This window comes from Maylandia zebra, linkage group LG12, assembly GCF_041146795.1.
Source record: "Maylandia zebra isolate NMK-2024a linkage group LG12, Mzebra_GT3a, whole genome shotgun sequence".
Lineage (NCBI taxonomy): Eukaryota > Metazoa > Chordata > Actinopteri > Cichliformes > Cichlidae > Maylandia > Maylandia zebra.
Genome location: NC_135178.1, coordinates 37060565 through 37121512, shown reverse-complemented (window position 1 = coordinate 37121512; position 60948 = coordinate 37060565). Strand labels below are relative to the sequence as shown.

Sequence of the window (60948 nt, the reverse complement as noted above, 5' to 3'; positions counted from 1 at the left end):
AGCTAAGAAAATAATAATAATTAAAACACCAGAAAACGAATAACGTGAAATAAATGGAAGACAGAAAACTGTTTAAGCTCCTGTTTGTTTCTTGGATAGTTCTAGAAGTTTGCATTTGTGTGTGTGTGTGTGTGGGGGGGGGGGGGGGGGGGTTCTTTCATTTCTCATTCTTGTGCTGAAGTTGGATTCCGCGTGGTTTTCTCACGGGCTGTGTCTGACACCCGCCATTTCCTGCGACACTTAAACGCATCACCGATAGATGGAGATAAAACTGCGCCTTTTCTGCACTTTTTTTGCTGAAGTTTTCCTTCTAAGCGTGCGGCGCTGACGCTAAAGAGAAGCTGCAGACACCGAGGCGACGCTTATAATTGACAGATCCGCGGCCGTGAACGCGGCTGTGCGCGCATCAGAGAGCTAATTAGGATTTCAGTATAAAAAAGGCCGCAGTCGGGACAGCTCGGCCTGTCCTGCCGCTGATGTCGGAGAGCTGAAGGTACAGAGGTGCACCCCAGCATGCACTCGCTCTGATCCCAAACAAGCGGATGGGATTTGGGGATTTCGCCCACGCTGCACTCTTCACGCTTTTGCTTTGTGAACGCATTGAAACTCCAACGAGGACACTGATGTTTCTGGAGACTTTAATGGCTCTGGGCTCGACCTAAAGAGGCTGCTGCTGCCTTTATGGGACGGTGAAGCTATCCTCATTTATTTTATTTTATTTTAATGTATTTCTTTTGTTTGTTTTCTAAACTGGTATCCACACTGCTGGTTCAGAGGGAAAAGCTTCGATTTCTTGGCCGGGTTGTTTTGGTTCTCTGACGGGGAGGAAGGTGAAGAGTTTTTGGGGTAAGTGCAGAAGCAGTGACCTGCTGGAGGACACGCATGTACTGGTCAGATACACCCGTGCTGTGGTGCTTTTAGAAGAGTGTGTGCAGATCTTGTCACACTCTATTTCCTGTTGCACCAGAGGAGTTTTTCCGTATTTAAAGCCTGCTCTGCGTGTCTGTGGGGCTGGTTTAAACTGTCTGACGCGTCGGGGAAGAAATAAAAATCAGGTGTCACCCTCTAGAATTTGAGATGATATCATTTAGTCCCCATTGTGGAAGTCGGTGGTCTTACAGGATGGCAGCTCGGGTGGATTTATGTAACCGTGGGGCTTTACCAATCTGCTTACATTAATTATAAGGTTACAACATCCTCTCCTTTAATGGGACACGTTTTGTAATTTGATCTCCAAGTTGTGTTCAAGAGCAGAAAAAAGCACGGTTTGCCGCTGCTTTCAGCTGATTATCTGCGCTGCCTTCATCACCACCACCATCATCATCGGTGCGCTTTTTTGGCTGCAGATCTCGGTCAGATTTGTGTGTGTGTGTGTGTGTGTGTGTGTGTGTGTGTGTGTGTGTGTGTGTGTGTGTGTGTGTGTGTGTTTATAATGCCACGTGAACAGGCGACAAAAACACAGCGAAAGGACGGATTTCATAACGTCCACGCGCATTCTGCCTGCACCTCTTGAAGGAAGCTGCAATATTGTGTTTACATGCATCATCATCATCATCATCAGCCGCCCTCGTGGTGAAGCAATATCGCCCCTCAGGGTTTGTTACAACACGACAGTCCTCACGATACAGTTCATTATTATTGTTATGAAACACTTTAAAAATAAACAAAAGGAGAAACATGAAATGTTGTTTAAGGTAAGCGCGCCCACGACGCCAGGAGCGGAAGGGTAAGAAGAGGACAAGCTGTACTATTTAATATGAGACCTTTGTTAATGTTTGGTGTGATCATTCGTGGCGTCCTGTTCCAGATGTGATGTCCAGTGACAGGATGATGCAGCGCTGACACATAAACAGCGCAGCAGCAGCAGCTGCAGGAGGAGGAGGAGGGTGAGGAGGAAGGCTGCTGTTTTTTTGCCTCTTATTCCATAAAAACATCTTCATCACGTGACAGAGCATTGAAGGAACCTGCTGGTCTTTGTCACAGTGGTAGGCTTTGTTTTATCGCCTATGTTGTTGCCTCTTAGAAAAACGACCGTTAATTATTTCGTTATTACTCAGTTATGACGTTTCCGGATGATGTAAGTCTGACTGTTTAGTTGTAAAGAACATGAAAACAATCATTTTCTTAGTTCTATTTGGTTAACTCACAGATTCATTATTATTGATCTTGAAATAATTAATCATCGGGGTGATTGGAGGGAACGCAAACGCATCATCTTCTTCATTTAACTCGAAGATCCGCAGGTGGGGAACCGAGCTGCACACACACGAGTGTGTCTGATTTTTATTTTGCTTTGTGTGTGAAGTAGAGGACAGAATCCAGATTCATATTCTCATCTTGTATTTATTTACACATCCGGGTGTCTGCGCGCTCCCACCTCCCTTTTGTGGTGCGTTCAAGCCGCATGGGAAATAATCTCGACAGTAAAAACAATAACATGTAGGGGGGGTGTTCTCCCTCCTTTGTGTGGTCTCCAAGCAGAAATATGCGATTGTCTTTTCTGGGAAATAAATAGATGACAGTCTGTCACAGCAGAAACACAGACATCTAAAGAGTGATACAAGGAAACCGTGATAATGCCATTTATGACCAATTTCAGACTCGCAAAGAGAAAAACTCTGGCTGAACATGTGGGTGGAAGACTCTGGGAACATTTTGTTTTATAAAACCAAATTAAGCAGCATAAATCCATCCACAAAAACAATTTCTACTAATCATTTAAACAACGATTTAACAATGTAACCTAAATAACAAGAAAAAAATTGAGGCACCAATTTTCATGGCTCTGCAGTTATCTCCACTGGCATGCAGCCTGCCTCCTTTACCTCTCACACAGTCCAGCAAAAACCTCTGACTGCCTCTGGCATGTTTGGAGGGGACCAAATTTGTGCTTCTTTAGCTTGCTAGCTGTCATGTCTCATAGATGTTGTTGCACTTTGGCACATATTCCAGCTGAAGCCATATGCCAGATGGCTTTCTGCTGGTATTGAGCTAAAATAAGAAAGTGATTCTTTCCCTGTCCAAGCAAAAGTCAAATCTGATCCTTTCTGTGTGGTGTTTGCGTGTCCACTCCAGGCATTTCGGCTTCCTCCCATGGTCCAAAAGCATGTTAGGTTAATTGGTGATTGGAAATTGGTTGTAAACTGCCTGAAGGCAAGGATAAGCTCCACCTTCCACATGACTCTGAAGTGGATAAGCAGGATAAGAATAAAGCAAGGATGGATCGTTGACTAAAAATTCCAAGTATGGCTTTCCAAAAGGATCCAAAAGCATTTAAAGTTTCAAAAGAAATCTTGTAAATATGGATATAAATACTAATTAGTGGAAATCACATTTTTAAAAAATAGTCGAAAATACTTTGGTAATCTAAAGTAAATGAAGTACAAATGTACCAGTAAACAAAGACAAATATTTACAAGATTAAAGTTTACAAATAAACTTTAAAACAGAGTTGTGCTTTTTATAAAATAAGAGTTCTCAAAGGGTGGATTTAAAGAGAATGGCAGGCATTAAAATCGCACAAACACACCATTTTACCTTGAATTGCGCTCTTAATCTGGAATCCATCTTTCCCAAGGGAGCCTGAAGGCAGCACAGGCATCTATTGGTCAGCTGGGCTGTTAATCAAAGCTCACGCTCCCTCCCACGTGGTGACGTCCTCGTAAAGTAACCAGGCCAGTCCATTGCGCACACAAAAGGCACAACAAAAGCCCGTGTGGGGAAAAATGAGAACCGTCATCACCCAAAGGAGGCAACAATAAGTTCCCATCTGGCAGCATCACCCATGGACCAGAGCCTGGGACGCCGACAATCATTTCTTTAAGTCCAAAAAGCAACAAGAAGTGCAAAAAACCCCCAACAACAACACCTCTCTGTCTCTTCCTCCAGCAAGCAGTTTTCCACCGAGCTGCGCTCTGCTCAGATCTGATCCAGGTGGTGAGTACAGCAGCAGCTGAAGCGCCGTTTGCCTAAAAACTGAAAGAAAGCAGCAGCCGAGGTTCTGTGTGCGCTGGATTCAGAGACAGCGCCAGGCTCAGAAAAACAAACAATGAAAGCAGACAGCAACACTGTTGCGCCTGAGCTGGCGTCGTGCTCTTTGTTGGGCATAAACAAATTTAGAAGAGGAGCAGGAGGAATTGGGAGGGCTGCAAACGCGTCTAACGGTCAGATTAACTGCTTTGGATCGTAAGACTTTCAGCGAAAACGCATGTTATCGGCTTGTTTTGGTTGGACTCAGTGATGAAGGGAGCGAGTCTTTTGTCTGGACACTCTTCCTGTTAGTGGTTACCAGAGACGCACACTGTGCTGCCTCTTTGTTTTCACTTTGCTCAGTGCGAATGTCAGCTGTTACCTGTCCTCTCCACTCACATTGCCACCCTTTTAAAATATCTTTCTGCTTTTAATTTTTTAAAAGCAGAAAGATATTTTTGTTTAATTAAAAAACAGAAGCAGAAGGTGAGATGGCAGGCGATGGAGTGCATGGACACAATAGGAGGAGGAGACAATGTTGCAGGATTCAAAGCGTCGTGTTTAAAGTGTTTTATCAGCACTTTTATCTGCAAAACTCCAGAAATGTTAAAGTTTCATCAAAGAAACAGAACATGTGGTTTAAATGGCCTGAAGTCAGCAACTTGGCTTATAAAGTGTGTGTGCGTGCGTTTGTGTTTACCTTCATTGTGTACGTGCCACTGGGGTTAAACTGAGCTAGTTCAGAGGGGATTTTGTCCTTTTCATGCAGGGATTAGGCCTCGGCACCTGTGCAGATTATACTGTATGTATGTAAACGTGGCTCTCTGCGTGGGGCCTCTGTGGGCCAGAGTGTGTCTGCATGTCAGGTTTTTACCTGGCTGATTGTGTGTGTGTGTTTTTGTGTATGCATAGGTATATATTCGTGTGTTTGTGTTTGCAGAGCAGCCATGCTTCATGCTGCTTCCTGTTGAGTTGCGGAAGTTCCTTTGTTTTCTGTCTGGCTGCTGGCTTCTGTCTCGGTGCTGCTCTTCCTGTTGCGGCACATTGAGCTCAATTGGAAACTTCTCGAGCCTTTTTAATTGTTTTCCCTCGCAGGGCCGCAGGGTTATTGTTTTGAGGGGATTTCTGTCTAACGGGGCAACCTTTGCTATGCAGAGATTATATTAAGAGAGGCGTGTGGTGGATTTTTCCTTCACTTAGCAACTCTTGAGAGATAAAAGTGAAAGTCTGAGAGTTTGGGTGTACAATGTGCTGGTTGGTGTTTGAATGGGGAAATATGATCCACAGAGTCGGATTCACCGTATATTTCAGTCAACATGGGAAATGTGAGCCAGAGAATTTGCAAACTTCAGGAATCCTCACGCTCTGGTTTCATAGGGGGCGCTGGTGAGCCCGAACATATAAACATTTCATATTCTTCATCCAGTTTTCAACATGATTTTAATAGGCCAGGGTGAGAGAGGGAAACACATCTCTGTGGGTATCAGGAACCTCACAGCACCATGGGTCCCTTTACATCCTCGGCCATTTTTATTTGGGAGAATTTTGGCTTCCCTGCAAGAAAAACAGAAGTGTGTGAATGTCATTTCATACCCGTTTGGGGGTGTTGTTGATATGCATTTGTCTCAGTCATTTAGCACAATTTACCACCATTTATGGAGGATGAGCTCACGATGCGCCCCCTACTGCACCCCAACCTGAACTGCAATCACATTGCAATGGGACAAACAGGAAGGGGAATGCATGTCCTGGATCTATAAAGGCACCGTTTGTAACATCTATGTAGCCATTAACTGTGTTTATCCATCCAATTATGGTAACCATGCCAACCCAACTGACATTCACAGTTTAGTCAGATGACGTTAAAGCTGTGTAGTTTTGGGAAATCTAATCTAAAGTCCTCAAGATTTATCAAGATCCAGCCGGGTGTGTTTACCACGGTTAATTTTATCTCCCTTAACCTAGTAACCTTAGTTAACCCGATTAGCATTCCGTTAGCCCTGCATGTTTAGGGGCTGAGGACTTTGACTCTCTGGTAAAGTTACTGCGTGTTGCTCATTTCCTGAAAGTCAGTAGTTCAGCAGAAAAAGGCTTAAAAAAATCCATATGAGGGAAGATGCACTTTGTAAATCAGTAACAAAGTTAAACACAAGCAGGCAAAGATGACTTTTCTCAGCTGTCGGTGGAAACTTAATCAGCGCTAAAAGCACAGCAAATAACAGGCGTGCATTCAACAGGTGTCCAGAAACTCGACACCAGTGTTCAGGTGCTCTGCGCCTCCTGGCTGCTGATACACTGCTGCAAATCAATACATGTACCTTCAATCAGCCAATCAATCAGTCCGTCACCTTTAGCACCTTCAATCAGCGTGTGCTCTTCACATGCAGCAACCAGTAAAATAGAAAATGACACAAAATATGATTTTTAAAAATGAATACAATGCTATTTTTAGCACCATGCACAGCAGTGAATGTTTGTCTGCAGAGCTGAACAGTGAGTGGGTCTGAATGTGTTCAAATCGAATTCTGCGTGAGTTCCACTGCACCTTTAAAAGTTACAGCAGTGATTCATTTATTTTGTGTAAATGTGGAGAAATGCCTCAGTAAATAAAAATGTGTTTTCTGGCCTGGCTACAATGCACAAACCTAACGATTAATCATGATTATTCTGAGAAGTTTAAAGGTCAGGACACCGAGTGGGTGGGGCTTTGCATTAGCTCTTCGTGGGTTTACTCGTTGCAGTTTAGTTTGCAATGTTTAGCTTCAGGTTAGTTTTATTTTCTGAATTTTATAAAAGTGCGGGTTTTACTAAGGGCCAAGATACGATGCTCACAATAGCAAAATGCAACAGTTTGTGAAGGAAGTTGAGTCACAGTCCGGTGGACATCCCAGTAATCACACACTCCAAAGCCTCGTGAGGCTGGTTGTGTCACAAACCCGACCACACTGGGGGGAAAACTAAAACTAAGAACACTTCCTCAGTTTTTCTATTTGCTTTTAGTTTGGCGAGCACAAAATATCCTCTCATTTTATTCTTTTATCCAAGTCTGTTTGTGGGATGTTTTTAACACCTACTTTTAGTCTTTTCTTGATTTAGATTCAGTCCAGGATCACAGCCTTGGTGTCTGGGATGGGGCTTGTTCAGGCATGTCCATGGAAGTTTGAAATCTGGGAAAAAGTCTGCATGCTGTTTGGATCTGGTTTAATAATTAAATGCATTTTAAAACATTCTTGCAAAGACCTTTGCAAACTTTTGTGATCATATTTATTCATTTTAACAAATGTGGGGACACAGTTTGCTGTGGGAGACCCCTGCCAACACAGACTTCTGATTGTGTATGGAGAAGCGATATGTGTGGTGGTGCTGTTAGCAGAAAGCAAAAGATGGAGCAAACCAAATCAAAGGAGGCAGAGGGGGAGAGATCGATTACACTGAGCTTATTTAGGCTCGGTTTCTAGCCTGTACAGGTACGCTTAAATGAATCTAACAACTCCCCCTACCTGCACAGTCCCACAGGAAGCGCAGAGTAACCGTAGCAGTGTGAAAGTAACATCTGCATGTCAGTGCAGTTCCAGGAGCCGACGAGTCCCCGCAGGACATTACATCCTAACGAGATCATCAATGTCACTCACTTCACCTGCAAGTGGTTTTAATGTTGTGGCAGATCTGTGCAGGTCTGTCACTCCGGGCTCTCTTTTTTTTTTTCTTTTTGAGGTTAAAAAAATTCCACATATGCATTTTTATGTGAGCATTAATCTCTTATTGGTCAGCTGGGAGTCGCATGCTTGCAAACAGGAGTAGGAGGAGGAGAAGGAAGACTCCACGTGGGTGGATGTTTAGCATCTGTGTAGATCTGCAGACGTGTTTTTCGTGAACCCCTTTCAAAGCTCGCACCTATTATCGGGCCTCTGTTTCATTGTCTCAGCAGCTGTGCTGGTGTGCAGTTTTTACTGCGGCGCTGCAGGCGCCTGCTTTCACTTTTACCTCTGAAACCTTTGCAGACAGTCGTGCCTCTTTCTTCTTTAAACGCCACGTTCCAAGATAAGGCCAAGAGATGTGACTAATGGTATCCTTTGACATAAAATCCCAGAAAGTTGATTCATATAAACAAACGTTTCATCAGTCAGCCAAGTTCATTCCAGACTGAAGAAATCACTCGGCTGAGTGATGCAACACTTCTCCTACTGAAAACACTGCCTGGATCGTTCGGCGTGCATTAACATACTTTGACGTCAAGTGTCCAACAAAAATGATTATGAGCCATTTGTTCGTGTAAATTAATGACATGAGAGGAAAACTTATCGAGCTACTTGAAAAACTGACATCTGAGCAGCATTTCCTTAAGTTTCTACAGGCACAAGAGTTGGTGCCGAGTTTTAGATTCGAAATCCTGTATATTTTTGTCTTTTGAACGATTTTTGTTTCTCCTGAGAAATTCCTCTGACTTATCTCCAAGCTGCTGATCTCTTCTCGCATCTTTCAGTCTAAAGAGACAAAATGAAGACAGGCTGGTTTCTATCATGTGCTGTGAAGAAGAAAATAGTTTGAGAGCAGGTGAAACGTGTTATGTGGCTTCTGACTCGTTGTCATATTAAGTTACATAACCATGCAGCCGTGTTGGTCGGGGACAACATGCGACTGTAATCACTTAATAGATGTTTCTAATCAAATGATTGCTCCAGTGAACGAGCTGTTTATATTGGAAATGCAATTAAGCTCACGAGCGCTATAAATAGGAAGTGCGGAACGTGCCGCTCACCACATCATCTCTTTCCTTTTCCCACTTATCCGCAGGTTTGATTTTCTCCCGTGGTGTCTGTGTGGAGCGTGCCACACACCCACTCCACAACAACGACGGCTTTTGCTTGCATCTTCCAGTGTTTCTTCTGTCAGCAAGTCCAGCAGAGCTGCAACTCTTCCAGTGCCAGCCCTGACACCAGCGAGGAGCCCTGCCCCACTGACATGGTGAAGATGACCAAGTCTAAGACCTTCCAGGCTTACCTGCCGTCCTGCCACCGCACCTACAGCTGCATTCACTGCCGAGCACATCTGGCCAACCACGACGAGCTCATCTCAAAGGTATGACGGCTCCACACGAGCTCGCTCGTCCCTGCCCTTCGTATAAAGCCACCCTGCAGCACTTCACATGACTTCAGCTGCTCTGTTTTATTTATGGGGGAAGGAAAGCTTCAGGGTTTTGCACTTGTCTCACAAATCTCACAGCAGCTACCCTTGGTGCCATCCCGAAGGTCAACTAGAGAGAAATATTACATTAGTGCAGCGTGCTTAAAACACCCTGATCAGCAGCGAGTGTTGGCCCTCTCCTTAGAGCTATAAATAAAAGCTGCGAGTGTCGGCCCATTCTGTAAGCTATAAATAAGCGTGGATAACGTGATGTAGTTGAAGAAGCAAATGTAGGTTACTGTGGCACAGTAAACTGTTTTTAGCCATACTGTCTGTTTGAAGACACGTCATGACGTGAGAGCAGAACAGAGAATTAATCTGAGCGAGCGCCAGCAGGCTGCTCCGCGCCGCACACTCGTGTTTGTTTGACTACTATGGTGACCAGCATGCCGCAGGAACTTCTCGTAATCTGCCGTGCTCGCCTGAGCTGACAGAAAATTTTAGTTATATAAAATCTAAAATGCGAGTTTGGAAGAGCTACGAGACGGGAGTCTGTCGATAAATGGGTCTCTCGAATCCCATAAACTGGCCTCGCTTCCTGAGCTCATAGCCTGAAGCCGGTGTGGAAGTGCATAAACCTGCAGTGTTCACGAAGGCCAGCAGGGGGCGAGACATTCAGTTGCAGGGTGAGTCCACCTTGTTATTGACAAACCGTTACCGTATGAGTGTGAGGTGTCCTTTAATTGATCGCATCTGGTTTCAAAAAGCTACCATGGCGATGGCCGAAATGTGTGATGTCACTATCGCTATGTCCGTCTTTAATATACAGTCTATGGTTGAGCGTTCTTTAGCATAGTGACTAGCGCAGTTCACTCTGTTATAACCTAATGTTGTGGTATTAAATGTATGTTTTACAACCAAATATTTACTTTCAGCCAGCTCAGCGAGCGGGCGTGCTCACGTGAATTTTGGGAGCTTTTGTTTTTTTTCTATTGTTCCTTCAAAATAAGAGCTCAGCTGCCTCGTGTTAGGAATAAGGTGGATCGTGTGCTTTAAAGCCTTAACAATGTGCTACAAGAGATTCACTGTGCAGTATTTTATAGACTGTATATCAAAAATGGTGTCACCTGCTGTGAAGGCTCAAGCTTTAGCATTGTTGATGCCGCCATGTTTATTTTTCCTTCTTTGGAGCTGGCGATGAAACCACCTTTAACCAAAACGTGGTTATCCATAACATGTGTCACATAACTTCATTATAAATACTTCTGAAGGCACAAACAGCACAAACATGCTGAGGAGGTTCAGTGACTCAGTCAGATTACCTAAAGGCTCACAGGCTGCGAGTGGCTTTACCCGTCTGTGTCACAATCCACCTGTTACTCAAAGTGGGTCACCTCCTAGTATTGCATAACTTAAACAGCTGACATGTGTAAATAAAAACCTTACGGGTGTCATTGAGGGGAAACTGAAACTGCTGCGTGTTTGTTTAATATCAGGCTCTATGCTGTGCATTTAGGCTGTTAATCCTGGCAGTGCAATTGGGATTGACTCGCTTTTTGACACTTCATTTCTAACCCTGACTCTTGAGCCCTAATCAGTGGAGATTTTAAATAAGTGATCCTCACTAGATGGAACTGAATTAGAAGCACAAGCAACACGCATGTGAATTTGTAAAGTTAGAGCTCTGAAAGTGTTTGTGCTGATTTATGCAGCTCACGGTTAAAATCGAGCTCTGATAATTATGCAGACTTATCTGCAGATCAAAATGAATGGCATGTTTTCCTTAGTAACCATGGGGATGACTTTCTCAGGCAGTCATATTTGACAGCATGCTCGTTATATTTTGTGGTGAATAAATATGTCTAAACTGTGAAATCCCACTCAGCAATATCTGATATCAGTTCTGGCAAATGACACAGATGAAATTTTATGTGATGCTCAACTTGCTGCATCTCCACAGCTCGTGTACCTGTTCGCTCGGGCGTCTGCGTCTTGTTACTGCCCATAAATTCTCCGAGGCTGGGATGCTGGGCGGGGCTGCTATTATCACTGACGCTGCTCGAGCATGAAAGAGCTGGTCGCTCTATTAAAGTGTTACTGCTGTGGCTATTTTTGCTTCTGTGGCTGTTTTTGAGTTAAAAACGTCAAAGCTGAAAGAGCCGCTTTGGTTCGCTGAGCATCTTTGGTAACCTCGTACGTGCTTTGAAAATCTGAGATGGAAAAATCAAGACAGTCGAGCTTCGTATCTGCGCCGCTGGCCTGGGGACGTGTTTTTGTTTGTGTTAGCTCATATCGTATATTGTCATGATGTAGATAAGTGTGGCTTTAAAGAGCTGCATATTGCAAAATGTCAGAGATAATGTCTTCAGATTCCATAATCTCCATGAACAAAAGTTTTAAATAAGTCAATGCATGGATGGCAACACTTTAGAAAGCCACAAAAATCATTCAATCTCAGACGTTCATTGACTGAAAGTTTGAGGCTGATGAGCATGAAAACCTCAGCGCTCTTCTACTCACCTTACCTGTCATCGCTGGGCTGGTGTGACTAATATTCCTGTGATTGTGCTTTTCATTCTGACGTTACCCTTTTTTTAAGGTAAATTACCTTCATCATCATCCACTCCTGTCGAGTACGAACAGCGTAAAGGTGCTGGTAGAAATGATGTGTCACTCGTTGAATCCAGTGTTGCCGTCAGACTATTGTCAGAGAAATTCATCTCCGCGAGTCTGTGACCTGAAGCGAATCTAGACGACACATTATTATAAGCGTCATAAAGTGTCCGACGGTGCCAGTCTGGATTTAAAGTCGGGAATCTCAGGGAAAATCTCTGAAAACGCGAATATTAGGACCACTAATTTCCGCACAGTTTTCACAGTACCTGGTGGTGGGACTGGTTTTCAACTGGTCGCTGGTATCAACTCGTGACCCCTCCTCTGTGATGTGTCTGTGGAGTCAAATGTCTGCGTAGTCCTGTGGAAAAAAGCCTCAGTATTAACTTCCCATCATAAATGACTGCTGATCGTTTTGTTGCTGCCTGCACATAAATCCTGTCTTCACTAATGATCAATTCTAGCAGAGACCAAACCAAGCAAAAAACCTCATTTTACAGTCAGAGCGCACAGCAGGACGCTGAAGATTCAGCCAATTTCCCAAAATGAAATTGTCCTGCCAGGGCTGGTCATTCGTCAGCCCACAGAGAGTGACAAATGTGAACCTGAGTCAAATACAAAGAGCTCTGTGGCCCCTTAAAGTCTGTTTATTACACGATTTCTGTATCGAAGTCCACGCTGGCATTTGGGGGCACAAACGCGCAAAGGTGTGAAAGCGTCGCTTTAACGCCGGTCGTGAATCGGCAGCTGGAGGGGAAAGTTTCAGAACTGTGAGATGAAGCAGAGCAGAAGTGGTGACCTTTACGTGTTACGACGGCGTGCTCCTCTGCGTTAAGGCCTTCCCGAGCGCTAAGCTGATTATTTAAATGGAAAAGTTGATCAATCTGAGCTTGGATCGACTGTGTGGAGGCTGCGCTGCTGTAATGACCTCACGTACGTCATGTGGTACTCACTTGGAAAAAACTGAAACCAAGTACAGTCGAGTAAGGGCTGGCATTTATTTTTACATTAAACATAAAGTATGCATTTCCACGTAACATATTTGACATAAGATAAAACAAAAACAACAACATGAAATCCGACATACCTGATAAAAAAGGTAAAAGAAAGAAAGACCTCCAAGTAAAGAATTTGCCCACTCCAGCTCCGACGACCAAATACAAACAGTGGGGAAGAGGGTTAGCTCAACCCACCACAGCTCCCAAGCTAGCAAGGAGTATATATTCATGCTAGCATTTATGGCGCCTAAAACACATTTATGATACACACATACTACACACTTATAACATCTAACAAAAACAGGCTTAATAATGACAATAACTGAATTAAAATCGCAATCAGAAACATCCAGGTGGCTAAATATGCATTATATGTGTGTTTTAAAGTGTTGGAAAGAAATGACACCCACCTCTCCCACAGGGGAATTGTAGGAAAGGGGAGAGGCAAAAGGGGTACACTGTATTTATAGTATTGCACCAAAGAAGAAGAAGAAAAGAATGAGGAGGGGCTCTAACTGATAATGAACATAACTACAGGCTTGGAGGTCCTAAAAGTCAGGTATAAAAGGAGCAGTTTGGGAGTTTAGAGCACATTTTGGGTAATTATAACAATGTGATTTATGACCCTGATACATGGGTACTACTGGAACAGCTATAACATTACCACTGGCCCCTATGTCAAAAATCCAGTGTTTAAAAATTCTACATATATGTGCTAATTCTCTCCTGAAGCAAATGCTGATAACTCTGTTTGTTGGTGCAAGCACAACAGCACGCTCAGTGAAAAGCTTTACCAGCAGCCTCTCAGAAGGTTCGGAGGCCTCGAGGTGGTAAGTTTGGAGTTGCAAAGTCTGCACAACGACAATTTCACTGGGTTTTAATTTTTAACGAGTGTCATAAATCATGAATGGATGTGCCTTTGGCCTGAGAGAGGGGGGGGGTGTCCTCATTTATCTGCGCCTCACTTAACCTGTCGTGAGCCATGTCAGATATGTGGATTTATCTCCACGCGCAGCAAAGACTGTGACAGGGGAGAAAGGAGGTTTTATGCAGTGAAGGTTTATTGGATCCTGCGCGGGGAAATTAAATTGTTGCTCCAGCAAAGTTGAACTGAAACCGGGTGGCTGTGGGTGGTGGTGGTGGTGGGGGGGATAAAGCAATAAATGAAGAGAAGTTTAGCCGATGTGGCTCATGCAAATAACCTTCAGTTTATCAGCAGAAGAAAAATGTAGAGGGAAACATGATTCATTCATGGGATGTTATTTAAATCGAGGCACCATTGCTTGCTCTTGTAATTAATACATTTCTTTCGCGCTTTTGCAAATAGGAAGTCGATCGTGGAAGAAAAAGCTATTAAATGTAACTTTTATGACACGGCTCATCCTCAATGGTCAAAGCTGGATTTAAAAAAAACGTTTAGTTTTCATTACGATGGATGAAAGTGAAGCTGAAACAATAATAACTGCCCTGTTGCTCAGTCATTCTCTTATCAGCGGCTCCTTGTTTACCATCAAGTAGCAGCTTGTTGTAATCTCCTTCATGACCTCTCGCTCAGTTGACACAGCGGCTGATGACGGCCGATCGGTGACTTACTGGATCAGGGCCGGTCCGCATGCTTTGAGGTCAGTTTGACTTTCTCTGTGTGACTTGGAGAAGACGAGCATGTAGCAGGGAACGGAACAAATGCTTGAAAAGGTGTTGAAGGTTGTTGAGCCTGTCTGCTGGCTTTATTAAAGTCACGCCACATTGTTTCTCAGTGTTCCTCAGAGATGACACTGGAGCAGGAATGCTGGAAAACCAGCAGCACCAGAGCGCTTCTGTCTGGGAGCTGATTTATGACTTCACATTAGCCACGTCCGTGCTGGCCTTTGTTTGGTTTGTGGGCTTTATTTCCATGGGAATAAATTAAACCTGTCTTGTTTTCTCATGAATTATTGAGGAATCAAACCGCAGACATCCTGCTGCTGTGTTTACTAACATATAACCAGAGATGGTGTTGCTGTGGTTAAAGCTGAGAGGCGATGTTTGCGTCAGACTGCAGTCAGAAACGCCAACGCGCTTTAAAATGCCCCGCGCTGTTGTGACAAGTGCAAACGATTCAAGTAACAATTAGCCGACCAGCAAACTGGTGAATAATTACATTTGTTTAACTGGTCAGGAACACCAAGGCAACATTCACGAAACTCCCCGAACAATAACCGAGCTGGTTGGTGGTTTATGATGTTAAATAGTTATATACGGCCATAAAAATCTCTATTCTCCATCTGTTTCTTAGGAACGCGATTAGTTGGCAGTGCTAAACAGTTCCCAGTACACCACTGGAGTAAAGAGTGAAGTCACTGGGTTGTGTTGCTGTGTTTACTGGACTAATGCGACTGATGACGGACGACCTCTTTAAGCCAAACAATCCACGTCTATAATAATTGGATTTCATTAAGAGCGCTTCCTCGGACAGGCTGTTCTTCTCCGGCAGGTTTCAATGCTTAAAATGAGGCTCTTTGCTCCTATTCTGCCTTCATAACACTAATATCTATGTAGCATGTTTTTTTTTTCTGTAAATCCTGACCTGAAGTGCACGTAATATTTTTATTTTTCCCCCCAACTCACTTCATTGTTAGTTTTAATTAAAAAAGGTAAAAGGCGTCCAGAGAGATCAGATGCTACAAAAGGCTGCGTGCACTTCATTTGGATGCAGATATTTCAGCTGAAGTTCAATTAGCAGCCTTTCATCGGGGTAAGTGTCAAAAGGGTTTCTCAAGGCCGCCGTGCATGTGCTTCCTCCTGCAGCCTCGCAGGAGATAATTTCACAATCGTAGCTCCTGCAGTTCAAGCGCCGCATAATTAATACAGAAAGCAATCAGAACACGGCCAGAAAAACTGCAAATGTCAGGAAAACCTGCGACGCAGCGCAGCAGTAAATGTATTTTGTTGCATAATGCTGCCACGTGGACTCACAGCCACAGTAACAGACGCTTTGCCTCCTTCATACGAGTGCAGGAATGCATTTTCAGTCTTTTTCTATTGTTTGAGAAATTGCAATTGAATGATTTTATTTTTAAAGTAGAGATGTCTCTCAAAATAGGGCAACATACGATTATGTCTTTGACCACCAGTATGTCACCTAAAGTAGTATAATCCATGTAACTGTAGAGAGGCTAATTTTGAGGATAATTATCAATAACATGAGTGCTGATTTAAATTTCCTAGCAATCATTTCAAAATAAAATAACCATCGTAGTTACAAAATAAAAGTTCTGCCCATGCTCAACATCACCTGAACCCCTTGTTTGACTTTTGAGCTAAAGAAAGTTTGTATTCAGCAGTTTTTTAAATATTGTCATGTGATTCAAAATAATGAAAAAGCTTTGAAACCTGCGAGTGACTCGACCCGCAGGCCTCCTGTTCTCAGGTCCAGCTTACGACGGTGACGTCAGGGAGCAGAGCGCTGACGGATGTGACCGTTTAATATGTTTCCAAAATTTCATTTCAAGTGTTGTTAGATCACATCAGGACCCCTCCGAATGTTCTCCTTGCAGCACTCTGATTGGTGTTTCTCGCTCCGCTTTATGTGGAAGCGTCGTTGTTTATTGTTGACCCGGTTGTGATCTTTGTTGATGGATAAAAAACACAAACGTGCATTTTAATGTCTGATTTCACACAAATGCATCGTACCGTGAAAACATCCATCTGGAAATCATTCTTAATATCTCGATATTGATTGTTGACCGTACCTCACACTGATCTATTAATAAACTCCTCTTTCTGTGCCACACCTCGCTGCCATGTGTGTGTTCAGTCCAAGGCGGCATCGCTGGACCTCAGCATCGAGCCTTCTAAGCCGATTATGTTACTCAGGAGAAGATGACACCGTAGTCTGGTGTTTTCCACTGCATGGTGCCAAGGACCGCTCGCCTTGTCCATGTTTGATTTTCATCTCGAGTGAAAGTATCTCGCACCGGTAGTGCGTTATGTGGGGTTTTTTCATTGTACGTGGTCTAAGCAGAGGAGAAAGTAGTTCCTGAGCCCTGTTTAAAAACAAAAACACAAAGGGAAGTGTTGGAGGAGATCTGCAGGTTCTGACAGATTTCTCTCCATCGCTGCAGCCTGGGTGCTGGAAATCCCCTGAGTCAGGTATAAAAAAAGAAGAGTGGGGGAAAAATGTTTCGTTACCGAGCTTGTGCACAGAGTCTTCGAGGCATGCCAGGCAGCGAGGGAAGATGCAGATGGAGCAGCCTGAAAGAGAGGATTAACCTGAGCACATGGACCAGAAGGAAGTATGGCAGGCACAGTGGCCTCCCCCCTCCCGCTTCAGCCACTAAACTAAATATGTTTATTACCCCAGCCCTGAGTGGAGATGGTGATGTATGTTTTTTATGGTGGAAACCTAATGAAAATGTTTGAGGCAGTCTTGGGATTGATGTGCATCAGCATCAGTTAATGTGCAGATTATATGTTTCATAGAACACTGATGATGCATTTAAATCACTTGTATGGCTGTTTATCAATTAAAAGAGGAATTAATCAAACAAATGCAATATTTATAATATTTTATGTCTGTTTATTTCCTGGGCTGATTCCTGCAAACTGCTGCAGCAAAGCATGCAAAGTAAATAAACATATTTAAGCTGGATTTTAAGTTTGCCAGCAAACATGTTCCTCGGGAAATGATGCTAGATTGTTGCTGTAGGATATATATCTATTTTATATTTATATTACAGCAGACAACTTTTTAAATATATTTCTCACTGTTCTGATTGAGTTGAGGCTAAAACTGTGCCGATATCCAGGCCTGACTTGTTACAGTTCCTAAGCTCTGATTCTATGGTCTGTTTTTGTCACTGATTTGTTAACATGAAGGGCAGCTAGACAATCAATGACACGGTTTAATTTCAGTCAACACCTTCAACCCAAACACGCTGAACACAAGACGCGCAGGCACAAAATCTGATCGGACACGTGTTGTTGTTGTCATCCTGAGCACGCAGCTTCTTTTCAGCATCGCTGTCGCTTCATATTTTTATCAGATGCGGGTTAAAGATAGCGATACGGCATCCTGAAATCAGAGCAGCGGTTAAGAGCAGAGCGTGAAGGCCTGCAGTGTGAACGTGGTCCTGGAGCGGGAGGATGCCGCCCGAATACTGACGAGGAGGCTGAGTGTCTCATTCAGCACCTTGGCCTCGTCCCACCCATCGGGCTGATGGAAGTCCCTCTAATGGATTGATCGCACTTTTCATTTCTCACCATTAACAGACGCAGCTCCTTTTTCGTCTTTCTTTTTTAAACCATCTTTAACTGGAAGTTTGCCTGTGACAGAGAAGTCAGTTTAATATTGCTCTTCTTTCTCTCTTCTTAAAAAAAAACTCCATTTGACCAGGAAGGTTTTGTTGAACCTTTTCGCAGCAACATCAGCGGTGATGTTTAGCGGTGATTGTCTCACTTATAGACAAAAGTCCTCACCTACAGTACATCCATCGCACCTGTGGGTTACAGACAATTTCAGTTTTATTTTAATGGCATCACTTCACAACAAAAACGATCTCATGGAGAGAGAGAAAGCCCCAATGATTCAACAATCCCATATCTGCAAACACTTGGTGACAGTGGGAAGAAAGAACGGCATATTAAGAGAGGCAAACAAAACTGGATGCCTCTAAGAGGATCACAAACCTTTAGATGACCAGATATCCTGTAATGATCACGCCAAGAGTGCAACATGGAAAAAGGACTAAAACTTTAAATGCGTCCACTCGCAGGAAAACGTTGAGTGGGAACACTGGAGTGTGTCTCAAATATTTGGATGAGCCACAACATTTCAGGAAAGATGAGATAAAAGTTTTAAAGCCTCGTCCTGACTGTGCAGCACGGCGGAGGAATCATCGTGGTTCAGCGCTGCTTTTGAACCAATGAATGCAAAAGTTTAGCAAGGTTCACAGGCGGGTTTGGGTAATGCAACAACACAGAGACTCAAAGCAGCAAGTAAACCAAAAACTGCAGTTTCAAATAAGAAAACTGAGGTTTGGAGGGATGACATGAAAAGGACAATTTCTTCTATAATCAAGTTCAAACTGCGTCTCATTAGTTCATGTTGAAGTTTCACATAAGCTCTGATATGTCCCGTCGGAGCATATCTGTGAGTGAACGCTACAGGACTTATAATAAAACAGAAGCCAACACAAACTCTACAAACACCAGATCTACTTTCCTTACAAACGCTGTCTAACTGAATTTATACAGAGCCTTGGGATTTAAGAAGATTAAGTTGGAGCTGAGCTTCACCTGCAACAGCCAACATCTGTTCAAACAGATGGTAAAAGTTGACCTCAGCGTGTTTGTTATAAGAGCTCTGAGTTAATCTCTTTTCTTTCCTTTTTTTTAAACACAAGTGTTTGTTTCACAGCTTCTCTTTCATTTTTATGGCGTCATTTTAAGAAGAAACGCCAGTGACACAGCACACTCACTGCTCTCACGGTGGATTTGTGTATCGTGTGTTTGGCTGAAGGAGAAGATTTCTGTGTGCGAGGTCTTGTTCCCTTTAGTCCCATGTGGTCAACAGGATATTCAGGGATTTTGAGATTTGCTTTGTAGAATTTATTTCTTGGGAACAAGCGTTTTAAAACAAGTGTGATTGCAGCAGCTTAAAGAAATGAGCTTGGTAACCACACTCCAGTTTTTGTCATGTTTTATTAAGCAGCAAAAAAACAAGCTGTGTGAATATTTCCAGCTGGTATCTGATTCTTGCTGCATGGTTAAACAGTCAACAGAGCAGTCCCTGGGATGTCTAGCTGGACCGCTGGTAGGCTGGAGGACGCTCGGGTTGCCACCTGTCTCCCAAAGCTACTATCCGAATTTCTTTCTCTCTTTTTTTCTTTTTAATCTTGTAGGATTTTCTGTTGCTAATGTTTTAGTGAATGTTGCAGCAGCTCGAGAAAAAAACACAAGCAAAGTAAAAATAGACTGTGGGAAACAGATAAGGGCAGCAAGAGATGGAGCCTTTTGCCAGTTGTTCAGCTGATGGCGAGCCACAGAGCAGCACAGATATGACAGAGTAACCCGCCACCCTCTCTGGCCTAAACGCTGCCGAGGACTTGTTGTTAACTCCACGGGGACCGACCCAGTTCCCTCTCGCAGCTAAAGGTCGCATGTCTTGTGGCGCTGGACTGCACTGCATGTGTGCATAGATTTCCCTTCAAACACAAACACCAAAGTTAAGGATGTGACAGTAAGAGTTCTGCAGAGAGAAGGGTTTCCTTTTTTGCACCTCAAATTTGTTGCTGGGACGAACTGCTAACGTCTGAAATTCAACTTTGCCGGTTTGGACAGATGCTGGGCAGTTAAAGATGTCCCCCGGGCCTCAGTGCTGGTTGTGGCTGTGGTCAGTGAAGGAGGCAGCTGGTGCTCCTATTAGGCGGTATTAGCTCAGCGCCCTCAACCGCAACAACAAATGTATCTGCCACACTCATTTGCAATGGAAAAAGCAAAGCCGATCGAGGCCTGTCGCCCAGCCTGGGATGACGGGACCAGAGGATGGAAGCCTGGCAGGCTCTGTTGTCACTCACTGTGACGGCTTTACTGCGCTCTGTTTACATTTTACAGAACAGTCGTGTGTATGTTTAATGGCAGGCAAATAGCAGGATAGTAAAAAAGGCCAGTTTTCTTTTTATTACCTCCAACAGCAATCAGGACTACATATGTGAGTGAGTGTACCCTCCAGTATTACTGAAACAGCCCCAACAATTGGCCACTCCCCTGTAAACAAACTTGGTGACTGTGGGGAGAAAGAACTCCCTCCCGGTCAGCAGCAGGCGTCGGCTGTCCCTCAGGGACCTGCTGGAGCGACACTACCATAAGTTGTTTGTGCAAGCGTCTTCTTAGGACCTATAGTCAGATTTTAAGTTTAAGCGACCTCTAGTGGCTCTGTGTGGAAATGCAGTAACATGTGCACTATGTGCGTTAACTTTAAACATTGTGGATTTGCTTTTTATTCTTTTTAAGATTGTGTCTCTATTTTAAACCAACTCCTGATCTGTAGCATACTACTGTAAAGTATTAATTTTGAATTATCAATGTAAAATTCTCTTTAATTGTGTCTTTGGTTTATTTTTGGCAGATGCTATCAGACTCACATCTGCTAACGGCTAAACGTGTCATGCCGATATAATATGAACCTGGGTAGTTCTGTCTGTGATAGTCCCACTTCCCACAGGTAAGGCATAGCAAGCTTTATCTGCCTCGACAATAATGGGAACCATGATTTACTAAATGAACACGATGTTATATTAAATGCAACATGGAACTAGTGATTGAGCCTATAAAGTAATCTGGAAAGTATTTACTGAGCTCATGGAGGAAGTGAGAATCAGGCCCGTTTTCCCATAGATTACTATACAACCAGACATCTTTGCAACAATAGGAATCACCCCTGCTGGACATTTGAATGACTGCAAGTTTAAGGCACTTTCTTGTTTGCTTCACGTTCTCTCTGTAAACAGCTCAGCAGGCTCATCTGTGCTACTCTCAGACAAAACCTGCCGCTGTCATTGGTTTGTTCTCATCATTTCTGTAAATGAAGACTGAAACACCCCAAAAATGTTATTTGAGTACTTGACTCAAAGTTTCTTTTGTTTGCAGCAGCATGTAAAGCGCTATACAAATACAGGCCATTTACCATGAACACATAGGACCCCCGGTTACCCACATCATCCTTCTCTGCAGAGACATTTTTAATTCCAGCCTCATAAGGAAGGCTGTGTTTGATTTGCCTCAAGGAATCCCTGCTTATGCTATTTTCAGGGATGTAAACATAACAGTTCCTGTCTAACGAGAAAACTCCACGGGGTGCGTTTAATAAAACTGATGCAGGGTTTTCAGCTCATTTTGGGGGTGATGACGATGATTAAAGTAGTTATTATTAGCTGTGTGTGTGCGGGTGTGTGAATTCCTGTTAAACTGCAGCATTCCTCAGACATCAGTCTTCTATCAACTGCTGTGAAAGCTGCTTTGTTGTTCAGCAGATGCACTGAATACCTGGAGCTGCATGTCAACAGTGGAGCTTGAAATGTTGAGATTGCAGGCGGAAAAACTGTAAAAATGTGACTCATTAGATTTTTACCTTGATTTTATATGATCCATTTATTCAAAACAAACTTTCATCTGTTTCCTCATAGCCCTACTTGTACTTTAATACTCTACTTTTGAGTAGAGTATTGACCTCTTCTTACATGACTGTCCATGCAGTACTTAGCAGAAACTGAAGTTTGTGAATACTGAGTCATTGTTTATGTGGTCTAATGTTTTTACTGCTCTCACGTCCACATTATTCATAGACCTGTCTGTGTTGTTTATCTGCTCAGGCTTCTGCATTTTTGAGCCTCATTTTATTCCTTACCTGCAGCCAAACTTGTGCAGGACTGTTGATAAGGTGGAAGAACAAGAATGCACAGCAGTCGAGGGGGGAGAAGCACCCCGGGGCGTCAGATGCTGACATTCTTGAACTCAGCGGTGCGGCGCAGCTCTTTAATGTCAACTTACATGATGTCTTTTTCTCTCTCTCTGGTTTCAGTCATTTCAAGGCAGTCAAGGAAGAGCCTATCTGTTTAATTCAGTGTAAGTATGAATCTCACACCTCCAGCTCACCCTCCTTGTTTCTCATATAAGCAGTCTGACCTATAGCTTAGTTTGGCTTTAAAACACAGTTCAGTTATCTGAATTCTTCTTTCACTCCACTTTGCTTTCAACATTTGCCACTTTCATCAGTTGAAACACCATGTTAGCTGATGAAATGTTGAAAGCACTTTCTTCTTAACTGCACAGGCCAAAATTTTGAACTGAAAGAGGAACGATCACCTCCACTAACCCCGTTCACTTCTGCAGAATTTGCCGGAGTAGCCATTTACAGTTATTTTGATAAGTTCTACTCAGCACATGCTTTATGCACGCACATAATCACTGTTCAGGAAAAGCACACTTAAAGCAACCCATCCTTTAATTAATAGTTCCCACCCCCATGTCCTCATAGATGAAGGTTCATAGGAGGAAATGTTGTGCCGGGATGCTTCTTTGTACACCTGCATCTTATCAGTGCACTGCTGCAGCCAGAGCTGTTAGCATGAGATGCACATAAATTTTCATGCTCTCGGAGCATGGATCTGTCATGCATGCAGACTGCACCACAGTTGGCTTACAAACACCTCCTTTAGGTGGCCTCTGTGGGTTCATAAAATGATATTGCATGCTAGAAAATTTAACTACAAACACTCAAAGGAACTGCAGATTTCTGGCACCATAGTGACTCAGAAACAGTCTGGTTCCAGTTTGCAGCAGCCAAGCCCAGCAAGCGCTGATTTATTTGGTGTTTTGCAGGTCAAACGATGTCAAAATAATTGTAGTTTTCAGTTTAGATCACACACACGACCAGTTCAGCTTTTGCACTATTTCTAATCATGTTTTAATGAGTCCAGTCATTAATTTATCATTTGACCTGGAAACAAACAAATCATTTCTTACCGGTAAACACAGGACGAACTTCCATTCTTTCAGAGTTTCAGTCCGTGCTGCAGAAAAAGCTGGTTAGCATTCATCTCTTTGAACCTGAGAGCAAGTTTTACCGGTCTATTTCTTGGTTGGTTGGTTTTTGGGACTCTGCTCTCAGTCTTAATGAACCGCGCAGAAGCCGCCCCCCTCTCTGCCCCCCAGAGCCCCGAGACATTTTGAGACAGTGTTGCTTTTCAGCAGCTTCGTGCCACCCGACTCTGAATTACATTGTTTCACCTGTCACAATGAATCGAATGAGAGAAGCAGTCTACGAGCGTCTGAATAAATGATTCCGAACAATGTGAAAGCAACCGAACCCCTGAGACGAAGCTTATGGTGCGCTGCAGGTAAAAAGACATTTAGGCTGAAAAACAGAAACATTTGTGGTGGAGGGAAAAAAACTAAAGGTTTGCAGACATCTACCGGTTGCTTGGTTACATATAATAATTTCAAAAGGAGTGTGTTTCTTATGACGTGTTCGTTTAATTAAAACGCCACTCAAACTTCTCTGCAGCGCAGCGTTTTTAAAGGGCCAGTTCACCACAAAAAGCAGTCCAGTCAGTCTGCCTGGATTGTTTTGCTGTGAGTTATCAGACGTGTCTGCCTTTCTCCTCATGAGGCTGAGCATCAGGCGCTTTTCTTTCTTGTGTCTACATCTGCCAACAAATCCAAGCGTGCAGCTCGCTGACAGTACAGGTCAGCCGAGGTAGACGTGAATGTTTACATATTCTCACACCGTCACAGGTTGCTGCACCTCTGCGCGGCAATACCAGTTCGTCAGCAAATTAAGTAAGACGCCAAGGTTCGTGGTATTTTCAAGGAAAGGCTGACGTCTGTAGAGCTGATGTGTCCCTACCTGGTAAATTTAAAGCAGAGGATTTAACAACACAACAAAGATTTTGGGGGCAAACTAAGAGCAAAGTGTCAGCGTCGAGTCATTCTTAACACGTTTATCTTTGCGTTGCTTTCACTCCTGAAACTTTCTGCAAGAAAATAAGATTCGGTCTATACAAAATGGTTTAGGTAGATTTAGGCGCGATCGTGGCTCAAGAGTTGGCAGTTCGTCTTGTAACTGGAAGGTTGCCGGTTCGAGCCCCGGCTCTGACAGTCTCGGTCGTTGTGTCCTTGGGCAAGACACTTCACCCGTTGCCTACTGGGCCCGGTGGCGCCCCAGGGCAGCTGTGGCTTGCCATCGCCAGTGCGTGAATGTGTGGATGACTGAATGTAGTGTAAAGCGCTTTGGGGTCCTTGGGACTAAGTAAAGCGCTGTACAAATACAGGCCATTTACCATATTTAATCACAGGGCCTCTATTTATGCTCTGCTTTAATTTCCTTGACCCTTGTGACCTTTCCTGATCTCCCTGCCTTCCTTACAGGGTGAATGTCGGCTGCGGGCCAGCAGAGGAGCGGGTTCTCCTCACAGGTTTACATGCTGTGGCTGATATCTACTGTGAAAACTGTAAAACCACCCTTGGTTGGAAATATGTAAGTAATTTGCTATTTAAACTTTCCCCGTCTGTCTTGATGGATCACTTAAGGCTGCTGCTTTGTTGTTTTGCATCTGTGTGGTTTTTCTAGTTTCTGAGAGAACACATTATGCTGTTACAGGTCAGAAGAACGAGGTTGCTCTCATTAAAGCAATGCTCATTAAAGAAACTGACACTTTTTCTTTTTTTAAATACTCAGGTTTTTGTTTGGGCTCAGAGATTGAACACTCTGTGGTATCCAAGTGTGCAAGATAATTACAGTGCCGAAAGGTTGGCTGCAGACAGCCAGGCTGGTACCTCTGAGAGTCTACAGTGATTAAATGTCAGGCCGTTTTGAAGAGGCTTGTCCTGGTAATTGTGTGAAAAGAGTATAGAAGGGTGTAAAATAACTAAACACGGTATAAAGACAGGGACTCACTTAAAGCTGCTGCTTCAGTGACAAAAACAATTAGAGATTCTCCGAAAAGCCCTGCAAGCAAAGCAGAGCAGGACTGGTTTACAAGGCAAACCAGGCTGAGCAAATATTCACAGAAGCAGACTCGCACGAGTCTCCCGGAGCTCAGCAGGGCCGGGACATATGCCGGAAATCATACAGCACTTAACGAGATGCACTGCCGGTCTGGAAGTTTAGACCTTTGAACGAAGCGATCTGGACACCGGAGGAAATATTTCTCATATTTCTCTCTGCGTCTCTCAAAGCCCTGCTGTTCTCTGACGGTGATGTGATAGATGGTGATAGTGCTACATCAATGTGTTCATCTTGGATGCTTGAATGCTGCCTCTACGCTTCCCATGTTCTCCATATAAAAAAGGGCTGGGACAAAATCGCCAGTCTTTCTGTCTTTTTGTGTGTTTTTATAACTATTTTAAAACAAAAAACGGAAGATGTAAGCGTGCCAGATTTTAGCAAAGCTGCTAATTTACATCAGCAGTCCCTGCAGAGCACGTTAGTCTATATGATGCACCGGTGATGGTTACAAAGATGCACCGATATAGGAGAAAAGTAAAGTGAGCACAGATGAGCCACTGAGATATGAAGAGCAGCTGTTTATTGCTCTTTTTCCACTTGTATTCCCACTGTCACTCGTTTTGTTTGATAATGTGTTTTTCTTTTTCCTGACTGATTCTCTGATGTTTTTCCTCTTTTAACAGGAGCACGCGTTTGAAAGCAGTCAAAAGTACAAAGAGGGAAAGTTCATCATCGAGCTGGCTCACATGATCAAGGACAACGGGTGGGAGTGACGCTCCGCCTCTCCGTTTGTTTTTCTTGTTTTTGTTGTTGTTTTTCTGACCTGGGAATGCTCTTTATCGAACTACAGGGGGAGGGCGCTCGTCCGGCCCTCCCTCCACCAGCCCCCACACTTTCCTAACAGTTAAAAAAATCAAACACCTCCACCTTCCCGCCTTCTCCACGTGCACACGCACCCACCTGCTCATTGTGAAAGTGAACAAACGGCGACCGCCGAGTGGAGCGACTCGTTGAAAAACGACGTCATGTGAGTCCCGCCGTTACTTCCCCAGAGCTTTTGGGATCGACCCCGCCCACTCTCAACCCGCCGCCGCCCCACCGAAACACGCTTACAAGTGATTGTGGTGACGTGTCGACCACTATGCGAAGGAAGAGAGAGACTTCACCGAGAGGACGTTTCTTTCTTTTCTTGATGGATGACTTTGGTTATTTTAATGTTATTTGCTTCAGTTTTAACGTCGGGTTTGGTAAAGATTTGGTTTGGCAGCCAATGGATGTTACTGGTTAGCATTATATTTTATTTCCCGTCAAGTCTGTGTTTATTCATTTTGTCGGCTTGGTGTATCTCTGCCTCTAGCTGAGCATGCTTTTCTTTGCTAATGTCCAAATGAGTAATCAGGGATGGGTGAGGAGCAGAGGGGGAAAGGGAGTTTATCGTAGTTGCAAATATGTAGCAGCATCTTGCTTTCTTTCTTTTTTTCTTTTTTAAAGAGGCAAAGAATGAGTTTGCAGTATTGTGGAATTTTATACCTGATATTTTTCTGTTTTTACCCTTTTTTTCGACTTTCTTTTTCCCTCTTTCTGGTACTTTTCAGCACCCAAAAGCATTGAAAGCAGCACCTAGTATTCGTTTGACATAAATGGGTATATATATACGTATACATAGATCTATAGATACATATTTGTAGTGTTTGGCTAATTGCGATTGTGGCTGGTCCCAGTTTGCAGCAGTACCACGAGTGAAAGACGAAAAAGGAGCAGAAATGGTTATTAGACTGGGGATCCTTCCATCAGTGCCCACACATCATAAAACACGATGACAGAGTGTATTATCCCATTGTCTGGTAATGAAACAATAAGAGACACTTACATATGAATATAAATACACATACTATGATTACATATCCATAAATACTATGAAAATGTTCGTAGTACGTCGATATTGGAACATGGTTTCTATATATATATATATATATATATATATTTGCTGTCACGCACATATGTATATATGCATATTACTGTGTGTATATATGCATTTTGTGTGTGTGTGTGGTCATGCATTATACAGTGGCATACTTGAACGACTTCGTTTGCACTTTGCAGAGGCGTTTGGTCCATCGCGGTTTGGAGGCAAAATGTTTGTTCGCTCTCGTTTCCCAATGGCCTTCTCACAGATGAACGACAGATTGTTGGAGATGGAAAGGAAGCTGGAGCAGGAGGGCTTCGTCGACTCTGGTATGCTTAGCAGCTGCCTGTTAGATACTTTGAGGAAATTTGGTTTCATTTTGTTTAAATTCCAGGTTTCCTCTCACTTCTTCCACACCACAAAGTAGTTTCCAATTTTTTGCTGCTATCCTGGAAATCCCGCCGCTTCGCCCCGTTCTTCTAGATCTTTTGCACTTTACGTCCTTCTCTCTCTCTCTCGGAGCGTATGAATCGTCTCTTTGTGGACAGCATCTGTGATTTGCCTCCAAGCCGTATGAATCTTGTGCCTCTTCAAAACACGAACGGCCTCCCTCTACTTGTTTTCTTTTATTTTTCCTTCTGTTGTGCAGTGCATAACTCTGAAAACTTTCATGTGAACCGATGTGTCTTCCCCTTCCCTTCGCCCCCTTCCTGGTTCAAAGAAGTAGCCCTCGAAATAACATTTTTCACCAAAATCCTCAGAGCTCTATGGATAACAGAGACTTGGTATATATACACACATATATTTTCTACGTTCAGATTTAAAGGTGCAAAAACAGATGGATATTCAGTATATTATTTCTCAGAGTAAAGCAAAGAGGAGGAAGAGGTTGCCCGGGACTTGTTGGACTTTTTAATCAGAGGGATTAAAAAGATGGCAGCAGGTGATGGTGTGGGCAGGTGATGGCGTGGGCAGGGTGGGACACGATGGGAGAGATTTAAAAAAAAAAAAATTAAAAAAAAAAAAATCAGCAGTGATTGATTACTTTGCCGGCAAGGTCAGTCAGATCACACGACCTTTTAACCTAAAACTATGACAATGCAAACCCTTGATAGTTAGCAGTGATACCTACTTGAAATATAAATACATAAACAGCTAAGATATTGGCCCGTGTTACAGTTTTTGTACATAAAGTAACATATTTAAGGTTTTATACGTATTTCTACTGGGTTAGTTCTTTTACTTCCCCTACTTGAAGCACTTTTGTTCACCGTACCTCTGGCTGTGTGGTGTCTGGCGTGTGCGCATACATGCATGTGTGTTAATCCACATGCATGCCTGCACACCAAAGCGAATGTTTACCTTCTCTTCCTCAGTTTTCCCCTCTTTCCTTTTTGAGTTTTCCTGGTGTGTTTTTTTTCTTCCCTTTCACAGCTGTTTGGTTTCGCTGTCTCGCCTGCTGATCTGCGAGGTTGACAGCCAGGTTAGTTTGTTTGGAAGTGATTTATCCCCCGTTTGGTTTGTTTGCTTTTTTTTCTGTTAGCTTGTTTATTTAGCTTGTGTGGTAAGAGCCCGTTAGAGGGCCGGTGTTTAGGTCTCTGCTGAGCCATGTAGACGTTGAGGGCGAGCTGGAATCTCCCACCATGTCGCAGGGAGAGCCTTTACCAAGACCCTTTGGCCACCGCAGTCAGTGTCTCCTGTGCTGAGGGCTTTCAGGTGTAGAAATGCACCCTGTGGCAGCTATGTCGGAGGTCATTAGTTTGCGGCAACACTGGCTGTGAATATCTGATTGTATTTTTTGAACGTATTCATTCTCGTGGTGTTTTTCTTTTTTTGTGTAAAAGTGAACTGTTACTCCCCTTATCTATTTGATCGAATGGCTTGTTTTGATGATAATAGCCTGTTTTAGTCACATCTCAGTTCTGGTGCTGCATCCTTTCGATGTTTTGCAGGACACGCAGGGCCTGTCAAATGCAGGCAAGAATTTGCAGGTCTGTCCAACAACTTAATGCATAGAGTGTTGAGCGCAGCTGCAAGAGTTAACCCCGTAGCATCGTTTGGGCGTGTGCTCAGAGGTGCAACAAACTTCTTTGCGGATGTCGTATCAAACTTTTAATGGCCTGTTTTTGAGTCCAAATTCTAAAGTATTGAAAGATGATGTGAAAGATTTGAGGTCCTTCAGCCAGAACTAGCTTGTCTTTCCATTTCCTGGTAACAAGCTGGAAAACTACAGACTGGAAGGCCATCGGATAAAACAGTCATTGCATTAAAGCCATGTCTTCTTCCACATGTCGTGAGATTTGGTCAGTTTAAAGCTACAAACATTAGATGTTCACATGAACGCATGAATGCATCGTTAGATGCTCGAAGGTTGCAGCTCCTGAACTATGATGAGCTTTTATTAAAACAGCAAAGTCTGATTGCATTAACATAACAATGCCACAGCCCCTGCCTTTAGGTTGGTTTACCTCTGTGAACTTTCCACACACTCAGTCTCACAAGACCAGCACCGGTAGCAAAATTTGGAAAGAAATCTACCTTACAGGACTGTTTGTGTCTATCTGAATCATTACTGAATGCACACACACAGTTGTACGATTTCCCTCTGCTACATGCACACAGCCAGTTTCTCTTGAGGACCTCCACATGGCAGCAGCAGCAGTTTCTGGGAGCGACCCGACTGCAGAGCCTCTGTACTCTTCCCTTCGATAAGTCAGTCAAAATTGAACCAACAAAAAGCAGCTGCCAGTGTCACCGCCAGTGCGTACCAAATAAAGACCCAGGCTCTATCGAATGCATCAGTGTCATGTGTCAGCGGGCAGGAACGAAGCCAGGGGCCACGGTCGATGGGCCCCTGGAGATTCGACTGCGATACCAAAATCAAAGAGTAGAAAACCTGTCACCTATGACATTGTCTTTCTGTAGAATGTTTTGATTCTCTGAAATACAGCGTCAAAGCAGCCTGGATGAAAAATGTAGATATTTGCTGCTGAAAACTGTTTACTTTTTATTGTTGTTCTGTTGTTATCGTGGCACTGGCTACCTACTTTTTGCGCTCTGTTACTGTCTAAACAGGATGTTGATCAAAGGCTAGATGGGTATACGGGGAAAAGACTGTACAAGTTCTTTTCTTAGGACTGTTAAACTACAGTTTGAGGTCTAAAAGCATGTTGTATTTATGATGTCGTGCCTGTTTTTTGTTTTTTTTTCTTCCTAAATTTTAAAGCAAATATTCTGCTTTTTATTTGACTACATTGCTTTGCATTCTGTCTTATTAAAGCCATGTCACATGTCTGTTTTCACTCTAATGTAAACTATCAGATATCACAATAAAATTTTCAATGGCATTAAGTCTCAGTTTGTCAGAAGGTGTCATTATTTTTACATTTTAAATTTCATATGCCATTTTCCGTAGCACATTAACTTTTTCTGAATGTGTGCAAGTAAGAGAGCTTTTTGTATATTAAATTTTTAAACATATACAATCTAAAGATTATGCAACTTTTATTATTTATATTTTGAAATGTAAAGAGTAAGCAACCAAGTGCTACTAATGAAATCACTTGATTAATTAATCATTAATCAGAATGACCCTCCATAAACGTCATAAACATCAGCCATGAGAGAAGCAACTGTTGCCACTTTCAAGGAACTGAAGTCCATCATTCTACAGTTTTTCAGAACAATCTCCCCCAGAGTCGATGTTCCCACAAATTCACCCCAAGGTCAGACCATACAAAAAAAAATCCACCTCTCAGAGTCTGCAGGCCTTGGTTAGCTTGTTAAATGTTAAAGCTCGTGAAAATTACAATTAGAAGAAGCCTGAACTCTTATGGATTGTTTGGAAGGTTTGCCAGGAGAAGGCCTCTTTTCTCCAAAAAGGACATAGTACCATAGCTTAGGTTTGAAAAGTTCTGAAGAAAGACTTCTGGAACAATGGCCTTTGGGACAGACGAGTCCAAAGTGGTGATGTTTAACCTCCTAGGACCTGGCATCCACATATGTGGACATCACATTCTGGGTTATTTAGACCAAAATACTCAATTTTTCTCTACAAGGGCCTGATATCCACTTACGAGGACATTATACTGCTACTGTTCTATCAAAATTTTAAACCAATATCCTCATATGTGGCTCTTATTTTTCTTAAAAACAAAAATAAGGAAAAAAAAAATCTGGTAATTCTTTGTTTTGACGTTCTTAGGCCCCAATATGCCCAAATATCAAAGAGAAATTAAAAATGCATGCCGTGGAAGAGTTCGGGTCTTAGGAGGTTAACATAAGGCACAGCACCACGTTGGGAGAAAACCAAATCAGCATATCAGGACAAACACCTCACAAACTATCAGCACGGTGGTGGACGGGTGATGATTTAGGCTTGTTTCGCAGTCGACCATGAACTCCTCTGTGTATCACAGTATCCTAGAATCAATGTGAGCTCATCTGTCTGACAGCTAAAGTTTGGCTGATCTGAGTCATGCAACAGGACAATGATGCCAAGCACGGCAACAGAATAAGTGAAAATGAAAAAACCTCAAGCTGATGCGTTGGCACTATCAAAGTCCAGACCTCAACCTGATAGAGATGCTTTAAGGGGGGACGCACAGTAAATCTGCCTGGGACAGCATCAAACTCAGCTTTCTGCAAATAGCCTTGCAGCATATGGGTCACCTGCTCAGCCCAGTGAGCTACACTGACACTCAACAAAATGATTGCTGCTCTAAAAGCGAATCATGGGATGTTCTTCATTTCTCACACACTGCTTCTGCTATTCGGCTTACAGTTTACCAAATAAAAAAAAAAGTGTAATATGTCGTGTGTTGTTGTTCTTCTAAAGCTGTGATTGCCTCATTTGAAAACCTGCGAAGGACCAGACAACTGCTTATCATGTCCTGATACGTAGATTCAAAGTCTGTAACTGTTGACTGTAATAAATATACTTTTTCTGTCTTTGTGCACTAAACTGTTAAGGTGAGTTAGTTTAAATGGTTATTCCCTTATACATTTTTTTGTGAGCACGGATAAACAACAAGAATGCAAAAATTAGACAATGGTTATGTGCTTATTTGAGCACCATAAAAAGCCCTGAAAGTGATAATGTAAATTAGACCAGAGCACTGGCCTGGAGCATTTAAAACAGGGATGCAGCTGAAAGAGGAACTGGTCTGTGGTGGATGTCATGTCTGTGAAAGGTGATGAAATGAACTTTGACAGTTTACCACAGAGGCGAAACTTCTTCATTGAGTATTACAGGCCTTGCAGGAAATATAGGCTTTAAATGTAAAACAATTACTGAGGCATGAAATTCACGAGTCTCCTTTCTGATGTGCAAGTGTGGAGGGTTGTCAGGTCATTTCTTCAAAACACAAAGAACTGCAGGTGACAGTGCTTTTTGTTTTCGGTTTGTGCAGCTGAAGAGTCGGACGTCAGCAGTTGTGTGTTTCATCGACTGCAGCCGCACTTCCTTTTACCCGGTTTGACTGTTGGCTCAGTGCCAAAGGGCATAGGGTCATAAATATATATATAAATAATTCTAATTATTTTTAGCAGGTCTCCAAGTGACAAACAGTGAATTCTTTAAGGCGGGGAAGCTTTATATAAATTAAACAAGACTATACTGTGGGATTGGGAATTGACAGTTTATTGATGAATAAATTTAGTCTGCACAGGTTCCTCAGATTTCTTGACTATATTTTCTGAGCTTCGGGGCTGTTTTGTTTTGTTTTGCAGTTACACTGTGACTATCTTCACTTCTATGACACTCAACTGTTCTCAGTTTCATGGTCAAGTGAGGCCTTTCCCCTCATTATTCCATGAAACATTTAGCAGAGAAAAGATTCCAAGACTTGAACTTGGATTTTGGGAGCTGTTCACTGGAAGTTAGAACGTGATGTCCAATAATGGAAATGAAGGAGGACTTCAACAGTTCAAACCAAATGAAACCTAACAGAGAGATCATACCACCACATCATCTGGCAAACATGGTGGGGGATTGTTATGTATGAGCGTGCATGTAGAAACAGCTCACTAGTGTTTATTAATGTGACGGCAGATAGTCGTAGGATGAATTGTGACGTGTACTGGGCTGTACGCTCTGCTCAGAGTCAGACAAAACTGACTGGACTGTGCTTCAGAGAGGACATGGATAAATAAACCAAAGCAAAATGCAAAAGCAGTCCAAGAGTTTCTCAGAGCAAAGAAATGAGATATTATGAGATATATATATATGAGAGACTGAAGACAAAACTGAAGGCAGAAAGACCCTCAAATAAAGCAGGTGGTCTTTAATTGCAAAGTATTTCAAATATGAATAAAAATGATGGCAATTCCTAAACAGTTAATGCAAAATTGTTTTTAAACCCCTTGAAATAAACCCAAAATTCTGCACTTCAAATTGATTGTTTGATTTAGAAGCCGATGTCACTGTGTACAGATACCCTAAAATATGAGGGGTCTTAAGATGTTTAATGGGGGTCACAAAGAAGGAAAAATAAAAGTTCTGCCCTATAAATTTTCTTTTACAATATTTTGTTAAGTTTTTTCCTCCTGTTTTCTGGTTTACTCGAGTGAAGTACAATGTTACAATGTTCACTTTTGAATGCAGTCCCAAGAGTTTCAGTTTCAGCTGAGATTTATATTGGTTCTTCTGTTCTCACAACAGTTTTGCTTTTATCTCACAGGTTAATCATTCTCTGTTTGGGTGAGTTAGACTGACACACAGCGAGTACTTCAAACAGAAAGGTTGCTGTTTTATAACTGATCTTTACTTCCCTCAGTATCATCATATCCATATCATGGTCATACATGTGACGGTATCTCAACAACAAAGGCAAGAATTCTGCTAAAGTATAAAAAATGTGAATTCCTTGCAAACAACTTTAAACAGATTATTTAAAATGACTATAGCCTGCAATGGTATGAAGATAAAGACAGTGCAGTGGGGGGATTGGTATTTAAATTTAATATGATGGATAAAAGAAGACTGGAACACTTTCCTCCTCTCTCATAAAAGTATTTTTTTAATCATATTTGATGAGTGTGAAGGCCCGAGGTGACGAATGAATCTCACTACCGCTCTCCCAGCAGCCGCTCAGTCTGTTCTCACTCACAATTGTTTAACCTGCAATAGCTCAAAGTAAAGGAGTTATTTGAATTTGAATGTCTGTATTATGAGAATAACTGTGCATTATATATGTAAGGTCTGTGGAATAAACCTCAGGAGTTTACATGCATCACGCACACACAATGACTCAGAATGACTCAACAGAAACAGTAGTACAAATAACAAACATGTCATATTTTAAATATCAAAATATATTACGTATAATAATATACATATCAGTTATTTGATATTAAAGTGCAAAAAACAAAGATATTGCATAAACAGTTAAGGAAGTACAATAATTTTAATATACTGTTAAATGTTTTTAACAATGAAAGAAACAATGACAGCCGTCTAAAAACAAGAAAACTGCAAAATAGTCCGTCTGCTTCTTTTAGATGCTTTCCCAGGCCTGTAGCTGTCTTTAGTGAGACTTGCTTTTCCTGCAATCATCCACCGCTGTTGTTTTCTATTATCCAGGCCTTTTATTTTAAGAAAAGTATTATAAGAAGTGTGTTGTTCTTTCTTTTTTCCCCAGAATATACTAAACTGTTGATTTTGTCTCGGGGCTTCCACACAGTAAATAACAAGCAGCGACATGGCAACCAGATCACAGAAAGCTGATGAAATTCAAGGACTTGAAGTGATAGCTGTTGAAATGAACCCACCCACCCACTTCACATCACCAGCTCTTGTTTCCAAGTCGCCAAATGTCTCTGATTCTCTGGTCTCTAATTGCCATGTCTCTGCTCAGACCCAGTAAGGATGAACAATTTAATTTGCATCGTAAGCTCACATGTTGTAGGTTCACAGTAAACAAAATGCCACATACAGAATCATCTCTAGACTGCCCACCTGCTTAAAATAACAGTGCATCTTTAAAAATGTCATAATTTCAAATGAAAGCTAAGACTCTGCAGTTTAAGCCCATATTCATCACATAACTTTCCAAACAGAAGACATACATTTAACCATAAAGTCATTCTGTTATGTTTTCAGATGAGTTCAAAAACCTTCTTGTTTACCTTCATTTCTTCAAGCTTCTGTATTATTCCATCCTTGGTCTCTTTATTTATTTACAGTTACACCCACTACTCCAGCCTAAAGTCATCAGAAGACACAGAAATGTAAACTTATTCCACAAAAAAGGCTGCCACACAGTGAAATATCAATGCTTTGATCTCAGGAAGCTGTAATTTCTTTAAAAAATACACTTTTTTCAGTTTTTGGCATGTCAGTGAAACAAGAGAAAGACTGGCTGTCTTTTCCACCAAAAGACACTTTCTTATAATGGTTTTTGGAAGCATTAATTAATAGATAAATGAGAACTTTAGCGTGTGGCAGACAGACCAACCAGCAAAGAGGAAACTGCAGAAGTAATAAATGAGAAGCCTGATAGTTCTTTTTAGCTGGTGGAGACCAAAAATGGAGCTAAAATAATTTAATCGGGATTTTAGTAAGATAATTTCATAGACAGACATTGCAGCAATTATGTGACAATAATATTTCATTACTTAAATACAATGTTGGATCCCATGTCTTCTCTCTCCTCTAATTTCTGTTTTGTCCTTTTCTTTCTTCTCTTTGCCTTCAACCAGTTGCAGTACAGGTCACCCAAACCTGCTTTAGCTGGAGGTCTCTGTGCTACTCACTGGTAAACAGTTTAACCCTTCAAATCCAAGTATATCATATTTGATCCATGTGTTTTGTGAGTTTCTGAGACTTCTACATGATCAGCATGACTTTTTTTACCCCCCCCCCCAAAATGATATGAATTGCATGACACATTTTTAATAACTACATTGCAAAAATATTGCTTATGTAGCAAATGTGATTCAAATTAAAACTCATATATGCAGATTTAAATTTGATATATATTTTTATATAGTTTGTCTAAAGGTTCAACAAACACTCCATCATCAAAAAATGAAAGATTTCTGGCAGTTATTTCATGGTTCAGGTTTTAAAGGCTCAGTTTTAATCAATTTATAACTGTAGCTGCATCAAAGCACTTTATCTTGTAAGCTACAGACGTCGTAATATTAGTGAAAATCCCAACAATCAGACAATCACCTTATATAATTTAATCATTAATCAACTAATACATTTATTTATTGTTTAATCAGATCCTGTAAATTGCCCAAACACTCACAAATGTTTACTGGCTGAAAACTTTGTCAAGTGTGTATCGTGTATCAAAGTAAACTGAAAGCAGAAGCCAGATAAAACTTCGGCGTGCCGCATAATGCCACAAAATCTTATTTAACAAAGCTGTGCGTTTCAGTCCAGAAGACGCGTCTGTCGGACTCTGTGAAGTGTTGAGTCTGCTCTGCAGTGAGCAGCACAAATGAGGCTGTGGCAGGAAATATCCCCAAAACCTGGGAGAACTTTGTGCGATGCTTCAAACCCACTATGGGTGAGTCACACCGTGTGTATTTATGCTGATTTGAGTGTACTGACCATTTAAAAGGTGTCACTGAGCTCTGGAGCTTTTATTTTGCAGAAAGATTATCTGACCTGCAGCTGCACAGCTTATTAAGCATGAATCATTTGGTAAAGTACAGACAGTTCATTTGTTGTAATGACGGGAGCTCCTGTGACAGTACATACTTAGATAAATATTCTCTCCACGGTGCTTTCTATCTGTCTAGCTTGTGATGCTGATGCCCACACAGCCTCATATTTTCATGTCCTTGAGGTGGCTGGCTTGTTTTCAAGCACAAAGCAGCCTGTCAGCCTCTAATTTATCCCACATTCTGCTTTTCTCTTAAGCTGCAGGACTATAAATGCATAATATTAATATAGATTTCCAAGTTATAGTTTTCAATATTGATTTGAAACTGTTTTAGACTTTTTATATCAGAGGCTGGTAAACTTATTGTAGTTTGTGGGGCGCAAACAGCCCAATTTAGAGGGGCCAGAGAACTAATATTACCAATAACCTGTAAAAACAAATACCTCAGAATGAATCCTCTGTTAGTATAAAGAAATACATTCTGAGAACATTCACATCAATTAAAGATGTGTACCCTGTCTTTTGCCTTGTGGCAGCTGGACAAGACCCAGTACTGTGACAAAGGGGACAAACAAAATTACACATAAAGGAATCTTAAACGCAACAAGACTCAAGATGGTAGAGTCAAAGCAAAAAATAAAAACTTGATCCACACCAAGCAGAGAAACACCTGATAATAAATACAACTCAAGTCAAGTGGCTTTATTGTCATTTTAACCATGTGTAATGATGCAGTGCACAGTGAAACGAGACAACGTTCCTCCAAGACCGCGGTGCTACATGTGACATATAACAGACAATCTACACAGGACTACATAAAGTGCAAAGTGCAAAAATTGCAAAACCCCCAAAACAAACACTGTGCAACAGCAGACAGAACAGAACGACACAGACACGAGACAATAGAAAGGTGCAAAATACTGAGCATTATGCAAAAAGTAACGTGGTGTATGAAGGTGTGCGTGTGTACGAGATTGCCTATTGTCAAGCACTTATCTGCACAAATGACCATAATAGAGACACATCAGCATGTCTCCACGAGTTTATAGTCTACGAAACAGATCTGTAAAATGATAGAAAAAGTACTGGCAGTCTGCTCCATGATTTCCTGTAAAATTCACAGAAAACTAAACTGTCATCTAAGCTGATTTACTGCCCTTTAGCAAAGCCCCCAGCAGGTCGGGTTGTGGAACTCTTGGCAGATCACTTTTGTCCCCAGGCCATACTTTTGACATGTTTTTATTCGATATAAATATATCTATAACTTCTAAAAAGTATTTTCATTTACACACTCAATACTTATTTGTGGCTCCTTTATCATGAATTACTGCATCAGTGTGGTTTGGCACAGAGGTGCTCAGCTTGTAGCTGCTGGGGTGTTACTCACAGCCCAGGTTGCTTTGATAACTCACCTGTATTTTTGGGTGTTTCTTATCTTTCGTTTGATAATGTGTAATAAGGGGAAAGGAGAAGGAAGAGGGAGGTCCTTTTCCATCGGGTGGAAAGCAGCTAAAACAAACAAAGTTCATGATCATCAACCGCAACCCATTACTCTGGTGGTGTTTATTGAAACAGTCCAAGAGATACACAATATACTAAAACTCAAAACAAACTATTCAAATAAGACACTGGATTCTAGATTTGTATGAAAACCATCCAGATCGAAATAAAAACTGCTTGAAATATTTCACTGCACGTGTAATAAATAGAGATTATGTGATGTTAAGTGTAAAAATGTTACTTTTTCCTGAGAGTCTACATTTTTGACATACTCATACTGTATAATCTGTATAATCCAAAGTTATATATACAGTTGCAAGAAAGCAGACCAGCTAGAATCATCTATCATCTCCTGAGAGTCCAGCTGAGTGTCCTCAGTGCCCAGATGTTTACAGACTGCTGTTCAGAGAAGAGGGGATCCACACAGCACTCAACTTTTTTTAGGATGTGTTGCTGCCTTAAAACTCCAAAAGAGCTAACCTTTTGTTTTGTTCTATGGTAAATAAAATATGGTTTTATTTGATTTCCGGATCATTGCATTCTGTTTTCATTTACACTTCACACAGCATCTCACTAGTAATTGAGGTTGTACTGTAATTTATGAATTTTTTCAAACGTTTAGACGAACTTTAGAGAAAAAAAAGATGTTTTGGGTTTTTTTAAATCATTCTTTTTGTTTACTGATGACTGAGTGCAGTTATGAGACACAGACCAGGCAGCCCAGAGTGAGAATCTAGCCTTTACTTTGTAAGGTCCATTTCCTGTGTGCAGATAGAGCGGCAGGCAGGGGGAATATGGATGGGTGTGCTGTTGGTGTTGTGATGGCTGCAGATAGCTAACAGCAGCACACCCTGACTGTTTATGTCTGCGCGTGTTACTCACATGTTCACTGTCCTCACGTTTCCTGTCCTACTTCTCTTGCACAGGAGGGTCTCTCTCTCGGTCTCGGTGGAAGGCTGTTTTCTTTTGTTCACACTCTGTCACTTCATCCACAGACAGGTTGTGATGTGAGAGCGGAGGGAGGGATAAAGAGAAGTGTTTGGGTGTGAGGGAAGCATGAGGAGTGAGAGGTAAACTGAGAACATGAGGGTAATGAAATCTTTCCATACTATTTCTCTGCTTTCTGCTGGAGGATTTAATGCAAATATGCATGCCGTTCATGCATAAACAGAAATACTTGACGTGGAATCTCAGTTCATCTTCTTTCTCATGTGAGCTGTTTATGTCCTCACAGTTTAAACCAACGTTCTTCTGATAGGCCGCCCCTCTCAAACAGGAGGCCCAAGCAGCAGGTGGGTGGATGCCACTGCTCGCAACCAGAGCTGTGTGCCCGAGACGGGAAGACAGTCTGACCCTGACTTTAAATCCGTCCGGTCTCATATGTACAATCCATGTTCATGAAATCAGGATTTTCCACTTTCAAACGGTGAAACAGTTCATGGTTGGAGGCTGGAGAAGGCTGCGGGCACAGGAGGAGCTGATGGTGGAGCTCGAGTAAATCACTTCACAAGTATTATTAATTTTTTTAACGTTTAAATGTGTGCTTTGATTAAATTTAGTATTAAAAACCATTGGTTAGAGTTAGGAATGAAACAGGACACATTCTGGGTTAAGACACAATCGTTGGCACTTCCTTTAAAGCTGTTTTCTTGGTTGCCACGGTGACACATCCCCAGTTTTTATCTGTAAAAAGTAGGTGTTGCAGAGAAATACATTACATACACATTTTTACTGTCCTGATCAAATGTCACAATTCGAGTCCATAAACCTGAGCTATTCATATTTTGTTATGAGGCATTAGCTCTCAGTGACATCATACAGAGCCAGGATTGGAAAAAACAGTCGGATTCTGAGTGTGGAGATCAGTCTGTGTAAGCTTATTTCTACATACGTTGGCATCCATTCTTTGAAACGTTGCCATGTTTATTATGGGCAACTACTGTTATAACCACATATATGGTTGACATATTTGCAGCTATATTATGTACCATGAATTAGTTCATGTTACTGGTTTATTGCAAAGTAAGAAACAAAGACGACAGATTAAACCAGTGAAAATGAAAAATATCCAGGTACACGTGTTCAGTTTGACCAAACACAATTGCCGCTCTCATATTTTGGACCCCTTCTGAGTGAGAGTAGCTCTGAAAGGATGTTGAGCCGATCACCCCTCTGATTTGTTGCTCCTGTCACTTCATTATCTCCCCCGTCTCTTTGTTTTTATGGCCCACCCCTCCCAGTCTCACTCCCCTCCTCAGCTGGAAGTAGCTGCCTGGGTTGCAGGCCTCACAGCAGGATCCCATGACTGGAAGCTCTAATGCTGCTGCTGCTGCTGCTGCAGCAGCTATTTCAAGCCCTCTGATGTCATCTGAAGGAGGGGCCGGCCCTCATGCCCAGAGCGTGAGTCACAACCAGAGAAGGAGAAAGAGAGAGAGAGAGATTCAGTGAGGAGGAGCATCTAAACATCAGGGGTATGCTGTTTGTTCCCATCTTGTCACATGAGACATTAAAACCTTCATGGTGGAAAAACCAGCGCACAAACTGGTGTAACTGGGCTGATGCAGCTAAATAAAACAGTCAGTAAACACAGCGTTGTCACGTTCTTCTGTTTATTGTGACTGTTGTATTTTAAAATGAACAAATTTTTTGAATTTTAAGTATTTTAAGAATATTTTTCTGTTGAATTTTATTTCTAGAGATTCTGTACTTCATGGTGATTTAATCAGCATTAATGAATTTGATCTTTTATTTTTGCAGTTAAAAAATATATTTTTATAACTTTTAATGATTTCTATTTTGTTTTTTCCCCTCAGCTTTTAATAAAGTGTCATATTTCTTTAATCACACATATGTACAAAGGTTTCCTAAATATAAAATTCAGCCAAAACTCATTTTTCAAACAGTTTCCAAAACATTTGTCCTGTAATGGAGAAGATTGTATCAGTACTGGTTTTCTTCTGCAGTCATCTTTTTGCGTACAGCAAAAGAGAGAGGCCAGTTTCTGGCTTTGCTTTGGGATTCAAAGTTGATTTCTAACAAAACGACCGTCTTTAGTTTTGCATCTTCCTCCAAATAACATTTGGTGTTATCGTCACGGGCAGAAAAACAGACACAGGAACTGAAGGCGATGTTGTTTTTCTCCCGTCTCCCTGAGTGATGTCATCCCCATTCAGACTCTGCCTACACAAAGTCGTGGCAGTGCTCAGCATCCACTGTCGCCATGGCTACAGCACTGCACCTGCCACACCTCCCTCAGATGCACTGCCGGGCAGTCATTGGTCAGTGCCTCGGACTGACGGTCACTTTGTCCAATGGGAGGGGTGGTGAGTGATGTCATTGAAAGGATGGATTTGAGGCAGAGATGCATATCCAAACACAGATTGTCAGATCTTCTGCTGACGCACCAACTTAACACGACAGGCCATCACATTATCTCTTTGAAGGAAACAGGTGAGGGTGGATGCCAGGGTCTGAGATCATTTACAGCTCAGTCCAGCCGCTCTTTAGCACTCATATAGCCAATTAAACCTGCGCTGTTCACGATGTCGGGTATTTCTGGGTGGGGTTTGGCATACTGCGGGTAAGTGGTTCAAAATATCAAAGCTTTTCCACGGACCTAAAGATCTATTACACCCAGAAACAAACTCTACACTATACCAGAGAGATATAAACAGGAGACAGAGCACTCAGAGGATCCTGAAGAGTAACAGTAAAGATGCTGGCAGAAGTATAAACACAAGTGGGGGAAATACTTTAAAGAAATATTGTGGGAACTAAAGAACAATATCGAAATACATGATAAGCTGTATTTTGAATTGATTTTAGGGTCACTTTGATGTGAAGCATAAATCTGTGTATGGACTGTTTAGTGTCATTAGAGTAATCTATAACATTTCTCATAAACATAAACAGCACGAACATTTTCTTCTTATTTCCACTCCTCCCATTAAAGATCATCTTTCTGACCTCTGCATCTTCCTGTGTCCTTGTTTCTGAGGAGGTAAATTTTCTAAATCTGGAGCCTTTCTTAAACTTAACGTTGTTTTTAAGGAAGCAAAAGGAAAAGTAAGTGAAAACAAAGCCAAATAAAATGTAAAAACCCCAAATCAGACATGAAGTGTGAACTTTCAAAGCATAATATGTGATTGCAGTCTCCTTCTGTGACTCCCCATCACACTGAGGTGTCCTTTGATGTCCCCTCCCTCATGCCGTGGCCTTTAACACATAATGGTTCCACTTTTTAAACCAAAAACATAAACAAGTTGAACGTTTGCCTGCCGGGACACTGTGGGATGCTTTCTGCTTTGCACTTTATTTCTTTTCTCTCATTGGTTAGACTAAGGCTAGCTTTGGGGAAAGTTAATGAGCTGGTTTAAAGCAGGAATCTTTACCTCAATAACCCATTCACTGACAAATAGGAAGTTTAGAGTGACGTACCCATCACACTAATGAGATCAACCAGTGCTTCATGGTGCAGGCTCCTTCAGACACCTATGCATAAATGAGTCGCAGCAGCTGACTTGAGAAACGCCACCAATTTATGACCAGAGATGAGAAAAGCCTTCAGTTGATCCAAAATGGTGCAGCAGGAGTCCTGAAGGTGACTAGAGAGCAGATTTCTCTTATATTGGCTTCCCTTCATTGTCTCCCTGTTTAATCCAGAATTGAGTTCAAACTCCTCACATACAAGGTCTTAAATAATCAGGCCCCATCTTATCTTAATGACCTTGTAGTACCATATCACCCTATTAGAGCACTTCGCTCTCGCACTGCAGGCCTACTTGTTGTTCCTCGAGTATTTACAAGTAGAATGGGAGGCAGAGCCTTCAGTTTTCAGGCCCCTCTTCTGTGGAACCAGCTTCCAGTTTGGATTCAGGAGACAGACACTAGCTCTACTTTTAAGATTAGGCTTCAAGACTATCTAAAATATACCCCAGCATACCTGACCTGTGCAACAGATGCAACACCTCCCCCTGTGATTTAACTCATATGTTTTTTGCCTGCCCGTCACTTCAATTATACTGGACTTTTTACTCTGAAGTGCTCTCTCGTGTTTTGAGCGTTACTCTCAAACCATGTCCACTAGTTGCCATTTTTGGTGTTTCTGAGGACGCCACCCTGAACCTTAGTCGTAAGCAACTGGATATTATTGCTTTCACTTCACTGCTTTCTTTCTTTTTTCTGTTTTATTGTTATCATCTGAATTTTAATGGCCTAATTTGTTTTGATATATGTCTTTATATCGGTTGGTACTTGCTGTATTGGGCCTGATATGTCAAATTACATGTGCAAAACTTTATATATAAAGAGGGAAAAAAAAAAGATTAGGCTTCAAACTTTCCTTTTTGCTAAAGCATACAGTTAGGGCTGGACCAGGTGACCTTGAATCCCCCCTTTGTTATGCTGCAATAGGCTTAATAGGCTTCACTCACTATGTGTTTGTACACCTGTTACATTCCCCTAAAAAGGTCCAGGGGATGAGGGAGAGTAACAAAAAGTGTCCAGGTTGAAAAAAGGAGACTGGTTAAATTAACAGGTTTTATTAACGTTTCTACTGATAACTAAACTAAAAGAGACGGACGAGCTGCCATCACCATTCAAAGAAAGAAAACAACAAAACTCAGGTGTTGGTCAGTAAACTGAAAAGTATGTAAAAGAGGATCAGTCACCAAACACACACAGCTCACACGCTGCAACCCAACATGACTCTCTGCCACTAGAGCTCTGGCTCTCTTTCACAGCATGTCTTTGTCCCGTCTTCCTCACCCCCACCTAAGCAGTCGCAGCAGATGGCCCCGCCCCTCCCTGAGCCTGGTTCTGTCTGAGGCTTCTTCCTGTTAGAAGGCAGTTTTTCCTTCCCACTGTCACCAAGTGTTTTCTCTGTATTATTACTTACAATAAAAGCACCTTGAGGCTGCTGTTGTTGAAATTTGGTACTTTATAAATACAACATGTCACCTCCCTTTGTCGTGTCCATCATCCGCAGCATTATCTGAAAGAACAGCAGAATTCATCGTTTTGGGGACCTTGCACCTCTTTCCACTGCTAAAAAATTAAATTGTGTAGTTCAACCTAACGATGACACCAGCTCACATTTTACAGGCACTTATTCACCTGATTGTTTTCACCTGTGCTTTGCTTTTTCTCTGTTGTCTGTTCACCTTCCCAAGTTCCTTACACTCTAAAAAATGATTCATGGGGTTAGTAAGTAAAGCTTAAAATTAATAGCTTTTTCTGCATAAAAAATTAAGTTTGTTGCATGTACACATTGTAATCAGTTGATAACTTAATTTAATGAGTTGGTCAAAATGAAAATAAAGAAAACAGTCTTAGCTCAGTAATATATCGATTTTGAACAGACATTTCTGTGTTAACTTAACATGAAAGTGTATTCAGTTAATACAACTTAAAAATCTCGTAAGCGTCCTTTAAAAGCTGAGTACAAGGCTGACTTGCCCGGACATGTTGTGCTCTCAGACCACTGATCGAAAGAAACGGAGGCAAAGAGAGAAAGCAGAGAAGCGGCATTTTGTACGGAACATTATCAAACGTTAAAGCTTTGTGGTGAGTACAATTTTTTGCCTTGTTTTATTCACAGCAGCTAATAACTAGTGATGGGCAGATGAAGCCCCATGAAGCACTGGAGCTTTTCATCCAATTGGTTCACCCCAACGCGAAGCTTCATGAAGCTTCATTTGCTCTAGCAGGACACCTACTGGACGTAAAAAATAATAGCTGGCATGAATTTGAAGAGTGTGGCATTTTGCACACAGCCTGTAAATGTCAACAACAAAAGGAGTGTGTAAAACATGTATATTGTAGTGATGGCAGTATACTGTGTATATTTATGCTGGCAGTATGGAAAATGATTATTTGCGGCAAAGTTCGAACCGCTTCATGAACCAGTCACGTGGTACAGCCGGGCAGCGAGGCTTCGGACGTCATCATTTTCAGCTCCTCCCATAAATGAAGCAAGCCTCGATACGCGCTTCGCGGAAACGCCCCCTCCATTACTCGACACACGCTCCGAAGCCTCGATACAGAACGTCCCATCACTACTAATAACTCTAACTTTAACTCTATCAACACGCACTGCAAGAAATCCTTTTTACACAACACTAAACTCTTCCTCGGCGAGTGGTGGTGATAAGCTAGTAACGTTACACTTCTGGCTAACTTGTGAAGTAATTCGACCGTAACATTAGTCTTTGTTAAGTTTTGTTTTACGGTGGCAGCCAAATGGTGTTAATTGACACTGAGCTTCTGTAGCAGTAGTTTTAACTCTGCAAAGACAGGGTAATACATGTTTTTCTTCTTTCTACTTTGAAATCGTTGCAGCGTTGATGAAGGTTTGACCAGCAAAAGGCTGGGCCATTTTACATTCATGACTAAACAAATGTAGGTTACTGAGTATACATTCGGTTTAACATCGATGCATTTTGATGTTTAAGTCCTAGAGTTATTTTTATGTGAGATTGAAGTTTGTTAATTGAGCCCTAGCTGAAGAACAGCCTGTGTCAAAGTTCAGTCAAAAAACGCGGGCGAGGAAGCGAACGCCATGTTGTAGAAACGCCACAGGAAAGATCTTAAGTAACATTCATAAACTAGTTGTTTTAATGACATTACATTGAGTGTGCATTAGCACATAAAATATAATTTTGCTCTTTTGGGTGTTAACTGCAGATACATAAGCGCAGTTGTATCACTTAAGAAAAAATATCTTTGATTTGGAAACATAACATAACATTCTCCATTCGCAGGCAGGAAGTTGTCAATCAAGCACCAAAAATCAATGACCTGAAAGAAAGATGGCCTGCTCTTTTTGATGCAGTTCAGGTAAATATTTTTCCATAAGATAATTTGCAGTATGTATTCTTTTAAAGTAAATTGTATACATTAACATGTTGTGCCTATTTGTGCCTTTTTTTTATACAGATAAACCAAGAATTCAGAAGGATCACCACTGTTAACCTGGAGACAACATTCATGGAAAAGCTGGACCAGTACTCTCAGAAAATAATGTCCTTGCTGTCCTCAAGAGGAGGGGCTGCAAAAATGCGCATTCGGCGCATCCAGAACATGCTGCTAGAGGTATGAATGAATGAAATGTAGTTTATTTCAAATAGGATAATCCACTTTTTTTTTCCAATAGGTGATATTGAGTCTTAAAAGGTAGCTGTTTACAACTCAACTATGTCAAATTATTGTTTAGAGCTTGAGGCACAAATATCAATTAAAACTATAAATACTTAATAATAAAACAAATTATAGGTGATGTGGATCATGATTGGCAGAGTAATTTGCAAGATTTTGCAGTTTTTCTATTTGTTACCTGGATTTTTCAAGTTCATGAATTGATCATTTCAGAGAAATGGCTCTTTGAAATGATCAATTCATTATTTTGATTATCACTGGAAATCTATAATTGGTACAGTTCAGGCCATATAAAGTCAATCCTTTTTTCTTTTTTTTTTTTTGGATGTAATTATCAAAAACCCATCCTCCTCGAAGAGCAGTTCGACATTCTTTTTCTTATTCACAGGACGATTCTGTGGAGAGAAGGCGAGAGGTCGCTATCCGTGGCTTAGTGGTGTATCTCAGGGAAAAGGAGGAGGATCTCTTCAAAGAGCAGGTAAATCAGACATGACTATACTTTGTATTAGAGGTACGATCTAATCTATTATTAATTGATTTCTAAATTAATCGGCAACTATTTTGATAATTGATTGATCGGTTTAAGTAATTATTTTAGAAAAAGAAGTCCAAATTCTCTGGTTTCAGCTTCATAAATGTGAATCGTTTCTGGTTTCTTTACTCCTCTATGACAGCAAACTGAATATGTTTGACATTTGAGGTCATCATATTGGGCTCTGAGAAACATTGACATTTTTCACCATTTTCTGACATTTTCTGGACCAAACAACTAATCAGATAATCGTCAAAGGAGCTTGCAAAGAGAACCTTCACAGACATAATCAGATAATCGAGAAAATTGTTAGTTGCAGCCCTATTTTGTGTTACTCTCATGTATAAGTATGATTACTTAAAACATTTATATTGATTCTGATCTACCAGGATGGTGGCGGGGATATTACCAATGAAGTGATGAAGATTGTAACCAGAGGTGCCACAACGTCTGATCCAGCCAGCGCAAGGATCATACTTGAAGGAACAGAAGTCCTAGCAGACCTGGATGTACCCAGAGCCTGTGCCTTGCTAATGGGGCTGATATATGCACTCAACCTCAGCTACCCAAAAGAACTGAAAAACACTTTTGAAAAACACTTTTGAAGTGTTTCAAAAGATATTCCTCGAGCTGGATGATCTGAAAGCCAGTCCTAAGGTAATGTCACTAAAAAGTAAACTGTTGTACTAAAAAATGTGAAGAGTGAGGCTATCCTCAAATTAAACGGGAAATGTTCCACTGTTGTTTGCAATGTGTTGTGTTACATACTTTACAGTAGGCAGTAGGTGTAAAGTTGAGCGTTGAGCATTAAGTACACCTAGTTAAAAATAATGCACTTTAAAAGGATAGCTCGGTTCTTTTGAAGTGAGGCTGTATATGAGGTACATATGTATTGTGAGTGTATTACACACAGTAGATGGCAGTCAGTAAGCTCCACCTACGGAGAAGCAGACGGGGCCACCGGCACGCAAGATGAGCCTCCATCCTAATAAAACTGATGTCAGTTTAAATGTACATTATATCAAGAATATGTTTACTGCTTTATTTTGCTATCAGACAGCCTTTTCTGTGAGGAAAGAGAAGTTCTACTGCTTGTTGTTTCAATCGCTCTGGCCCACCAGCGTCCATGGACAAAAACAGCAATTTTACCTGACAGCACACAGGAGTTGCTGGTCTCCTGCTGCCTTGATCAGTAAGTGTAATTGTGTTATTTGGTGACTTTGGTGTTAGTTCGGGTTAGTTCAGATTTACCAAAGTCACACAAACAAACTGAGCCTATCGTGCGTGTTGGTGGCAGGAATGTGCTGACTGCTGTCTACTGTGTGTAATACACTCACAATGTACTTCATACTTAAAAAAACCTAAACTATCACTTTAACACAAACAAACTTGAATCAGAGCATGACTGTCAAAATGTTCAGTCTTTTTGAGACAGATTTACAGGGGTGTTTTATGTCATTTATTTTATGGAGGCAACAATTTTGTCTGCTATTGAAATGTCAATGAGTCTGGAATGGTGGACTGGTGTTCTAATAAACAGTTTGATCATAAAACTGGAATTTCAATGTGTAATTTATTGTATAATTGTAAGTTATAAGTTATTGTAAGTTACTAGTACTCAAAAAAATTAAGGTAACAATTTGCATGGATATTTCTGAGTAGAATAAAAGTAAAAAAATAAGTTTTAATAACTAAATGGAGTAATTTTTTAAACAATTAAAATTAAGTTGGTTCAACTTAATTAAGCTTGTAGAGGACAAAGCAAATCATGTTGTTTGTACGTAAGGAATAGAGTTTGCCTAACTAGAGAACTCTTGTGGCATTTACGCTATAGTGGCTAAGCTGAAGTAACTTAAAAAGATCCATGCAAATTGTTACCTTAATTTTTTTACGTTAAGCCAGCAGATCTTTTTTTAGAGTGTACTTTGTGTTGCCTGAAGAGCTTTGTGTTAACTCTGTAAGCTGGGGCTGGATAACTTTTCACTTCTATACCTTTCAGGTTGTAATGAAAGCTCACACACAAGCTCTGTTTGTTGTTTTTCTGTAACTGTAGAGCCATTTGTTTCAGGGAATGTTTCTTTATCCAGAAAAACAAAATGGTGAACAGAAGCTCGGCGCTTTCTGTTTTGCTGTAAGCCTGCTGTCGGCTCAGTGTGTGAACACAGCGATCCAGGAAATTTGACGGCTTTCAAAGGACAACATGAAAGGACTCGAAATAAACAACACCGCGTCTCCACAACACTTTTTATACTTTACTTTTCTTTGTGAAAGGGCGAATTATCAGAATTACCTCTGAGAGCTTCTAACATAATTGAACAGACCTCTCAACACATCAGACACAAGATCAAACGAAATGATCGTGATTATTGCAGGAGAAGCGTGCACCTTCACAAGAAGAGAAAATGGACCTTTAAAAGGTGTTTTCATCCAAAAACACAGAGGAAGCTCTTATATTTAAACCTAACGGTGTCCACTTCCATCTGTGATATCTGTTAATGCCTCCCAGGAACTGTTTCTCATGCTACCATGAGCACACAGTCAGGTTAAATAGTGAAGTAACCCAAACATCGAACCAAGCCAATAATCAGGCTGGTAAATGTCAGCTGTGCTTTCACATTAAAAGTAACTAAACTCATACTTGTAGTTTAAATATAACTATAATTAGATTCTGTAGTATTTGTCTTAATTAGGGTTGAGATCTTTTAAACCTGCCTTGCAGGTATTGATCTGAAAACGATGGATAAATTCTTGTCCTGTTCCACGTCTAGGGCACTGAACACCATCATTTCTTTGTTTTCACCTCATTTAAAAATCATGGAAAAGCTGCTGCCTGGGAGTGAGACAGATATGAGGAGCACTTTTTAAGACGTTAACAACAGCTTGTTATGACGAGGCAGTGACAACTTCTTGTGTTCGTCGATCTTCGATCACTTATCGGTTTGCCCCGACCTCCCTCTCCCCACCAGCTCATCTAGAGTCTTCCTTTTTAACTTCACCTGGTTTACTTAGCAGTGTATAAACCTTTAATAAATGGGTCACATACACTGATGTTTTAGCTCATATCAAGCAGTGTATATGTAGAAGCTTTCCTGGTAGTGGGGTTTTTTGTGCCTCCTCTCTCTGGACTATGTAACCTCATAAATGTTTCAGAATAAAACGCTGCAGCTCAGACGCAGCTCTGACAAACCCGTTCCCTCGCTGCGGTGCAGGGAGGAAGGGAGTCACAGATCACCTCCCTGCTCCAGGATGGGTGAATCATTTCCCCGTCTTATAAAGTAACAAGTGATCTCTGGCACAGTTTCAGTGAAATGGATGCAGCATGTAAAATGGAGGGCTGACCTGTGAAATGAAAAAAGACAGACAGCTGATGGTTGTAATTTAGAAAAAGGCAGATATAGAAAGACCCAGACTTGGTGCTGACAGCCTCGGGAGTCGGAGAGGCTGAAGTTTGGATGTTTGTCGTGGTTCTGGAATCTTTACACAAACCAGGACTTTTTATCCAAATACACAGCTGATTCAAATGATTCTATTTTCAGTTAAAGCCACTGTTTAATGCTGGAAATACAAGCCAAACAATTTACACTCTGTGTATCCAACGGCTGTCTGGAGCTGTATTTAATGCACTGTTTTAATGCCCTTAACTATGGTTGAGGACTGTCATCTGAATAACCCAAATAATAAATGTTAACACTGAATTACTCTTTAGATCATTAGGGTTTTCTTTTATTAAGCTAACTTATTACAACATAACAAACAATGACATCATTTCTCAGGGAGCAAAACAACATTAAATAATACTTTTCATCTTAATCCATCTAAACTGATCAAAATTTGATGGATTAATTAACAGAACAAAAGAGAGAGACATAAATTAAATAGAAAACATCATATCTGAAAAAATATTATTTGATATTTTTTGTTTACCCCCAAAATGTTTTTCTATTATTTCCTTTTTTCTAAAATATAGAGTTAGGGTGGTGGGTAATGTTGCCACTCATGATGAGTTATGTCTGAGGTCGATCTCTGGGCTAGATGAAGTAACCCTCCGATCACACCTGTATGTATAAATTCCAGCATAGTGGGATGTCATCAGTCGTTTACTGACCACCTCCCCGATCCTACTTTAAAGCACCCAACATTGCCTTTTTGTCTTGAGCACTTGAAAGCTGAAGGCAACTGGACTTCCTTTTTTTAGGCTCTTGAAGCCATTTCACTTCTCATCTGAAAGCCTTCTTTGGTTTCTCTTGAACTTCAGATGTGAAAAGCGGAGAGATCACGAGAGAAAATACATCGAAACTAAACCCTCTGCAGGGTTAGCTGTCATTAAGTGACAACCTTAACCCCTTAGAAGAGGAAGATTTTCATGCAAGAGGTGAAAGAAACCAAAACGAAATCCAGTTGCCTTCAGCTCAAGTGTTTAAAACTACCATGACCAGGATGACTGAAAACCCAAACAGACAGATGACCATCACTGAGGAGAAAACTTGGTTACCAAAAGCTGTATGGGTGGACCACACAGACACACATGCTTGTAAATTAGTGCTAAGAAACAATCTGATAAAATGCTAGAATTTCAATTACCAACACTGAAGCACAAACTTCTTGGATGGTTTGTCAGAACAGCTGTCAATCAAACTGGACCCACCTCTAACTTTCCAGCACTTCATCAAACTTTTGATGAAGGTCAAAACGACTCATAGAGGCCAAACTGTCAGGGTGTAAACACAAGCTTTAACACTGTTAAGTTGGGAATTTCAATGTGAGAGTCTAAAGACTCACTTACTTTTGAAGTCAGCCTCATGTGGCCACCAGAGGAACTGCAGCTTTTGACACTTGCCTTCAAGTCCTTTCTTCCTCCCTCTGCAGAGCCAGAAGTAAACAGCAGAAACAGGAAACACAAACCTATATTTGAGCTATAATATCCACTTAATGATGACATTAGAACCACAATCATCAAAAGAGTGAATTTAGTCAGTTACACTGAGAGACAACATAATAACTGAGCAGGAGGAGGTAAAGGTGCAGACCTGATCGACACAGTGAAGTCCTGCAAATGACATAACAGCACCCATTTTTTCACTAGTGTGGCCTGAGCTTTGTAAGGTGAGAGGAAGTGTTGACACTTCTTTACATGCAGTCTGTGGTCTGGACCAACCAACAGCTACAGCCCTAAAACGCACTGGTGCATCAGAGCCAGTGTTACATAAGAAAAAATAGACAGGGAATGAGGACATAACCATTACTAAGATTTTAAAAAAGCAAGTGATATTCCTAGAAAATCTAAAAATCTGAAAGGGGATGCTAAACCAAGACGAGAATCTGACTGCTGCATAACTGTGCTCAGCATTCACCCACTTTCTCCCCCTGCAGTATCTCTGCTCATGTCTGCTCTCAACGGTCTACTTCAAAAAGGAGGCCTGGGAATGAAAAGTGAGACTGAGAAGGGAGAGGGATGATGATGGTGATGATGTGCGCAGACACACATTAGAAATTTATTCACGTACCCTACGAGATTTCTGGTCAGTTTTTATTATAGCACTGAGGCGGTAGGGTGATGACTTTATAAAGACTATGTCCTCTGCTTGGCCTTTTAAAGGCACTGAAACTGGATCTCTATAACAACAGCATGTGAGACATCCAGTTTCTGCAATTGCCTGACACAGCTGTTACTGCCTATTTAATTTGATATCAGTATTAAAGCTGGAGAAGGAAATGCCAGATAACTGACTGATGGGCTGTTGGTGAGTGGTGCTGATGAACACGGCCTCTGACTCCTCCTCAAACTCCTCAGGAGAGCATGAATACAAAGCTCCATGTTCACTCTCTCGGCCACCTGTTACTCTGGTTGCAGATGGCAGTAGCCATCACAGGTATGTAGTAAAAGGAGGGTTTTTTTTCTTGAATCCCTGGTCATGTTTACCTCTAAGAACGCTGTATCCCATTTTTAAACCTCTAAATTTTGATTAGGTTGTGTAAAACTAGGAGTTGTAGGTTTTCCTTTCAAGTGAGGTGGAGGTCCACCTTAGTGGGATCCTAGCCACCTCTGGTGATGTACCTCTCCACCAAACTTATGCATGTGAGTGACGCTACCTATCCAGCCACTTCACACTCAGCTGCAAACCACCCTAGAGCGTGCTGGAGGTCACTACCTAGTGACGCCAAAACAACCACATCATCTGCATAGAGGAGAGACGTGATTCTGAGACACAACTTGGCTGACAGTGACAAACTATTCTGGTTGAACTAATGAGCAATGTGGAGTCTGTTAGTCAAACTTCCAGGAGCAGCGATGCAGTTTTCACCACGGTCGTGCCACACTGGACCAGCTCTGTATCCTCTTGAGGGCACGCGAAGATGTGGAGGGGTTTGCCCCACCAGTCTACATGTCTTTTGCATACTTGCTTGATTTTCATTGCAGATTCAAGTCGAAATCAAGCATAAGAGAAGGCATTTGACTGCATCTTACGGGGGTCAGTGCTTTGGGAGTATGGAGAGACTGGTGAAGAAATGTCTCCAAGTCCTGTTCCTCAGAGTTTGCTGTGGTGGTGTGTTTGTTGTGTATTCCAGTTGGGCTTTTACCACCCCAGAGAGGGGATCTGGGAAGGTAAGCCGACCCCGAGCCACTGAAAAGGCATGGCATTAATGCTGGTACACAAAAGGATGGGAATGATTAACAGGAGGGTACTAAACACAGAAAAAACGACATCAAAAGGTCTGAAGCCAAGAGTGTGGCGACAAGATCAAAGAGTAAGACATAAACAACTAAAACAGAGGTCTAAAGGTTAAACACTGGGGTGGTTCCAGCAGGTACTGCAATCAGGAGCAACTGAATGTTCAAAGCAGAGGATTCAGAGAAGTGAGTCTTCATCAAAATACTTCATCACCCATCGTAGTGACAGCTTGGTTTGCACAGTCAGCAGCAGGTCAGACTCAACCCGGGAGGAGCTGGACTCAACAGTATCCAGCTTTTAGTTTTTTGTAATTACACAATATTGTTTGAATTTTTATATTAATATTCATAAAAATGTGTTCACACCTACGTTTAGTTAAGTAAACCAATATAAACCTACATTTAAAAATATTTCTACTCTTTGAAATCAGGGTGCTGAGACAGGGTCTGCAGGAGGTTTAACCAGTGACAGAGCATATATGAAACACATGTTTCTGACCTCAAACTATTTATCTTTGGACCGACACACGTTACAGTAACAATAAATCTTAAGTTTGTTTCTTTTTTAAATTTCCTCTCACATTAATCACCTTCCAACCCCGGCTCTGAAATGTTCCTGTGGACACACCTGACATTTGCTACCTGGGATCAAACAGTGAAACATACTTAAACATTGTTCATGTCACACGCCTGCTCAGCTTGGTTTTCGATTGAGTATACTTTGCAGATATTATTTTTCTTTAATCTTAATTCGATTATTGTATTTTAATGGTGTTTTGTGCATTACATGAAGTTTGAAATTGAATTTTTTATTGACTTTTTGGATTGTGAGGCATCTTTGAAGCAATAACCTGCAAGAAAAAAAGCTTTACAAATACTGACTTTTGTACTTTAAGCACACTTTTCTTATAATTGTCCTGTTTCTGAGTTTAATGGCTGCAATTCTTTATAATTTATTCATTTATTATTTTATTGTTATCTATAGAAGCTTCAAATAAAAATCTGAACATTTCTATTGTTTGTGCATTACTGCATAAACAATATAATAGAGTGTTATAATGCATTTTTGTAATTAACAGTTATGGTTTAAAGAAATACTGTTCAAATGATGTGTAAAAACAGGCTTTTTGAACTATAGATACTATATGATTAAGGAATAACTGAGTAAATATAAATGTCATTACTATACATTTTAATTCTTTATTTAGGATTTGTACAGTTATGTTCACTGGGTTTGTTCTTTTTATCTAAATCATTTTAAACTTTAAAGTTTTCTTGCTTGTTTTTCCAAAAGGGGGGAACAAAACTGACAGTTTAATTATGCAGAAAATGAGATGCTGTTGGAGCCCGTTCTTTGTGCATTTACCAAGAATATTTCAGTGGTTAATGTTTTAAAGGACATCCAGTGCCAACTTTAGTCATTACTTTGTGAAACTGTTTTGCTCAATAAAAATACTCTTAAAATATAAAACTGGAACGAATTTGGGCGCCCAGATTAGATTTGACAACAATTCAAATACTTTCCGACATCTTAACTTTGCTCCACATCATCACCCAATCACATATTTGTAGCCTGAAATACAGAAATAAAAATAATCCTGCGTCCTGAAAGCTGGAAGAGCAAGTCTGGCTTCTCAGATTTGTCAAACAGCAAAACTTCAACTTTGACTGGAGAAAAATTCAATCAGGAATTTTTCTGTATCAAAATCTGAAAGCCTCAAATCAACGTAATTTCAATGATTTACAGTCCACGATGTATACTGGGCCTTGGTGCAACCCCTCAATCATCCTCTGTGTGACACAAGCTAATTTAGCTCTCCTTTAAGCTAAACTTCTTCTGATTGGCTGTCCCTCGCAAACAAAAAGTTCAAACAGCAAAGTTGGGTGGGGCTTCCATGACCATATTAGGCTCTTTTTTTCAAGCGCCAACAGAGAAAAAAAGAAAACAGCAGGCCCAGCTCACGATTCCACCACAGCAGCCTTATAAGCAGCCTTCAGGTGGTTTGTCAGAGTTCGAGCTGCACCAGTCAGAAGTGTTTGCTTTTATTCTTGCCTCTACTCCTATGCGGTCTTCTTCTGAGACCTCGGTGTTCGGTTTTGGGGGTATAACCTTGGTTCGAGACAAAAAATACACCCTTTTAAGATGTATAACACATCAAACAAAAGTTTCTGACCGTCCCTCGGTCGCAGTGGTTAGAGACGGTATGTCCATGGTCTCATTTCAGATGCTGAAGGAGTCCTACTGAACTCCACTGAACAAACCTTCACCCTGACAATATGGATAACCAAAGCTAATTATTGTGACCAATCCACAGTATGTGACATGTTAGGAGGAACTGTTTGAAAGGGGAGTGATTTCAAGGACATATTTTAATGGTTCATTCAGTGAAGAAACTTTGGCATTTCAAAGTTTTGCATCATTTTTGTGCTAAAATAGAACCAAAGTGATTTACAGCAGTTATTAAACCTGCACTAATAAAAAAGCATTAAAATTATGTGTAAATCAAACAGTACAAACTGTAATAAATTATGTTAGTTGTGGGTCTGAAAAGTAAAGCAGTTGCGGATTTCTTAAAACAACCGTATAGAAGTCCGTGAAAGTGGCACTCAGCTCGCTCTCGATTAATTTTTGGTCTCAATCGCTACTTTCAAGGCTCAAAAATTAAGAACAACACACAGTTTACATGTCACTCCTCAGTCTCAAATTGCCCAGCCAATGCTTTCAAGCAGCACAGACCTTAATTATTCATTCTGTTAGTGACATCAGCATCTGAGAGCCTGCAGGAATTCATGTCAGCTGCTCTGCTGACGGGACAGTTGTGAGAACGAATGAGTGTCCGTCACGCTGCAGCGCCGTTTTAGCGCTCCATGTGTGAAAAGGATAATCATGTAGGTCAAGAAGTTCAAGTTTTGGAGGGCACCAGCTTCATTTTCCACCTCCCCGTGTTTACGAAGCTTAATCTCACTCAGACAAGGGAGAAACTTAGGACACTCAAGGGTGTATTCATTCAGGTAAAAGCCCAAAGCGTAGCAACTGCTGCCAAGAGCAACGCTAAATGATGAGACTTGAGTGGAGCAGCATTAGGGCGATAACCAAGCATCCAATAAATTACGTGTTATGTGACACAAGGGGGCCATTGCAAATAGGTCTTCTGCAACAGCACAACAAGGATCTTTAAAAGGCCGATCCCACGCAGCTCCGTGGAATTACACGCCTGTTTTTCAGCCTTCAGATATAGAGCTAATGATTTAATACTCATCCAGTGAAAGCTTTCACACTTCCTGCCCAGAACACCTGATACTTTTGGTAATTCCCAGAAATATTTATAGTGTATAGGAAGTGATGTTTCCCAGGACCAATGGGTTATAGGAAAAATTACTCAATGCCCACGGTGCTCATTTCACATTGTTTTGAGGTTGGAGGAATTACACCGGAGGAGTGATCAGCCAAAAACGTCAGCTTCCTGCATATAAACCTTTCACTGCAGTCACAATCACCAAGTGGAAAATCCTCAAAAGCCCCATAAAGGTTTCTTAAATGATTGCAAACAAGCAAAGATTAGTCCAATAAGGTGTGGGAGTCACTGTTGAGCATCAAGAAGAAGAATAAAATGAACTGCAGGTAAAAAGGTGCGTGTTTGTATAAATGTGCAGAAAACCACCTGTCAGGCTTATTTACAGAGACCGAAACGCAGTTTTTCTATTCATTGCCTCAGAGCGATGTTTCAAGCACATCTGTCATGGATGTTACCACATCTGCACGAGACTGCAAGTTTTGATTTTGCTGCTATTAAAACATTTTAAAACACAAGACGGATTTATGGAAGAAAAACGCAGAATCTGTATTTGTCAGGAAACACCAGAGCATGAAAAAAACAAGAACACATAAATAAATAAAAAATTCTTCAGGTTTTGTCCAAAAAACTTAAAATGACCTAAAAAAACAAAACAATAAATGATAGAGAGTCACAAGTTGTCTTGTTATGTGTTGAAAACATCCATCCAACGTCACTTTGTAGGCAGTAAATTCAGATCTTTCTTTGGTTTAGTCTGATCGTTTTCTATAGAAGCTTTGTGTGGATGTATGAAATGTAATTTTCAAATTATGCTCTCACATAAAAGGGATGACAGGAGCCCTCTCTGAACATTTATTTCAAATGCATGAAAACAATGAATCAATACAGACGAAACTATAAACACGAGAACAAACGAGGTTTCCTTCAGTGTTGTTCAATGAAAACTCAAGAACTGAAAGTATTTTCACATATTTTTTCATACATTTTCTTGGTGCTGTTGAATGAGAGCAGTGAATAATAAGGTTTTTGTCAAAGTAAAATAAAAAAATAAAAGATTCTAACCCTGAAGCTCTGTTGAAAAAATTATTTCGAGGTGATTTCAACCAGAATGAGAAAATATCAAACTATTGAGTTTGTGAGGTGAAGAGAAGCACTTCCCAGTGCTCGAAAATCACCGGACCATCCTTTTTTCTTGTTAGAAAATATTAACTTTATGAACTATGAAATTCAGAAAACATGAAAAAAAAAAACCCCACACAAGAGCTTTTTTCTTTCGAGTACAGTGAGCTTTGAGGCTCATCGCTCGAGATCAGGGTGGGGAACTCCAGGCCCCAGGGGCCGGTGTCCTGCAGGTTTTAGATCCCACCCTGGGTCACCTGAATCCAATGATGAGTTCATTACCAGGCCTCTGGAGAACTTCAAGGCATGTTGATGAGGTAATTTAACCATTTAAATCAGCTGTGATGGATCAAGGACACATCTAAGACCTGCAGGAGCCCGGCCCTCGCCCCCACCCCTGCTCTAGATGCTGCAAGATTAGGTCAAAGACTTTTCCACACTGCTTCTCGAGCACTGCTCTATGAGCCACCTGCATATCCACCATCAGTCCTGAGCCGAACCATGCTTTAGTTACATTTCGTAGGCTGGTAAACGTGACTTCTTCCTCCCCACTATCACTGGGTGCTGCTCACAGGAGGCTATCTGACTGTCGGGTTTGAAAACGTGTTAAATACACTTCATCATCTGTGCCATGCAGAAGCCTCAGCGGAGATGTCTGCACAGACTCATCGATTTTGGGTTTTATATCTGAATTTTGTATCTGATTCAAACAGCCTTTAACCCCAGTGCTGCACGATGTGTGCATAGACTGTACATAAAAGATGAACGTAGCCGCCGTAAAGTCCTCCTTGTTTAATGAGGCATCACTCAAACGAGAGGTGGATCTGTTTAAGAGACCTTGCATGTTCTATAAAGATGTGAAACTAGCCGCTGAACCCATAAACATATAGCTTTTGTTTACTAGAGACACTGTAAATTAATTATGCCAGTGTTGCTAGCAAGCAGCTAACTGTAGTAGCATAGCAACACTTATTAAACCATCCAGGACGAAACATCAGTGAGATATTTAATCCAAATACCGATAAGATTATCTTTAATAATGAAGAAAACAGTCTTTATGAAAAGGAGCTTTAATTGATAGTTGTCAAAAAGCCGATGCTACTGAGAGAAGAAAAACATTACACAAAAAAAAAAGAATAAAAGTAATTCTGCTGGTTGCCATTCTGACCAGTAAAGATACAATCTGGTAAATTGAGAATGTGTCAGTGCTACCAGGAGCTGAAGTCTCCGAAGCTGGTTTTGCCTTTGGACTTCTTGGCTGCCGTGCCGCTGGTGGACGGACCGCTTTCATCTTCAGCAACTGAACGTTTTCTGAGAGAAAAGAAGCAGAATATGAACACACGAAGATCCATTTACATATTGCTTCTTGCAGATAATTCTTTGATCTTTCTTGTAACTCTGTTCTTTGTAAATTCTGTTGTGCATGTCCTTGTCTGCATGCTGGGCTCATATTTTCAGGCATTTCTTCTTAGTGAAAGTAAAAGTCAGCCTAAAAAAGGGGCGGTGGGGCGTACCTTCAGTCTTTGACAGATTGGTCTGTACATTGTGAAAATACATTTAAAAATGTTTTAATGCTTCTAACGGTTCCTTAGAGACTGAGGAAATGTCCCGTTTTGTCTGGTAAATGGACGGGTTCTTATATACTGCTTTTGTATAACTTATTCACACCAGCACGTTTTTCTACAAGTGCTTTCTATCCAACATTCACACTGGAGAGAAATATTCATTCAACTACTCATTTGATTATTTTTCCACTGTGACACGATAACAGTTAATGTCATAAACCTCAGGCTACAGTCCCACACACTGACATGAATCTGCTCCGCAGTCTGATCGTCCCACTGCTTCTGTGGGACCACCGATGACCACCGGCATCCTGATACCTTGTGGTAGCGATATAATAGCCTAAACCTTTACCTGTCTCTCCTGCGTTTTGCTATCAAAAAACAAACAAACAAACAAACAAACAAACAAACAAACAAAAAACAGCTGGTGGAAACAAAGTTAAAAAGAAAAACAAATTCAGCCACATTATGATCCAAATCAAAAATCAAACCACAGCTGCAGCACGACTACTCACGACTGCTTCTTCAAATTTTAACTAAGCGCATTATATGTTAACACAGTTAAAAGCTTAACACGATAGAGTAAAACCCCCCAAAAGAATGATCCCATAAAACACCATAAGAGGCCCTTTATGGACTAATAAAATAGAGCCAGAGGACAAAACTCTATTGTTTGGATCCATCTGTTTTATAACCCAGTGACTGAGCAATTTGAACAGAAAACTTGAGCAATAAAAAGTTATTCTAAATATTATGCCAAAACATGTGAAAACAAAAGGAATATCAAAAATATGTTATGGATAATAACCCTGAATTATCCCTGTGGGGAAAATTGGCAATTTCATACAATATGCCTATTCCCATTCTCTCTTGCTATGCTGCTATGTAATCATACATTCATTGCTTTCCACTTTCTCTAGTCTCTTACATCAGACGGTGAGAAAACGCTGCAACTTTTTAATGGAAATTCTGTCAACGGAGTGGAAAGAAACACTCTTTAACTCGTGTTTGTGCGCTTGCAGCTTTCATAGTCTCGCTGGTGCATATGAATGAGTCGTGTCTGCATTAAAAGCACAGGGGAGACTGTAGTCATCTGTATTCACGTGTGTTCCTTACATTGTGGCAGGGTTGATGTATTTTCCAACACCTGCTTTGAAGGTTTTTGGCGCCTGCTCCTCCTTGGCTTTCTTCAGGGCGATGTTGGCCTGCTGTTTCTCCTCCTCCTGCTTCTGTAGCTCCTTTTCTCGCTCCGCGGCAATCTGAGAGGCAAAAATCATGTAAATCCACACAAAACTCACAGGATAGCTTGAATAATCACTCTGACCCAGGGCTGCCAGGTTTGTCAATATAAGAGCTGTGACCTGACACTCCGTGAGCAGACCTATAAAAATCAAAAAG

At 41.3% G+C, this 60948-nt stretch overlaps 3 protein-coding genes and 1 long non-coding RNA gene across 7 annotated transcripts in view; 2 read left to right on the top strand and 2 right to left on the bottom strand.

Annotated features, from left to right (window-relative positions):
* Positions 1-276: 276 nt before the first annotated feature.
* On the top strand, positions 277-30448 carry ypel1 (yippee-like 1). Of its 3 annotated transcripts, none has more exons than XM_024804366.2 (5): positions 277-846; positions 8764-9048; positions 22264-22307; positions 24612-24720; positions 25875-30448. In XM_024804366.2, the coding sequence occupies exons 2-5, from the start codon at positions 8932-8934 to the stop codon at positions 25962-25964; spliced, it is 360 nt and encodes a 119-aa protein (XP_024660134.1). In that variant the 5' UTR covers positions 277-846; positions 8764-8931; the 3' UTR covers positions 25965-30448. The 3 variants fall into 3 exon arrangements, with proteins under 3 accessions (XP_024660134.1, XP_024660135.1, XP_024660133.1); XM_024804367.2 differs by lacking the exon at positions 277-846 and adding an exon at positions 1844-1985; XM_024804365.2 differs by lacking the exon at positions 277-846 and adding an exon at positions 3706-3936.
* LOC143421538 (uncharacterized) lies at positions 5236-12069 on the bottom strand. The gene is made up of 3 exons (XR_013101218.1): positions 11976-12069; positions 11702-11841; positions 5236-5523 (listed from the first exon to the last, which is right to left on the bottom strand). It is a non-coding gene; the product is annotated as an uncharacterized LOC143421538 (long non-coding RNA).
* Positions 30449-44843: 14395 nt separating the features above from the next.
* LOC143421537 (uncharacterized) lies at positions 44844-48459 on the top strand. 2 transcript variants are annotated; one of them, XR_013101217.1, is made up of 5 exons: positions 44844-46050; positions 46150-46305; positions 46757-46846; positions 47290-47557; positions 47957-48459. XR_013101217.1 is itself a non-coding variant. In XM_076891204.1 (4 exons), the coding sequence occupies exons 2-4, from the start codon at positions 46201-46203 to the stop codon at positions 47503-47505; spliced, it is 411 nt and encodes a 136-aa protein (XP_076747319.1). In that variant the 5' UTR covers positions 44850-46050; positions 46150-46200; the 3' UTR covers positions 47506-48459. The 2 variants fall into 2 exon arrangements, 1 of the variants encoding a protein (XP_076747319.1); XM_076891204.1 differs by having other exon boundaries at positions 44850-46050; positions 47290-48459.
* Positions 48460-57704: 9245 nt separating this feature from the next.
* Positions 57705-60948, bottom strand: part of ppil2 (peptidylprolyl isomerase (cyclophilin)-like 2) — a 30496-nt gene continuing 27252 nt past the window's right edge. The window contains exons 19-20 of the mRNA XM_004555649.5: positions 60667-60809; positions 57705-59296 (exon numbers count right to left, since the gene is read on the bottom strand). Coding sequence (XP_004555706.1) covers positions 59194-59296; positions 60667-60809 — 246 coding nt within the window. The 3' untranslated portion in view covers positions 57705-59193. The remainder of the gene's footprint in view (positions 59297-60666; positions 60810-60948) is intronic.

Coding starts and splice junctions, on each gene's coding strand:
- ypel1 (XM_024804366.2), top strand. CDS start 8,932: ATGGTGAAGATGACCAAGTCTAAGACCTTCCAGGCTTACCTGCCGTCC. Junction 22,308..24,611: donor GCCTATCTGTTTAATTCAGT/GTAAGTATGAAT, acceptor CCTTCCTTACAG/GGTGAATGTCGGCTGCGGGC. Junction 24,721..25,874: donor CCACCCTTGGTTGGAAATAT/GTAAGTAATTTG, acceptor CTCTTTTAACAG/GAGCACGCGTTTGAAAGCAG.
- LOC143421537 (XM_076891204.1), top strand. CDS start 46,201: ATGGAAAAGCTGGACCAGTACTCTCAGAAAATAATGTCCTTGCTGTCC. Junction 46,306..46,756: donor TCCAGAACATGCTGCTAGAG/GTATGAATGAAT, acceptor TCTTATTCACAG/GACGATTCTGTGGAGAGAAG. Junction 46,847..47,289: donor AGGATCTCTTCAAAGAGCAG/GTAAATCAGACA, acceptor CTGATCTACCAG/GATGGTGGCGGGGATATTAC.